The sequence below is a fragment of the Hakea prostrata genome, chromosome 9, assembly GCF_041222555.1.
Source record: "Hakea prostrata isolate BN-2017 chromosome 9, UWA_Hpros_2, whole genome shotgun sequence".
Classification (NCBI taxonomy): Eukaryota; Viridiplantae; Streptophyta; class Magnoliopsida; order Proteales; family Proteaceae; genus Hakea; species Hakea prostrata.
In genome coordinates, this window is record NC_142608.1 from 24,009,132 (window position 1) to 24,081,220 (window position 72,089).

At 39.9% G+C, this 72,089-nt stretch overlaps 1 protein-coding gene across 2 annotated transcripts; it reads right to left on the reverse strand.

Annotated features, from left to right (window-relative positions):
* Positions 1 to 8,338: 8,338 nt before the first annotated feature.
* Positions 8,339 to 29,879, reverse strand: LOC149005040 (transcription factor GTE4-like). Of its 2 annotated transcripts, XR_016169936.1 has the most exons (6): positions 27,773 to 29,879; positions 27,638 to 27,683; positions 27,419 to 27,532; positions 27,210 to 27,286; positions 10,922 to 10,984; positions 8,339 to 9,284 (listed from the first exon to the last, which is right to left on the reverse strand). XR_016169936.1 is itself a non-coding variant. In XM_089135632.1 (5 exons), exons 1-4 carry the CDS (start codon positions 29,387 to 29,389, stop codon positions 27,225 to 27,227), a joined length of 1,839 nt encoding a protein of 612 aa, XP_088991758.1. In that variant the 5' UTR covers positions 29,390 to 29,879; the 3' UTR covers positions 8,340 to 9,284; positions 27,210 to 27,224. The 2 variants fall into 2 exon arrangements, 1 of the variants encoding a protein (XP_088991758.1); XM_089135632.1 differs by lacking the exon at positions 10,922 to 10,984 and having other exon boundaries at positions 8,340 to 9,284.
* Between the last annotated feature and the right edge of the window lie 42,210 nt (positions 29,880 to 72,089).

The following is a 72,089-nucleotide window of genomic DNA, read 5'->3' on the forward strand; positions in this document are numbered from 1 at the left end:
AAGATTGTAAGGGTTTGTTTCTCTACCCACTATATTGAAAGAGATCCGTTAGTGGAAATACTCTCTTGAGACTAAGAGAGGAGTGGACGTAGACTCGTAGAGTCGAACCACTATAAATTCTGTGTTTGTAATTGCTGTTTGTCATTAGATTTCATCTTGAACTGTCATCTCATTTTGAAATTGTAACTAAACCAGAAAATTGGTATAAATCACTAGGTACAACCTAATCACCCCCCCTCTAGGTTGCACTAACAATTGGTATCAGAGCGGGAGCTCAAATCGGGATTAAAATTAATCTCAAAAAGAGTAAAAGATCATGGCATCATTGTCTAACCAATTCTCCTCAAGACCCGAAGGTTTAAATACCTCTAGACCTCCATATTTCGATGGAGAAGGGTTTGCTTATTGGAAGAATAGATTTGAAGATTTTGTTTGTGCTATTGATATAGATGTTTGGGATATAATTGTGTATGGACCAAATGAGATTACCAAACTTGATAAAGATGGTAACAAAGTCCCAAAACCAAGGATTGAATGGGATGGAATTGATAAAATTAAATCCCAAGCAAATCACAAGGCAAAAATGTTCCTACAATGTGCTTTGAGTGAAAAAGTATACAATAGGTGTGGTACTTGCAAGAATACAAAGGAAGTTTATGAAAAATTAATAGTTACATATGAAGGAACAAACCAAATAAAAAAAGATAAATTTGGATGTTATATGCTTCAATATGAAAATTTCAAGATGTTAGATAATGAGGATATAACTTCTTTGTTTACTAGATTTTCTAACATTATAAATAAGTTGCATAGTCTTGGCAAGGAATTTGCAAATGAAGATGTGACAAGAAGAATCCTACGAGCACTTCCACCATCTTGGAGACCCAAGAAAATAGCAATTCAAGAAGTGGGAAATCTAGAACATATCACACTTGATGAGCTCATGGGATCTCTACTTGCACATGAGGCAGAACTTGAAGAAGACAAGAAGTATGAGGAAAGCCAGTCAAAAGAACAAAATAAGAAGTCCATCGCTCTTAAAAGTTCCATCAAAGACGATGAAAGCGATGAAGACAACAGTGACTCCGGCAGTGATATTGCTCTTATCACAAGAAAATTCAGGAAATTTCTAAAATGAAGAAAAGAACGGTTTCCATTCAAAGGACAAGGATCCAAAGAATTCAAAGGTAAAAGCTCATCAAAAGGTAAAATTTCATCTACTAACAATCAGGATGTTATTTGTTTTGAGTGTAGAAAACCAGGACACTTCAAAAATGAATGTCCTACCAAAGGGAAAAAGAAGGCTTACAAAGCCGAGGGATGCCGGACCCATTACCAACTGATGATGAGTGATTGAGACCTTCCTAAAGAAGTACGGTGCTATGACTTAAAGCATGTCTGCCAATAGAGACCAGCATACATAGAGTTAGATTCATTCATTCATTGCTTGTCTCATATCATATTGCATTTATGTTTGTTCTGAAATCCTGACATTTATGTTATTATGGATTTAACTGCCTTACTGAGTTTCTTTGAAACTCATTCCTTTATTGTACAATGTTTGTTAGACTATTCTGCAGGTACTGAATACTATGACGGTCCCTATGAAGAAGCGCAAGGCGAAGAGGCATATCTCCAGGAAGGTGATTGCGGTTACAACAATTACACTGAAGATCCCGCGAGTGGTTATGCTCCGTACGATGCTTAGTCCGACCATTGAGTGGAAGCGCCCTTGTGCTGTTTATGAGATTTACACTTATAGGGATGTTGTCTATAAAGTGGAGAACAATTTAGTTACCCATTGTACTTGCTACTGGGATTAGATTTTGTCTAGTTTATTCTCTTTTAGAGCTACTTTTCCGCTGGTTGTAGAGTGGGATTTTGCCTCACTTTACCTATCTGTTTTTGACATTCTGACTATATCTAGTACTCTGATTTATATATGATTCATACTTTCCTTATTGGATCTATGGTTTATCTTCCGCACTTTTATTATGATTGTTCATGATTATGTTATTGTTTATGTGGGAGGTTGATTACTCGATACCTGATCTTCGGGCTGTGGATCACACTCTCGGGTATGCCAGATAGGGTACCGGCTGGGAGGATGTGACACATACAATTGGCGCCAGTAAACACTTTTAGGGTGCAATTGAATCAAACCTTTCCTTTCGCCCCAGACCATCACTACACTTAGGATTGACTCCTTTCCCGATAATGCCCTTTTAGGTCGAATCAATCATGACCATAGGTAACACCCCAAAGTAGCCACATCAACCCTTCATTTCATGATGTAGTCGAAAGTCACTAAGAACACTAATGGACCATAAGGTTCAGGACTCACACAATGAAAGGAGCAAGGATCCATCCTCTCATTTCTAGTGATTGCTAAGCACACATAGTATGATATACGTGCTATGGTGGAGCACTCTATACACAATAGAATATATGTCCCTCTCAACACCATACAGGTCTTAGTCTAGTCGCAACCTCTTGCGCCTAACCCGAGTTTTTTTATTGTCGCCACCCTAGCACCACATAAAGTACTCGCACCTGGCTCCTATAGGCAACATGAATAGTGGGAACATTCATATTGATTCTCTTCAAAATAGAGAATCTCATCTTGATTCCAAATCAAGGCGACATCATGATTATGAATTGGCCTACACAAAGTCATTTACAATCCATCTCATCTCTGCTTGCCTCCAAGGCGCCAAAGGTGAATGGTCATGTGAGTGAGTCATTCTCTTGCTTATTGACATATCTAGTTTTATGCTAGAAGAACACAATCACACAGAAAGTGAATAAAATAATGCAGGAATGAACTCATATTACTCAATAATAAGAAAGTTTCAGTACAAAAGTAAGTCACAATCTACGCAAGCCTAAGGATTTTACATGAGAAATAAAAACATCCTTGGCTATAGGTTTTGTGAGAGGGTCAACTACCATCTGACTAGTAGATATGTGCTTAAGTACAACTTTCTTCCTTGATATAATGTCTCTAACAAAATGATATCCCAATTGTATATATTTGGTCTTCCCATGATACTTGGGGTCCTTGACATAGCTAAGAGTTGCCGTGCTATTATAGTAGACAAGGGTAGCCTCTTTGGATGTCATCACAAATCCAGTATGTCGTAGGAATCTCCTCAACCAAACAGCCTCTTGAACAGTAACTGAGCATTGCCACATACTCTGGTCGAGAGGGATATACAAGTCTACTTCTTGCTACACCACGAAAGGGCCCTGCCATTCAGCAAGAAAGCATATCCAGAGGTTGATTTGTGCTCATCAATGTTTCCAGCCCAGTTAACATCGCTATAGCCAACTAACCGCAAATCCAATCCTTGGAACACAACAATTAGTTACTCATTCCTCTAAGATATCTCAATATCCTCTTGACTGTTCTCCAGTGCTCTATGCCTGGGTTTCATTAGTACCGACTAACCAAACCCACTACATAACAAATATCTGGAATATGGAACTCTTTCCATCTTGGTTTTCTCCTCTGGAGTCTTAGGACCCATATCAAGGCTCAAATGCAAACCCTTCTCCACTGGAGTATCAATTGGTTTGCAATTGTACATTTGGTATCTAGTCAATATAGGTCTCTTAAGATAAACCCAGTAATCTATTTTGCCTATTTCTGACAATCTTGACACCAAGCACATAGCTTGCTTCACCCATGTCCTTCATATCAAATACGGAGGGCAACCATTTCTTAATGGTTTCCAATAGCTCCTTGCTATTTCTAGCTATGAGTATGTCATCTACGTACAGTGTCAGAATGACATAATTACTATCAGATCTCTTGGTGTAAACACAATGGTTTCCTCAAGCATGGAAAACCCATTTTCTATCATAGCTTTGTGGAAGCGCACATTCCATTGTCTAGATGCTTGCTTTAAGCCATATATGGACTTCTTAAGTTGCACACTTTGCGCTCAAGTCCATTAGCTTCAAAGCCTTGAGGTTGATCCATATAGATTTCTTCTTCAAGTTCTCCATTGAGAAAAGCAATTTTTACATCCATCTGATAAAGATCCAAGTTCAACTGAGTACCAATGGCTAGTATAAGGCTGATGGAGGCAAATCTCACCACAGGGGAAAAAGTCTCCCCATAATCAATGCCCTCTCGCTGGGTGTAACCCTTAGCCACTAAATGAGCCTTGAATCTCTCAATAGATCCATCCACCTTTCTCTTGATCTTGAGAACCCACTTGTTTCCAATTGCCTTTCGGCCCTGCGGTATATTAACCAAGTCCCAGACATGATTAACTTTCATTGACTCCAACTCTTCCTTTATTGCTTTCAACCATTCCTTTGAGCTTGTCCCCGCAAGAGCTTCCTGCACGCTCTTCGGTTCATGCTCATCGACTGGAGCCATCTCATAGTCTATCTCTTTAGGAGTTACCATGTAAGCTTAATCCTCTATGTTGAAACATCGACGAGGAACTAGCCCACGCCCACTACGGCGCAAGTGTATGTTAGATTGCTCACCTTCTAACGTAGCTACCACATCTGCACTCCCACTCCCACTAAGATCTTTTGGATGAATCCCAGGTTCATTATCCAGAGTTTGAATCCCTAGAGTGACAAGTTCATTATCTTGTATCTCAAAGAATTCCGATGATTCTTTATTAACTCCTGAAAGGGATGGAAAATCATTCTCGAAGAATGTTGCATCCCTAGACTCAAGTTATGTTCTCCTCTCACTCTCATCTAGACCAATGATGACATGTCCCTTCGAGAGTTCAGAATATCTTACAAAGATACAATTTCTTCCTCTGGGTCCAAGCTTCCCATATTGGTGAGATGTAGAATAATATACGTTGCACATCCCCATGCGTGCAAGTAACTCAAATATGGCTTCCTTCCGGTCCACAACTCATATGGTGTGGAAGGAACCGATTTGGTTGGAACTCAGTTGAAGATATAGGCCTCAGTCAGCAAAGCATCTCCCCAATAAGAGATGGGTAGGTTTGTCTGCGCCATCATGGATCTCACCATGTCTAGCAAGGTTCTATTCCTCCTCTCAACAACCCCATTTTGCTGTAGGGTCCTTGGAATAGTAAGTTGCCTAGATATCCCCTTTTCATCACACAACCCTTTAAACATGTCGGAGATATACTCTCTACCTCTATCCGTTCTAAGAGTTTTAATCATTTTATCTAACTGATTCTACTAAGCTCATGAATTTCTTAAAATATTTTAGAGCTTTTGACTTATGAGAAATTAGACAAATATGACCATACCGTGTATAGTCATCTATGAATGTGATAAAATAAGCATGTCCTTTTCTAGTATGCACATTCATGGGTCCACATACATTTGAATGAATAAGTGCTAGAGGAAGAGAGGCTTTTAAAGCCTTTTTGAATGGTTTTCTAGTTACTTTTCCTACTAGACATGACTCATAGGTTGGTAAATCGGATAGTGAACCTTGGCCTAAGAGACCTTCTCTTGCCAACCTATTCATCCTATTTGAGCCAATATGGCCAAATCTAGCATGCCATATATTAGAATCAATACACATAGTATTTTGGCAAACAGAAGCATTACTAGAATTAGATAAATTATCAATTGTATCCAATACAATAAAACCATTCTGAAGAAAACCATAACCATAAACTATATCACTTAGATACAAAACCAAAGAATTGTTCTCAAATACAACTCTAAAACCATGTCCCACAAGAAAAATAACATAAACAATATTCCGCCGAATGTCTGGAGCATACAGCACATCATGGAGTAATAGCGTCCGGCCACCTCGCAAAACTAATTTGCATGTGCCTATGCCATGAACCTCCACACTTGAGCTATTCCCCATCGTTATTCTCCTGCTTCCTCTTAGAATACGACAGTATTCCACAAAGCTTGAGCGTTCCCTTGTTATGTGTTCTGTCGCACCTGAATCAACAATCCACAAAGGATTTAGTTCAGCAAGCATAGTAGAACTTGTTACATAACATGATGAGGTATAACACACAGTACATACCTCATGCTCAGTGCAATCACGAGTAAAATGACCAGGCTTTCGGCAGTTGAAGCAAATCAAAGGTGATTTCTTCTTGCCAGCTCTAGTCCCTCTTGAACGCTTGGGGACATTCTTATTTCTGTTCCCACCTTGGTTGCTTTGCCTAGACCACTGAAGTTGAACTTTCTCTCTCTTGCGCTTAGAGCTTGCACCCTTACTAGTGCTAGCTTCAGTATCAAGTACTTCAATTTGAGGGCATCGGCCAACATCCGATCCTCCTCTAACTCAAGGTGTTTGGCAGCTTGATCAAAAATCTTGACATCATCAACATGAGTCAAGAAGATCTTCATATGCTCCCAAGTCTTTAGCAATGACCTGATGACTGCAGAGACTTGTTCATCATCAGTCTTTTGGTGCCCACATGCGCTCAACTCACTAATCATGTTGGACATGATGGTTATATGCTGTCTCATGGTGTGACCCTGACGCATCTTATAACTGTCAAAAGTGAGTCCGAGCTAGCAGCCTCTTGTAGTGGAAGTCCCTCCATATTGGAACTTCACAGCCTCTGACAAAGACTTTGCAGTCATATGTTTCTCAAACCGAAGCATCAGGTCATCTCTCATGGAGCTTAGGATAGTAATCCTAGCTACCCAGTCTTTCCTCTTCTAGGCATTGTAAAGCTCAAGGTCTCTATGATGTTGTGCAATGGTACCTTCCTCAAGTGGGGACATGGTCTGGTTTTTGGTTTTCAGCATATCCTGCTCTTCCAGGAGATATTGCACCTTTCGGTGCCAGAGGTCATAATTCCTTTCATTCAATTTATCTTCTTTCGTGAGGTCAGCAACTATGCTCTTTGTAGCAGCCATTATACTGGAGACAATATATACAATGATGAGTTCAACTATTCTAGCAAAAAACAAAACACAAACAATAACAAATCCCACTGGCATAATCAACCTATGGGATAACCATTTAAACCAAAAGAGATGCTAATAAACATTCAATCAAATTCTTATGCAAACCCACATAGACTTATACACTAGTTTCATTCTATGCTAGAAACATGATTAATAGAATAAAACAATTTTAATAAAATAAAATATCCAATCATGTTTATGCTATGAGGTGGTTCACACAGAACGCTTTTACCTCATTAGCTCCCACTAAGCCCTATTAGGCCCTCAATGCCCAAACATCACACAGATTGTAGGGCCACTGGTGTTCAGTAAGTTAGAAACACATTCAGAACTGGGCAAACTCTCAAACGGATTCTGAGAAGGATCGCCGTCTAACAATCCATCTAAGACGGATTCTGAGACAGCTCACCGTCTGACAATCCGTCTGAGACGGATTCTGAGACAACTCACCGTCTGAGAGTCTGTCTGCCTAGAAGGACTGCCGTCTCACCAGACGAACTTTCCATCTGGTCCACTGTGATCAGACGGATTTTGAGACGGCTCACCGTCTGGGAGTCTGTTTGCTCAGATGGATTGTCATCTCATTGGACGGACTTTCCGTCTGGTCCAGTGTGATCAGACGAACTCTGAGACGGATCCCCATCTGACAATCCGTCTGAAACAGATTCTGAGAAGGCTCACTGTCTAGGAGTTCGTCTAGTCCCCAGTGACCAAATGAATGTCTTTTCCCTTTGAACGAATTTCAGTTCCACAGAACATTAAAAAGAAAAAGAAAAAAAAATGAAGATTTTTCTCCCAAAAATTCATCCAAAATATGCATGGAAAAATTCAATAAACATTGAACAAAAACATTTATCATGGATCATCAATGCATGTAATTTTTTTTCTTAAGGGAAATCAAAGGATCCTCCCACTCGGATCCGAGCAAAAAATATTGGTCTCTAAAAACCCTCTCAACTTTCCCATAGGTTTCCTATTAAACCTTAGATCCTCACATTGGATCCATTCAATAAAAATAAACAATAGGGAGGAATCGAGAATCGTGGGAGCTATGGCTTTGACGCTAATGTAGGATATTAATTTCATATATCTCAATTTAATTAATTAATAGGGAAAAGATCCTTACTTGGATTCGCTTTCCTGAGTATAGAATTACCACAGCGGAAGTAATCTGAATTCCACGTCCTCGTTCCTCCGCTAAATCTCACCAGTGTGATCCCACAATCTCTAAGAAAGGGAATAAATTCTACAACCCAAATGTCGTGGAAGGATTGTATGGAGATCTAAAGCAAAAGGAAGGAAACCTTTCCTGCGTTTTTAAGAGAGAGGGAGACAGAAATGAGAGCCGCCTTTCTTTGAAAAATTTCACCCACGAATAATTCACTTTCAAGTGATAAAGTAATAACTAATATACCCTTATATTTTGTAACCCCCTAAAAGTATTTTTTCAGATTTGGCTTGGGCACATGATTTATTAATAAAATAATTAATAAATCCCAACACTGTGGGTCCAAGACAGTATAGGAATCAATCATTTAGAATTCATTGCAGTTTCAGTGAAATTTACTATTGTTGTGAGTCCGGTTGATGATTCCAATAGATTGGTTTTTGGAATTTTTGGATCATTATTGTACAAGGAAATGATCCAGCCACTCCTACAGAAGACAAATGATATCAGACCTAGGATTCATAAATGGGCTACTTGTTTTTCTTCTTTTTGTAATAATAAATGGGCTTAATTTTTTTAAAGAACATACTGTGAAACGGCTAAAAGACTTGGAACATACTCACACCAGCCTAAGACGAAATATCTTCTATGAACACGTTATGAATTAACATTACAGACAACCATATATATACAGACACTTCTACCCAGCACTGGATTGCAATCTCTGTGCACTTCTGCCACCATGGAATACTTCATATGACGATCCCACCCAAAGGAAAAAAAGAAAAAACAAAAGACACCAAAAAATTTCGATCCAGGAGAAATAAACCTAACTCTTTCCAATTTGATTGCTAAAAAATTGCAGCCAACAATAAAACCTAGCACGTATCGGCATACTGAAATGAGTAGCAGAAGTTAGCAATGTACATTTGCTACACAATGCAAACCAACCGTTACGACTATATGCTAACAATATCATACAAGCTGTGATGTACCTGCAAATGAAGATGAAGTTTCAAGTTACGGCAAGAAAAAAAATTAAGTTAACGATTGTAGCCTCTCTGCAACTTGAAAACAAACATAATTCATTGGACCAGGAAGGTCAGAAGCTTTAAGATTGTCTGCTTCACAAAAACCATCTTATGCAACTGCCAGAAATACCATCTTTTAAGAATCATTTGGCGCCACCAACTTCCCGTCGTATAATTTACATCTGAAATGCAAGTCACTTAAGACTTAGTATACGTCATTTATCAGCATACTGAAAAAGAACAGGAAAAAGAAAAAGGGGAATCCACATACAACAATTACTATCGCATGGTGGCTACAGGATCAAAGGCGCAAAAAGGTTGGGTAATTAAAAAATAATGAATGCGGAAATGTGTTGAATTTTAAAGAGCAACAAACACTCGAAATAGAATTCCTAAAACCACATTCAACAATCCCATACTCAAGATTGGATATCATAACAAGCAAATTACAGAAAAAAACTCATTCTTAACATTTGTGTGACTAGTTATTCATTTTATTTGTGCTGGTCGACCCAACTAACCAATCCAGTGACAAACTGACCAAGTGCCACCAATACCGTAGTATGGTAAACTCTACCTCAGAACATACAAAAGTTGCATCGCTTTCGATTTGTAGTTATGCATCCTATAGACGAGGTAATAAAATGCCCTTCAGAATTCTACACAACGCAGGGGTGATGGTTGCAAGGAATCATGATAAAAGCAGCAGGAAGGTGTAGAGAAACTGAGGGCAGGCAAGTTATGCACCACATGAGAAGTTAATTAATTTAATTTTGATTGATTGGACTGCTGGAAACCAAGCACCAACAGGTGAGTGCCAATAAATAGTAAGGACAATATGGTTGAGGGTGTACTCAACGTTAAAAATACATACAAGAAGGAAGGGTGATGTCAACTATTTCTGGAATATAGCTCGGAGCCTGGACTTGCCAATGGGGCCTCCTTGGAGAATTAAGGACCACAGTAAACCACTCCTATTAAATAACCTGGGGACCCAGGCAGAATCCAGCCCCAGCCCCTTCTTTCTAGATTCTTTGTTCAAAGTTCCATTACAACATTTGGACAGCCCAACCCTTAACCATTTTCAACTCCGGCCAACCCACCATTAGAAACTGCAGATTTGGAGGAATCCTACAGCACCTTGGGCCTACCATTTGGTCAAAAATCCAGCCTCATTAACTCCAACCAAATCCTGTTCTCCTGCTGTCTCAAGTTTCTCTCAAACAGCCCTATGTTCATACTCAGTCATTTAAAATTGGATCAAACTCACACCAAAGCCTCCCCTAGGCCTCGAAATCATACCCCAAGGCCCCATCCCTTATCAGACAACTAATACCTTGGAAACCAACGGTTTCTTGAACTTTTGAATTCTTGAGGACCTAAATACAACAATCCCATATCTCCTGATCCACCCATCCAAATCAAAACTAACACAGCTGGCATCTCCTATACAATACCACCCCTGGACTGAACAAAATTTCACCCTGATCCTACATGTAAAAGACTTTCTTTCCCTTCTTAAGGTTTTGCCCCATATTGCCCCATCTCAAGAAACCACCCTATTAGCCTTTGTCTTGATTGCTCAGCAATCTTATCAACCCATTAGGATTATTCATCTTCTAGAATCAAAACATCCCATAGAAGCATCACTCCCCAACTGAAAATCACAAAAGACCTTTTCTTGCACCCATTTAAGTTGGTTCTACATAAAAGATCTTGGTGTTGGCCATCATTCATTTGAGCAATAGTTCCCATCCTTGATTATATATTTTCTAAATGATCAATAAAAGCATTTTTATTAGAAAGGAGGAAAAGAGACCTTCTCCACACTGCTGGCTTTTCATTCTTTTTACGAGCATCTTCAAAACATGTCAATCATCATCTGAAAATGTGTTCCAATATTAGAAGGCTTGGTGATCAAGGAAAATATTATCACTAATTCATTTTTTACACAAGGCTAATCCCAATTTCATATGCAATGGCAACTTTTGCACCAAAAGAAATTCTTCCTTTCATATGGGGCAGCATATGGTGTATTCATAAACTCCCAACAAATAAAGCATATGAATGTGGGATAGCAATGACATCACAGCAATTTGCATGAAAATAAAATTGACCATGGAAACCTCCACTAATCTAGTGCTAATAACAAATATCATTCTCTTGGTACGTTAGCATATTTCATTTTTGTTAAGACTCACCACAGAGTAAAGGGAACAAAAATGAAATGGAAAGAAATTCCAATAGTTGTCAAGGTGAAAAGGGAATCATTAAGCCACATCAAAACAAGTCATCAAAAATCAACATTCAGCTACACCAAGTAATCAAGAATCAACATTTAGTCACATCAAGTCATCAAAAAATCAATATTAAACATCACTGAGTCAACAAAAAATTAACAGAACTGGAAGACAACAAAACTGAATAATGAAACTACTAATAGTTTAAAACAATCAAAATATACAGTTGATTTCTACAGTTCTAGGAATTGTTCATTGTATGGGTGTGTCCATTCTCATAATTGGTTCATACTGCTCTTAGAAGATATGGTCTCATCTGTAAGGCTTTGTTTGGTTGCAAGGGGAAGTAAAGGGAAAGGAAGTGAAATTTCTTTAAACAAAAAAAGTAACTTCTGTAATCATGACACTCATGATATTTGATAAGCTACAAAAATTTCATACAATATTTAGTAATGATTTTCAAATGTAATCTTTATTTACTTATCAAAATCATAAGGAAAATGCATGCAAAGTAAACAGAAATTTGATGACCAAATATGGATGATATGGAATTCGTCATGTAATCACACAAAGTAATGAATAGAAATGATTACAAAAAACTCTGTTTTTTAAGTATGAAAAAGCTTCCTTCCCTTTCCCCCTTCCCTTAAATTCCTTGATGTAACTTGGAGTCTGGGCCAGACTTCATGATCCTCTCAAATAGAACCAGTAGTACAACTAGCATTAAGCATCACTGTTTCAGGTCTGATCTTTAGCCAGCTCGCAATGGGCAGCAGTTAGGTGAACTCCAATCTACCCTGTGGTTTAGCGTTCCTAGCTGAATTAGGGTTTGAATGTTCTATACTTAAGTTTCGGATGCAGACAGCAGCTGTACCTGACCTAACATCACCCGCAGATGAGCTTGTTTGACTTCCAAACCTTGGGTCTAGGGTTAGGAGGTCTACGGTTAAGAATGGAATGGGTTTGGAGCAGAATATGGGGTTCGGCCAGGCTGTATTAAGGCTGAAACTTGAAAGAATTAATTCTGTTTTATTGTTCTGTAATTTCAGATTACTTCCCTAACGCTAGGGTTCAAAAACTAGGTTTCCAAATTGGTTTAGGACTCTTGGTTAGGGGTTAGGGTTAGGGTGAAGTGAACAAGGTTGACCCACCCTATAATTGGGTCCAAAAACCCAGGCCCAATGGGCACACCAAAGGCTGGTCGGACCCCTATAGGAGTATTTTGGTCATTTTTGACATAGCTTGGGTATCTCAGGTCTGGGCACCATTGAGTTCAGTGTGTTGTCTAGCTTAGATCTATTTTTATTTTATTCTTCTGTTTATTATTCAAGATATTTGAGAGTCCTTGTGTAGGTCAGATTCCCAGTTAGGTTGGGATCCCACAACTTGAGTCCAATTTGATCTCCTAATTGTTAGGTATCCATATCTACTCCTTAGAATTTGGATTGGAGTCCTCTAGAGTTGGTTATTGAGTTTTGGGGGTCAAAATACTTGGTCAAAATTAGAGTTAAAGATGGAGTCCCAATTAGAATCTATTTTAAATTATGAATCCTTTTGGATAATAAGTAATTATTTTCCAAGATGGTTTCTTTTATTTGTGGTGGTTATTGAGTTGTAAAGGGGATCCTAGTTGAGTCAAGTTAGGTTTCCTTATTAAAGTCCAAGTCCCCTCCACTTGTAAGGCAATACATAGCCTCCTCTACTCCATTGTAAGACAACTTGAATTGATGAATAAAATTTCTGAGTTTGGAGCAAAATAATGTCGTGGTCTTCTTGGAAGCGTGTTGAGGAGAATATGCTGCCAGCTCAGCCATCTCTGATTCACTATCTTATTCTTAGTTGTTAGATTATATTTACCTATAAATACTGTTGTACTTCACATATCAATACATACGAACATTACTTCTTACATGGTATCAGGTTATTTCCTTGGGCAGTTCCCTAGTTTCTTTCCTGAGATGGCGTCTCTGCCATCATCCTCTTCTCCGACTGCATTGTCCCCAAATTGTGCCCTAATTTCCATCAATGTTGCAACCGCCTTACCCATTAAGCTTAACTCTTACAACTTTGTGGAAATCCCAATTTGTTCCTCAGTTGAGGGGTTATGATCTCGCCGGTTACTTTGGATGGTCTACTCGACAATTTAGTGATGGTATAACTCCAGACTTGCCCACTGATGATTCAACCCAGATTATGCCTAATGCCCTGGTTCATCACACGCTGACTCGCTCAAAAACAGGGTCTTAAAAACCAAATTAAAAATGAATTTCTTAGCACTAGAAGATGAGAAAGTACCCTCTACCTATGCTGAAGCTGCAAACTCTTCTTATTGGAAGCAGGCTATGCATGATGAATTTAATGCATTAGTTCATAATGGTACATGGGTATCGGTTCCTCGTGACAAGTCACAAATTGTTATAGGATGTAAATGGGTCTTTCGTATCATACAAGACCCTGATGGTACTATAGAGAGGTACAAGGCACACACTTGCCAAAGGATTTCACTAGACCACGGTACGACTTCAGTGACACTTATAGCCCTGTGGTTAAAGTTTAAACACACCACCATACGGATTATTCTCTCTCTTGCCATCACCAACAATTGGCCAATGTCAATTAGATGTGTCTAATGCATTTTTGCATGGTGACTTAGAAGAGTCTATTTTTATGAAGCAACCTAGTGGTTTTGTTGATCCAGCCTATCCTATGCATGTTTGTCATCTAAAGAAGTCTTTATACGGTCTGGAGCAAGCTCCATGGGCCTGATACGGATAACTCATTAATTTAATTGTTTCTCATGGATATGTTGGTTCTCGCACTGATACATCTCTATTTTACTACAAGACTTCAAAAGTGACATACTTTCTCATTTATGTGGATGACATACTTGTCACTAATAATAATCTAGAAGCTATGTGAAATGCAGCCCTAACCCTAACCCGGAAACCCTATTTGTTTGTAGGCTCAAGGACCCAAAGTAAAGGAAGAAGACAACTATGGGCCATCTCAGTAAAAGACATGGTGTTGGATCCAGAACCCATGGAAATTGATGATGGTGCTCTATACTTGGAAACCATGTCTGAGTTGGAGAAGAAACTACTCATTGATGAAGGAGAGCCTGGTTGTTGGACTTAGAACCTATTTGGACATGGTTTGAAGGCATCCCTCAATGTTAGGTAAGTAGTTTGATGTGTTGACAGAAACCCATCCAAAGTTATTGAGGTTTGGACCATTAAATCCCTGCTTTGGAGTTGCTGACATGGTTGGTCGACTGATTGGTCAAATGGCCAGTCGACCAACAGGTACTGTAAGGTCAAAATTGGAAATCCTGGTATTTTTAGGACTTTTTATGCTATTTAAAGGGGGGAACTCCGTGTTTTTCACTCACAATCAGTTCTAAACCTCTAGAGAATGTGGAAAGAACCCTAGAACCTCTTCCTCCAAAGCCAAGGAAGATCCTCAAGCATCTGTTCGAGTTTCTTCATTGGTTCTTGTTCTAAAAGGTTAGTAATCGATTCGTTTCTTCTTTAATTTATTCTTTTTTCTATATTTCTGATTACTTTATTATGAGAAAGGTATTACACTACTATAAAGGCCTCTTCTTTGATTCTCTTAGCCATAAAGTGAATCCCCCATTCACTCTATATTCTTGAAACCATATGGTGATATTCTTGTTTCTTGATTTTACCTGAGTTCTTGATTACTCCCTCATTATTGTTTTTCCTACCAAGTTGGTGATTGTGGGAAAAGTCTCACACTAGTGTTACAACCTTTCCTTGGATCCCCATGATTGGTTGGGTGAATCCCTTTCCTTTCCTACCTTGGGAATTTGTTAAGTGGTTGATTTCTAGGAGGAAGCCCTTGGGTAACCCTCATGAGAGGGTAACCAAATTGGTAAAACTAATGTTTCTGTTAATTTGATGGATCCTCCCCAATGCTTTTCTTGATTTTGAAATACTAATTATATCTTTTCCTTACTCCTTGTAAACCTACCTTGGGCTATTTTGAGAGTTACAACTGGGTAACCCTCATGAGAGATTATCCAAATTGGGTATCCCTCATAAAAGAGTATCCAAATTGGGGAATCCAAATCCACTTTTAATTCTTGGGTCCTCCCCAACACCTTTCTTAAATATGTATTTCTACTCTTCTTTCCCTAGGGTAAATCTTTATTCTCCCTAGCCTTTCCATGAGAGCCATGGACTATATGTGATGAAATCCTAATTTTATGGCTCAATCAAAATCCTATCTTTTGACCATGATTTGATGCTTTGAACTTCTTAGATAGTCTTAATATGTTCTAGGAAGCTCCCCTTCGCATTTCGGAGCAATCGGACTTCAAACAAAGAAATTATGACCAAATTAGGGTTTTATACCCCATTGGTCTACTGGTTGGTCTACTGGCCCAATCGACCAACCAAGCTGCCAACCGTAACAGCAGCTTGTTTTTTCGTCCGATTCGATCCGTTTGACTTCTAATCTTCTAGGGCTTATTCCTAATTATTATTATATGCTTGTTTAGGGTTTAATTGCTAGTCTTGGACCTCTTCCTCATTATTCTACGAAATTCCACAAAGTTACTTAAGGTAAGGACAGTTGATCTAGCCTAAAATACATGTTTGGTTGTATTTGATTTAGATTACATGATCATATTACTGCTGTATTTAGTTTTTATAATTATATTGCTACTGTAGTTCTTCAACTACAGTAGTACTTGTTCTTATAATTCAATTGTTATTTCAATTAAGTAAGAATGATTACTTACTCATGTTTTATATTATCAGTTGTGCTTGTGAATGACCGATTGAAAATGTGACGGCCTAGGTTGTGATTGAGGAATGGGGAATGCCCTTTTGGTATTTCTATCGTTGGACACTAGTGGAGGTGGTATGGGACATTTTCCTATGGTGCCCCTTGGCGCTTTCCCGATTTACTGGTTGACATACCTAGGGCATGTTTTGAAGTGTTTGGCTAGGATGTCCCTGTTATATCAAACCCAATCGGAAGGGAATTAAGTCCGAGCAAACCGTGGCAGCAATGGGGATTTGAGGATACTTAATAGCGGTGCGTAATATCCATGAGGACATGAATCACATTGTGGACACTCAATACCGGTGCGTAATATCCGTGAGAGGCCATTCATTGGTACAGTTGCATAAGTGGAACATGGGCCCTTGGACATCAAGACCAGTGAAATGACAAGTGAGAAGATATCGGAACATCCTGTTAACTTGATGTAATTGACCAATAGGGTTACTGAGTCCGTCGTCCGAGTTGGTTGCAGCCATAGGATACGCCGACTCTAAGGAGAAGGATACCAAAAAGGATCTCGTGAGGGGAGGAATGGAAGTATCTGGATCTAAGTTGATATAACTAAGTAGAAGACTTGCATTTGGCTAGGCTTAACCCTGACATGCGCCAGTACTCAGACGAACGGAGGCGTGAGAGAGTGTTGACCTAAACCCCAGCCAAGGAATGTCCAAGAGGGATGCAGAACCCATTTTCCAATCAGAGAACCCAAAAAATACAGAGATGGTTGAGGGAGAGTGATTTTGGACCCTACCCATGGGAGTATGGTGCTATGACTTAAAGCATATCTACCAATAGAGACCAGCATGCATAGAGTTAGAAGCATATCTGCATTGTCTATTTCATATCATATTGCATTCGATATGATTTGCTATCATGTGTTATTATGTTATTATGGATTGAACTGCTTTGTTGAGTTATTTTGAACTCACTCCTTTTTGCAACATCTTTGTTAGACATTATTGCAGGTACTACAACTGTTGATTATAATGGTCAATGCTATGAAGACCAAGTTAATGATTCATATGGTACTCAAGGTACTGGCTACGGCGACTACGTCGGTAAAGACTACCAGTACGAGACTGATGCTTATCAGGAGTAGTTCGACTCTTGCACCTGTGTGCCAACGATAGGACATTGTCTCATTCTCTTTTCTATCTTTAATAGATTCGTTAAGACCTTAGTTGTTTGTATCCCTTTTAGTTTTTGGGAACTGGTTGTAATCTTTCTTTTGCTTTTGATCTACTTTTCCGCTGCTACTGTGGAGTGAGTTCCCGCCTCACTCTACATTTTGATTTATTCTATTAGTATCTTTTTCCGCACTCTGATTGTATTCTTGAACCTTATCTTGATCTTTTGATTAATAAAGTTAACATTTGATTTAATCTTGTTCTTGATCATATTATTGTGAATGTGGGAGGATGATTTCCTCAAATATTGGACTTCGGGACTGTGCATCATACACTCGGGTATTCCAAATAGGGTACCAACTGGGTGGATGTAACAAGCTATCTCTTATTTACAAAAGGCTCGAGCCTCGGCCTTTGCAATCAAAGATCTTGGTGATCTTCATTATTTCTTGGTTATAGAAGCTAAGAGGACTTTTAAGGATCTTTTTTTCTTTCTTTCTCAGAACAAGTATATATCAGATTTACTTGCCCAGACTAAGATGAGCGATGCTAAGTCTGTGGCTTCTCCTATTGATTCCGAGGTTTCTCACTCTCTCTCTCTCTCTCTTTCTGATGGTACCCCTTTCATTGATGGGACAAACCATTAACGCATTGTAGGAGCTTTACAATATTTAGCAAACACTCGTCTAGATATTGGTTTCGCTGTGAGTCACGTCGCCCAATTTATGCATCTGCCTACTGATGCACATTGGAGTGTTGTTAAATGGATTCTTCGTCATCTTCAGGGCACTTCTACATTGGGTCTTTTCTTCTCTCGTCATTCTACTATGACCCTTGTCGGTATTCTGATGCTGACAAGGCAGGATGTCCTGATGATCACCGATCGACCATTGGATTGTGTCTCTATGGCAATCATCTTATTTCCTGGGGTCATAGGAAACAAAAGATAGTTTCTCGTTCATCGACTAAGGCTGAGTATCAGGCAATAGCTTCTGTAGCTACTGAGCTTCTTTGGGTCCATTCATTGCTAGGAGAGATTGGTGCCTTTCTTCTTTCTACTCCTTTCATTTGGTGTGATAATATAGGAGCTACATAAAGACAAACAACCTGATTTTTCATGCTAGGACCAACCATGTAGAGATTGACTTCCATTTTGTGAGAGAATTAGTGTCTTCTCGGCAGTTTTCTAGAAAGTATGTGTCTACAGTTGATCAGCTCGCTGATATCCTCACAAAGGACTTTTTTGTTCTAGGTTTCTCTTTATGAGACAAGCTCACGGTGATGCCCCTCTTACACTTGAGGGGGCATGTTCAGGAGACTATGCTGCCAGCTCAGCCATCTCTGAATCCACTATCTTGTACTTAGTTGTCAGATTACATTTACCTACAAACACTATTGTACTTCACATATCAACACATACGAACGCTACTTCTTACAGAGGATCATAGCGGATTTGAGTGATCTTCTCCAATTTCAGTCATTCTTATTCAGTTTCAACAATCAATCTTCAAGTCCAGCTGAAGTCCAAGAACTTTCAAAATTCCAGCAGCCTTCAAGTGTTTCTTCTTCCACATCAAGTACGCACAACCCCCCCCTAGCCACCCTCCCAAACTTTAAAACCATAACCCTAATGCTCTTATTCCCCCCCCCTCCTTCTATTTTTTTAGAACTTTTCAGCAATTTTCGGACTTTTTCCTAGAACTAAAATTCAAGGTCAGATCTACGGCAATCTAACAGTTAGACATGTCCCAAAATTTAGGAAGATCATCCCTTCACCCTAGTGACCTTCCGTCCACGTTTCAGCCCAATCAGGCCAACCCAAACCCTAGACTAACCCTAACCCTAGTTCCACTGAAACTCTTTCAACTCCCAAAACCCTCAAACAAAAACCTAAACCTTTTTAGGATTAGCATCCCCAACCCTTCTACACTCGATCCCAGTCCAAATCAAACCCAAGAATCTTAAACCCTTTAGGACTCTTCAAACACATCCTAATCCATCTAGGACTGGCCAAAACTTATTAGACTTGACCTGAAATTATAAAAAGTTAACAGCAGCCCCTTCCCAAGCCTAATTGAAACTTTACAGCAGCTTTCTTTAAGCCCTAATATATTCAGCTCTGGAATTCCAAAACAGCAGCAGCCGGACCTTGGCACCACCCTCCCAAGCCCTAAAGCCCCTTATACCCAGATCTAAAACTGAAGTACAGCAAAGAGTTAGCCTAATCTGCACGGTATCTTGAGTAAGAACTGCTGCTCTCCACTGAGGTTTCAACCCAAACAGCAAGGGTTTAAACCCTATTTTGCCGCTGGTTCTAATTGAGAGGATCCTAAAAGTCTAACCCAGACCCTGGGTTACATCATAGGGTTTGCTCTGATTGGGCTGAAATTAGAAGGGACGGAAACTACAGTTAGGGTCATGATGCTCCTAACGTTTGAGACAGATCTAACGGTTAAATTGCTGAAATTAGGAGGGAAGGTAACTAGGTCTAGGGTTATGATGCTCCTAACGTTTGAGACAGATCTAATGGTTAAATTGACGTATATCTGACCTTGAATTTTAGATCTTAGAAGAAGTCCAAAATTCCAGAGAAATTCCAAAAAAATAAGAGAGTTGTGGGGATTAGGGTTTAGGGGAAGCACTAAGGTTGGAGATTAACTGTACCTACTTGTAGATGGTAACTTGAAAAAGTTGAAGTTTAGAAGCTTCAATAGCTGCCACAGGTTCAAGGAAGCAGAAACACAATCTTAAATTGCAGAATGGTAAAAACTCTAAAACCCAGGTCATGGGCACTCTCCCACGACTCCAAATTTTCCTTCAATGCTCTTCTTCGTTCAATTCATCAACTCTGAATCATTTACAAGGTGTGGGGGCTCTTTTATAGCCTCATTACATTAAACGAATGCAACTAGGACTCTCTAACTTGACTCTAATTAGGAAACATATTTGGACTCAGCTTAGGGAATCCAATTTGGATTAGAATTCTGGCTACAACTAGAATTAACTTTCTAAATTAGAAAAAGGGCTCTTAAATAAGAGTTCCTAAACAAATGCAACTAGCAAAATAGACAGCCAACCTCCAGAAGGAATCCTACTTGAGAATTGATTCCAATTGGGACTCTTAGAGGACTGTATCATACATCATAACTCATCAAGGAATGATCCAAATTATAAAACTAGAGTAGATCTAGGATCCTTGTAAGGAATTGATTCTAACTAAGCAATTCCCTCTTTAATTCGGACTCCTAACCAGGCTGAGACTCAATAACTTGACCAGAACAGTAACAAACTCAAAAATAAATGTAGATATGGACACCTAACAGTAGGCTGCAACTAACTAGCCCTACTCGGCCAGCTCTTAGTATCGCATGATTGTGGGCTGAATTTGAGCCAGGGCCCTATGGTTGCCAATCCTGGATATATCATTCCCCTAACAACCAAACAAGACCCATGTGAATAAACTGCTTTCAATTTAGTGAAATATCATCCACGAAAAATGACCAGTCCAAGGATTTTATTTTCACATGGATTTTTTTTAACAGGTAGAAAACAAAACCAGCCCTCTGACAAAGCCAAGATTGCTTAGATCAGATTCATATTAAGGGAATTATATTCCAGTCAACCCTATTTGGCACACAGTGAATGCTGTAAAAATAACCCTGGACAAAACACCGTCAAATGAATGCTTCACCGCTCTTTTGGTGCAATTTTTTACTACAGTACAATTTCTGAAAAATCCAACATTAGACAGATTAAAATGTCTTCTACCATTGAAGATTAATGCGCTGTTTTTGAAATAAACCATTTGCAATTTGATTTTCAGCTATTTTTTATTCGATTCTTATTAACAAACAATATTTAAGGAAATAAAATTACTGAAGTTCAGAGGGACAAGGGCTCCTATCTTATTCACTGTTCCTGAACAATGTTCCAACAATCTGTTCAGCAAGGAGATCTGATGAGCTGGACAAAGGGGTTTGAGAGCACGGGTTGATAGCACCACACAGAGCAGTAGGTGGTAGGACTCATATCCCCTGATGAAGGAGCACCATGCAGTGCTTGTTCTCTGTGCTTCATCTGTAAGAGATTCCAACCAGCTCGCAACCTGCATATATTTGTTTCTATCTAGTTGAAATCCTGCCCTTTCAGCAGATAAAACTTGGTTGCCTGCACAAACAGTCTTATTTGTATTAATACTTTTTCTACTTCTCACAGCTGCTGCTCCTCTGAAATCTCTGATGAGTCTTGAGACTTCTTCGGCTGAGGTCAGGAGAAGTTAATAAAACCCCTAACTACAAAAGAAAGACTGAGATCTTTATCAACGCCCTAGTATGCTAGACACTCAGATCAAGGACAGACCAATGTTGGAAAAGCAACTAATTCCAAAATTAGATGCCACACTGATAAATTTACTGGAGAAGATCAATATTCAGTGAGCAGTGACATCTTATTAATAAGCTCATGAACTCAAAATGAATCTCTATGTTCAAGCCACCACACTAGTTAGGGACTCATTAGAAGGGGGGAAAAATTAAAAAGCCAGAATATCAAGAAAATCAGTGAATTTCAATTTTTTTCAAATGGTTCTTTTCAACTGAAGAATCGAAAGAAATAATGAAGAACCAGATACGGGTAGAATGGCATGTAAGAGGAGAAGATAAGGCTAGAAACTTCAGATCCAAGTAGAGACATTTGATAAGACTGCAGCAGTGGTGAAAAAGGATCCCTGTCATGGTGGCAGTGGAAGTTGGCTGAGGATAAATTCAGACCCACTTAAAGTTTTCAATAACATAACAAACACAGAAGGTGTTTCTCCAATCTGCTGCTCTTCTTATTTTGTAAATATTAATGGAAACATCTGTTTTCACTTTAAAGAAAATTAGCTTCTGGCATTTCACTCGTGGAGAAATTTCCTATAGCATAGAGCTGCCTGCTTACAGAATATGATCCTTCATGGATAATGATTTCATTGGACATGAACTGGTTGGCAAAGATCCAGAATCTATTCAGGTTTATTTTCCTTAATAAGCCCAGAGTTGGGCTGGATAGGTTACGAGCTATCAATATTACGAGTTTTAAGTCATAATGGACCTCTTCAAAGTGCCCAAATTAAAAGCTGAATACATGGCATCTAGGCAACAAGACGTCTTCGGGGGTGAAGAAAAGCAAGGGGACACCAGACAAGACACATAGGCATCATATAACCTGGATGCCTAGAACCCCCACAGCGCCTGAATGCCTAAGTAGCACATAGGCGACCGCTTGACGACTGTGGCCTGATTAGTTGGTTCATTTCTTATTTAGCATTTGAACTGGTTCAATGTTGGTCCAAATCAATTTAAGAGTTATTGCATTAATTTAAGGGTCTAAGAGTCTTTTAAGATTGTAATTAGCTACTTCAGAATCCCACACAAAGAGCTACACATCGTGTTACATCTTGGTAAGAATTTATATTCCTTTACTATAACTTCTTGACTTCCGTATTTAATACCACATTGCAGAAGAGTAAAATCAGACTTGAAACATTGACTTCTGCAGAGTGAAACTAAAGCTGCAGCCTGGTTCTCCATTGTGAGATCTTGTCTGGTAAGTAATATCTAGACAGAAGCTTGGTGAGTCCTGAACCACATCTAAGTTACATTTTACACGTGTTTGGAACACAACCTGCTGCTTGGAGCTAGTAAGTAATGTCCAACCCCCCGAATTAGCTGTTTGGAATCAACCTTTGAAACTAAAGCTGCAGCCTGGTTCTCCATTGTGAGATCTTGTCTGGTAAGTAATATCTAGACAGAAGCTTGGTGAGTCCTGAACCACATCTAAGTTGCATGTTACACGTGTTTGGAACACAACCTGCTGCTTGGAGCTAGTAAGTCATGTCCAACCCCCCGAATTAGCTGTGGAATCAACCTTTGACTGAGGATCTGCCCTACAAGCTGCTACCTTTGGAAGATTGAAAACTGGTACGGAGATCCATCATCCCAATTCCCTTTCTTTCCATTTCAATTTCCTTAAAGCCCCAAAAGCACCCCGTCGACCTGTGCTTAGAGTAAAACCTGCAACTCCACAACAGAATCTTCTAGAAGACACAAGCAAGGTGCTTTTTATGAAATTTCAGCCAGTCCAACCCAACCATCAGATAATCTCCATCTTTGGTCGACATAACCACCACCATCAGGTCCATCCAAAGTTTGCCCACATCAGATATCTCGAACCCTAGATCTAGTCACTTGCTCAAATTTTGAATTCACCAAGAAACGCTAATTCCAAAGTTAAATCTACATCAATCTATCAGATCAGTCTATAACTTCAAGCATTATCCCTATACACCATTTGAAGTTCAATCCAAGTTTCAGGTCAATATAACCAATAGCTTTATGTTTCTTGGTTGCACTTCCAAATTTTAACCACCCAAATTTTCCTATAAAGCCTATTTCCCATTCACAGGATTGAACAAGATTTTGACTAATCCCCCTCATCTTTTCAAGCATTCAATCTTAGGCTGGAGCCTTAGAAATCATCCCTAACCCAGAGAGACCCCATTCCAAACCACCACACGAGAGAAACCAGATTCAAATCCCACCACCCTAAACCAAAACTAATCCTTTTTCCACTCAATTGGAGTTGGATCTTTTAGAGATCTTCATTACTGGCCCTCAATCCAATTGAGGCTACATCACTGAAGTTAACGAATTAACTAGACGAAGAATGAACTGTAATGTAGATTCTGCTTAATGCCATTCCTCCCATGCAAATTATCTCAGCCAAGTGATGGGCTTACAGAGGTGTAAAACTGCCTGCTTTTCTACATTGCAATGATCTAATCATCCCATGGTTCTTCAGTCACTGGGTTTCTCCAGAAGAGAGGAAATTTCACACGTTCCCATTGAGATTTAATAAAGTAACCCCACTGCCATCAGATAAATCTCAGGGGAAAAGAGGACTTGAGTTTCTCATGCTTTTTAGATATTGGTTTATATGATTCTAGTGCTACAATCACATGGAGATTTTTGGACAGTGGAGTAAGCTGAGCAGGTGCAAGTTAAGGGGCAAGGGAGAAAGGTGGTGCAAAGAGGGAATACAGAAGGGTTGATTTGCAGGCGATGGAGGAATATTAAGTGAGATCCAAAGAATCAGGGAAGGATGAAAGACATGGGCACACAGGTAAGAAACAAGGAAGATTAAGTCAATGCAAATAGAGAGAGAGAGTGAGAGAGAGATAAGAATGCTGATGGGGGTGTTATAGGTTTTGTCAAATTTTTTTTTATTAGCCACGTACACATTTTGTAAATCTTTCAACATAGTTATTTATATAATTGTAAAACGTAATTTGAAGTTACCAATTTTGGATTTTTTACAGTTCTAGTAGACATAGGCAATTTCCCCTAAAATCAATTCTTCCCTACATTCTGTTCAGAACTCAAAAAGAAAATTTCTAAGGACTCCTATCCGTTCATAGGTTCTCATAATCTTCCCCTACCTCACCAACTCCTGTCCAGGATTTTTGTTCCCCCACGAGGCCTTGCAATGAGAACACCCAGTGCTGGAAAAGCTAAAAACTATGGTAAAATCGTAAATTTATGTCATTGTCATTAGAATTTTTCAAATTTACAAGTTGAACCCCCTCAACTTACCCGATTCACTCAGAGAACCACGTACACACAAAACAGCCGCATGACTGGGGAAAATCTGACCACAGCCCTAACCCTAGATAAACCTCAGAGCTCCTTCCGCTCCAGCAACAGCAAATGACTACCCTTGTTTCTAACCGTTGGATTTTCCAGTGCCAGCTGAATATCACTTTGTGCTTATGTGACTTCTTCCTACCCGTCTCTTTGTTAACTCTCCCCCATGATTTTCCCCTTCTCCATGCTACATTTTTACGGTACATTAGAGCCGCCTTCATAGCTGGCATTTATGAGATGATGACCTCCATAACTTACGCTGAATTAAATTACCTCGCATTTCGTTACCTACATGAATAAGGTCAATTTTCAGTTCTTCGTCCCCTCTTGTTTCATTTCTTCAATTTTTGCTTATGTACGCATTACATAGAAAAATCGTTTTTTTTTTTTTTTACATAGAAACTCTCCACCCAAAAAAAAAGGAGACAAAAACCACCACAGAGATCCTTCGTCGAAGAAGGATTCAAACCATAAATGGGTGTAAAAAACCCTGAGTGGGAATAAGAGGGCTCACCACCAAGCAGAAAATTGAAGAAACCGTAGCAGAGAATAACCTGCTACAATGGGCTAGGAACTGCAAGACGACCTAACAAGGCTGAGGAAAGAGAGGCAAAATGGTGGAAGGAAGGTAGCAGGGCAGTGAGTGGTCACAACAAAAAAAGAGAGAGAGGAAAGGAGGTGGTGATGGAGTGTTATAGCCAAAAAAGAACAGGGTAGGGTTGGTGGTGGTATTTGATCTTCAAACACTCTCGATATCAAATCCTAAAAACATCGGCTTCGATACCAAGTAGGATATTTGGGGAATCTAATTTGTATTAGTGACACATAAGAGATGAGTACAAGGCAAATAGGGATATCCGATGTAGAATATTACCAAAAAAAAACCCTATAGAGATATCTACCATTATAACTGAATTACAATTGAAACTAAGTTGGAACACAACAAAATCTGAATACCTATAACAAATCAGCACAAAAATCAATTTTTGAAACCCCATGGGGGTACTTAGCTATACAACTACAACTCAGCATTATCCCAACTACATGGGGTTGATTACATGAATCCTCACTCATAGACATTTATAATTTGATTACCAAACATAAATCAGATTTGCAGAAAGATAATCATATATGATCCAAGCACCATACTTGGAACTAGACTGAAATCCCATCACCCCTATACCTTAGCACCTGACCACTTACTAAATATAAAAATCAACGGGAAGGCTCAGCAATCTTCCACACTTTAAACCCCCCCCAACCCCAAAAAAAAAACGTACAAGTACCTAGAGTACTAAAGTGTATTTGGATCCTTTCCTTCAGGTGGGTTTTTTTTTTTTTTTTTGGTTTTTTGGGGGGGGGGGGGGTGCAGCTTACTAACTAGTCAGATTAGGTATTACACAATTAGAACTCCCCCAAACAGGAATAAGCCCACTAAAAGTAACCTCTTACAAAGAAAACCTACTGCACTTAGACCAAAACCCCAATAACCCAACCCAATTCATGTTTACATGCATCATTCTTCCTAGGCTCGAGAAAAACCTGCCCAGCAGTTTTCTAACAACAAGTAGGTAATAAAATATAAGTAGCAACTTTAATGAGTCCAACCCCACTGAAACGCATACTCCATAAATTCCCTTCTCTTTCCTTGTCAACCCAAACCACAACATGTGGGGTCTCACCTACCCCTTGTTATCCATCAAACAGGACAAACTCTAGGAGGTATATCATGGCAGTTATGAATATGTTATCAAGAACCACTGTAACAAATTGAGCCAGTGAATTCAAGCATTTTTCTTTCTGTTCTGAAAACAACTTGGCATTAGAAAGCAACACAGCAATCAAACAGAACTTCTGTAGAATTCAAGGCCAACCTAATGGCAAGCCATGACATATTCCATGGACAAGGAGAGTCGAGTTCCATAATTCAAATGTTGACACCATATATCAGTTAAATTTATTCAATCATTTTCATAAGTAGCAGGTCAGTATGGTTCTTGCAACACAATGCTCACTTTCCTACAAATTAAATTAGTTGCATGGATATGTTGGTAGACATCAATAAATGGACAATTTGTGCAGAAGCATGAAATAAAAATCCCCATGTAGTAAATCAGTGATACACTCACAGGTTCAAGCACAAAATTATTAATTATAAGTGGATGCTCTAATAGACAATTCAAGCAGGATTTGTTGATCAAACAAGAGCCAACCATCAACAATGTGTCAAAAAAGCACAAATCCACCTGATATGAACCGATTCAAGTCCTTGGGGAATGTCCCGCATCAGATCCAAAAGCAGAGGAACTTTCACTGTCAGAATCTGTAAAGTGAAGATTGGAATAAGTGAACAGATCAATACAATGAAGAAAAGTCCCAAACAGCATCACTGAATACATAAAGCTAGCATGCTGAACTACTAACAGAATTTGTTTATGGAAATTCATAATATTACCACTTGAAGAGGAGCCAGAGTCACTGCTAGAGCTGCTTGAACTACTTGATCTACTCACATTATCCCCTTGCTTCTCTGCTTGGACAGGGGATGAAGAGGGAATAATCCTATCATCTGCAACAACCAGCACACAGTTACAGGGATCGTCAAATCAACAAATTAGAGTGCCAGTAACACAAATTGGTAAAATACAACTACTAGAGTCATTAAAGTTTTTACCTCCTTTAGTTTCCTTGTCTGCTTCAACCATTGCGGAGGCTGGGTTCTGTCAAAATTTGTATTCAAAACAAAAAATAACCAACCAAACTCGAGTAAGAGTATTAAAACTATAGAAGTTGAGATTCAGAGACCTACCGTTTCCTGTACATTGTGCTCTGTCTCCATTTCTGCTTCTGCTCTAGCTTGAATTGCGAGTTCAGCTTTCCTTTTGTTCTTGCTCAGACTCTTCTTGTAATTGGTTACAAACCTGTCAAGTTCCCACAGAGTTTCTGCATCAACGTTATCAATGTCTACTTCAATCTCATCATCATGCTGGCACAACGATGAATTCCTCTTTTTAATAATCTGAACAATGTTATCCAACTTTTCCGAAGGCAAACTTTGCAGGTTTGTGCTGAGCCTTTGCTTCTCCTCATATGTCATGTCCCTTTTGTGAGGATCCTTTGCCTTAGGTTTCTTCAGAGCAGGGGTCCGAGTTGGAATTGGAGGGGTGAAGTTTGAAGCTTTCGGACCAGAATCGACGGGAAGTGTTGTTGACTCTGATCTATCGAGAGTTCTTCTCATCTCAGGATATGGAGGAGGTGGAAGGGTCTTCCTCGAAGTAGGGGTAGGAAGCATAGCATCATGGTCTGCCACAAGCCTAGTATTGAAATTGTATTCAGCCTCTATAACAGCCCACTTTTCTTCAAATATCTTCAGAAGTTGTTCCGCCATGACGTGAACATCCTGCCCTTTTGGGTTATATGTCATCGCATTCCTGAACGTAAGTCTCACATCCTCCGCAAACTCCTTCGGAGACATATACCAATTCTTACTCAACCTCGATTTCACAGTGCCCAAGTCCATTGGATGCTTAATAATGGTGAAATAATCATGAAGTCCAAGCCCTTTCACGTCCACTGGGGTATTAAACACCCAACCATGCTTGTGCTTCATCAATTTGGAAAGCAAGACACTGCAACTCTTGAATGCCTGAATGGAAGGCTTGTCCATTCCGAATCCATATTCCCCATCTCCATGTTTCTTACCATTAGACTTCGACTTCTTGTTGCTTTCTGGAGGAGGGAATTTCTCCTTCCCTAGCACAAAATCTGAATTGCGATAGTACTGGTTTGCCTTCGGAGTCCGCTTCTCTTTCTCAACAACATCACTAACCCCCTGGCTGTTCTCTACGACTGAGATACTAAGCTGGTGCAACGGCCTCGACTCATGATGCCCAAGAGAACTAAACTCAGAATTCAACCTTTTTGTACCACCGTTATCTACAGCATCATTTGCAGACAGCTGTGAGTGACTGTAACCGCCACCGGAAAACCCAGTGAGTTGGACTTCCCTAGCTTCAAGCTTCTTCACCAGACTCCGAACCTGATCAAGCTCGTTAGTGAGCTTCCGTCGTAGCTCTCGCATCTCCTGCTTCGACCGAGACGACACGTTAATCGTGACACGATTTTCCAATCTAGGGAAAACCGGCCGAACTGGCCCATTACCGGAAGGCGGTTCACGAGTGAGAGGAGCGGCGGATTGACGACGATTCAGGCTCGAAGAATCGTCGGAAGCAGCATCGAAACGTGTATGCAGATGCTGCTGAGACGAGTTACCATCCTCAGGACCAGTGGTTTGAGAAGGTTGCTGTTGAGGTGCGTTCTTGGGACCTTTATTATGAGCCTTTCTGGTGTAGACTTTGCCATCTCCCCATCTATGCTTGTCTCGAGAACCATCACCGCCTCCCCCGACCATAGGCCCGGAAGCCATACATACGTTGCTGAATCAAAACCCTAAAAAGAAACAACCGATCCGTCCGAGTAAAGGAAACCGAAACCCTAGTTAGGGTTCCGTGAATCCGCCAAGAAACTCGTTACCAGGGTTTTCAATCTAATAAACCCTAAGGTCGAGAAGGAACCCAGAGATGTTACGGTGCAGGGGGAAAAGGTTAGGGTTTTCAATCTTACCCTGTTTTCCGGTCTGCCTCTCTCCCTTATCCCACAACTGTATGGTATTTTCTAGTTTGATAAGTTGATTACGGGAAGTGATTGGCGATTAAAAGGACCTTCGAGACGTTTTCTTCGCGAGCTCCAGAAAGAAGCATCAATGGCGTTCGTTTTTCCTGATTCATCGCTCGTCACACCACGAAATATTTCTGTAAAACTGCTCTAATGCTCCAAAGAGTGGGGACGATATGTGCCTGAAGGCGGTGATTGCATCGCCTTTACCAACCTGAATCCAACCAAATCGCGGGAAACGGTATCTATAGATGTATTGGGACATGGGTTAAAATTTTATAGCAAGAGGCAGCTTGTCTTTCTTTCCTTTGAACCGAATAAAGGTCCCTTATTACCAAAAAAATAAAATAAAATAAACGTCCCTTTCTTCCCCAATAGGAGGAGGATGTTTCCGGCATATCGGGATAATAAGAAGATTGTCCAATAAGATTGGTGAGCCACACGGAGAGAGTGGCTCAAGTTCTCATACAGTCCGACCCATGGATATTCTCATATGATTTGAGTTACTCAATAAGCCCTTAAATGTATAACTGAGGGGTATGGGGGGATTATTGTTTAGGATCCTTCTTACCAAAAAAAAAAGGATCCCAATTCCCTAAACAAGGTCAATTACTCAACTACAAAAAGACTAAACTCAAGAACGTAGTTTAACCCGATGAATAACCAAACTGGTCTTTGGCCAAAAAAAAAAAAAACAAACTGGTCAAGCAAGTTCTTTTTTTTTTTTCCTGTTACGAAGAGAAAAACCCCTTTGCTTAGTCTAAAACAAGCAAGTACAAATATTTTGCCGTACAATATTAAAAAGAGTCACTAGGCTTTGTAAGTAGAGGGCCTGCTTAGCTAAACTAGTGAATCACTTTTAAAGAGTCGAGTTCTAGAACATCATTAGGGGGGTCCTTCCTATCAAATCCTTGATACGAAGCATGATATGGATGTTGTCCAGAGGCCAGGGTGGGAAAGAGGGTGATTGAACAATTGGACAATCTCAGGATCAGAGCACCACACATTGGTCGATGGGGGGGAGATCCAGCAAAATAGGATTATCCCTTCTAAACACAGCTGAACATCTCAAGGAAGAACGTTCCTCAACACCTGTGCCTAATGCAATATGTTGGAATGTGTGATTCCAATTGTTGCTACACAATCTGTTCGTCCCTTCAGCCGGTTGAACCTGCAAGAATGAGCTCGACCGTGGAGGTCGAGTTTTCACCTCCGACGATCTAGTTAGGAATCCGACTAAGGAAGGCAAGAAAGTAATGAACAATAAGAATTCGAATAGTGATAGTTCTATTCAATGTACATTTCTCTTGTGTTTTAGTACCTTTTTGTAACTTTTCTGTATATGAGTTTGACTGGGACTCAACATCAGTCATTCGGTGATATAAATCTCAGTAATTGAATCTTACTCGAATGTAAGTAGTTAAATTCTTATTGAATACTGTTTCCTTGGCTACAAGCCTTCTTGGAATTTACCTTGCTATTCCGCCGACCTTATCTGGGCCGGTTCGAATTGGTCCGCCCTGGTCGGTCTGACCGAATTGATTCGAGATCAATCGAACTGGTCTTGGCTAGCTTTATTTTTCCTTTATCACCAATACACACCAAAACACCAACCAATCTTCATAAGTTTATGAGTATACTAGCCTACACACGTTAATAGAGGGTTACCAAGAGCAAGGTCAGTTATGTTTCATATACGAGAGGGGATATGATCATAGGGGGTTTTTCTATGGATAATCGTCTTGCAGTTCTAGTGGGGATAAATGCAGTTCACAAATGTAAGAAGAAACAAATTGTATAACTTTGATTGGATTGGGGTAATTGTTTGTAAAACATTTTGAATTACGTTCTTTCCAAATAAAATAGCAAGCTATAATGAAAACAACATCAAGATTTGAAAAGAATAAATTTGCACAGGTGGAGAAGAGATCTCCTTGTGAATCATTCCGTCCTTAATCCGAGAGGTCCTGCCACCCATACATGCTTGCTCCATTCACAAAATAGAAAAATGTGCAATTGGGACTCCAAACCACCATTACATTGAACACAAGTAGATTGAAATTCAGATCCATTGCGATAATGTAGAGTAGACTAAGAGACTTGCATTCAGAAGGTGCTAAAAGAATGATTTGAATTTAGGATGAATATGCAGCTTCCAAAAAAATTCCCACAATGAAGTCAGTTCACATCTCATAGAATTATGCTTTAATAAGAAAAGTGCTTAACCAACAAGTTTAAAAGTAAAAATTCTAGAAGATGAAACAACAGATTTCCAATAATCAGCAAAAGAATTCAAAGACATGGATGAGACTAGTCCAGCTACAGTCACCTCAAAGGAGGACCAAATCTCTAAAATCAGAGCATCTCTATTTCCCACCATGTTTGCAACACCGACACCCTACAGTTGAAGATGGTAATCAAGCGCCCCAATCTTATGATCTAGGGTGCAATAGACCCAAGGGTCAAACCAATAGGAGGTGTTCTTGACATCCCCCACACATATAAGTACCATAGTTGCAAGCAAAGGTAGGATAGGACATAAGCTTTTCCAAGTTTTGGAATAGATTTATCTACAACCTTGGATCAAGCAAGGAAGAGTGTGGGAAATATTTTGCCTGTAGAATCCTACACCACAACACAAGGGAATTAATCAGCAGTCGCGACCCTTGCCAAAGTAATAGAGCTTTGTTGAGATCTTCCATTTTCTTGAAACCCAAACACCCAACCTTTTAGGATGGTAACATTTCTCCCAAGCTATAGGTGTCACTTTCCTCCCTTCCTACGGAGCCTCCTACTAGATTTTTGGACAAAGTTGATCAATCTGTAGGAAAGTAACCTTAGGAAAAGCCAAATAGTTCATATGATATAGAGGCAAAGATTGAATCACAAATTGAATAAGTACTCCTTTGCCAACTAACGAGAGAGATTGAGACTTCCAAATTGTTGGGATTTTATAATTATTAATTTAATTATATTATGCCCAAGGGCAATTTTGGAAATTCACTATTAGGGTAGTTACAAAATATAGGGTGATATATTTTGATAACGCCGCATAAGTGAGTGATTACATTACGCAAGTTTTCCAGAAAAGAGGAGGCTCCCATCTCTCTCTCTCCCTTTCTCCAAGAACGTAGGAAAGGAGTTCCTTGCTTTAGATCTCTTGACCATCCTTTCCCCACGGCATTCGGGTTCTGGAACTTGTTCCCTTTCCTAGTGATTGTGGAATCATCCCGGTGGAGTTTTGGTGGAGGAACAAGGATGTGGATCCAATTTACTTCCGCTACAAATACTCCATAATTTAGGAAAGCGAATCCAGGTAAGGATCTTTCCCATTAATTAATCGAATTGAGATAAATGGAGTTATTACCTACATTGGCATCAGTTCTCGGTTCCTCCCCATTGTTTATTTTCATTGTATGGATCCAATGGGAGGAGGATTAAGGGTTTATGGAAACCCACGGAGAATCCGAGGTTTAATAGGAAACCCATGGGAAATTGATAGGGTTTTTAGAAACCCTTATGTTTTGGTTCGGATCCGAGTGGGAGGATCCTTGTGAATTTCCCTTATGAATTTTTGCATGAATTGATAATCCATGATAATTATTTTTTGTTTAATATTTATTGTTGGATTTTTTTTCATGTGTTTTGGATGATTTTTTTTGGGAGAAAAAAACGTGATTTTCTGTTTTTTGAAGAAAAAAATTCGTTCAAGAAAAATTGAAAAAAAAAAAACCTTTTTTGGTCACTGTGGACCAGACGGACGTTCATCTGACCAGATGGTCGTCCGTCTAATGATCTATCTGATCACAGTGACCTAGACGGAATTTCCATTTGGGAGACGGTCGTCCGTTCACAGAAAGCCAGACGGACTCCCAGAAGGAGAGCTGTCTCAGAAATCTTAGAGTTTGTCCAGTTCTGAATGTGTTTCTATTTACTAGACACCAATGGCTCGACAATCTATGTGATGTTTGGGCATTGGGGGCCTAATGGAGCCTAGTGGGAGTTAATGAGGTAGAAGTGTTCTGTGTGAACCACCTCATAGCATTAACATGATTGCATGTTTTTTTTAATAAAACTGTTTTCAATTATGGGTCTATTAATCATGTTTCTTGCACAGAATGAAACTAGTATATAAGTCTATGTGGGTTTGCATGAGAATTTGATTAAATGTTTGTTAGCATCTCTTTTGGTTTAAATGCTTATCCCATAGGTTGACTATGCTAGTGTGATTTGTTGTTGCCACTGTTCTAGTTTTATGCTAGAATAGTTGAACTCATCCTTATATGTAATGTCTTTAGAATAAATGGCTGCTACAAAGAGCATAGTTGCTGACCTTACTAAAGGAGATAAGCTGAATGAGAGGAACTATGACCTCTAGCATCGAAAGGTGCAATATCTCCTAGAAGAGCAGGATATGCTGGAAACCATAAACCAGACTATGAACCCACCTAAGGAAGGTACCACTGCACAGCATCGCAGAGACCTTGAGTTATATAATGCTTGGAAAAGGAAAGACCAGGTAGCTAGGATTACAATCCTGAGCTCCATGAGGGATGATCTGATGCTTCGGTTTGAGAAGCATAGGACTGCAAAGTCTTTATGGGAGGTTGTGATGTTCCAGTACGGAGAAACTTCCATCACAAGAGGCCGCCAGCTTAGACTCACCTTTGACGGTTATAAAATGAGTCAGGGTCACACCATAAGGCAACATATAACCATCATGTCTAACATGATTAGTGAGTTGAGTGCATGTGGGCGCCAAAAGACTGATGAGGAGCAAGTCTCCGCAGTCATCAGGTCACTGCTGAAGACTTGGGAGCATATGAAGATCTTCTTAACTCGTGCTGATGATGTCAAGACTTTTGATCAAGTTGCCAAGCACCTTGAGCTAGAGGAGGATCGAATGTTGGCCGATGCCCCTCAAACTGAAGTATTTGTTGTTGAAGCTAGCACTAGTAAGGGTGCAGGCTTCAAGCGCAAGAGAGAGAAAACTCAACCTCAGCGGTCCGAGCAAAGTAACCAGGGTGGGAACAAAAACATGAGTGGCCCCAAGCGTTCAAGGGGGACTAGAGCTGACAAGAAGAAATCACCTTTGATTTGCTTCATGTGGCGAAAGCCTGGTCATTTTGCTTGTGATTGCACTGAGCAGGAGGTATGTACTGTGTGTTATACCTCATCTTGTTATGTAACAAGTTCTACTATGCTTGCTGAACTAAATCCTTTACGGATTGTTGATTCAGATGCGACAGAACACATAACAAGGGAACGGGCGAGCTTCGTGAAATACCGTCGTATTCCAAAAGGAAGCAGGAGAATAACGATGGGGAACAACTCAAGTGTGGAGGTTCATAGCATAGGTACATGTAGATTAGTTTTGCAAGGTGGACGGATGCTATTTCTCAATGATGTGTTGTATGCTTCAGACATTCGGCGGAATCTTGTTTCTTTTATTTATCTTTTGAGACATGGTTTTAGAGTTGTATTTGAAAACAATTCTTTGGTTTTGTATCTAGGTGATATAGTTTATGGTTATGGTTTTCTTCATAATGGTTTTATTGTATTGGATACAATTGATAATTTATCGAATCCTAGTAATGCTTTTGTTTGCCAAAATATTGTGTATTGATTCTAATTTGTGGCGTGCTAGATTAGGACATGTTGGCTTAGATAGGATGAATAGGTTGGCAAGAGAAGGTCTCTTAGGCCAAGGTTCACTATCTGATTTGCCAACCTGTGAGTCATGTCTAGCAGGAAAAGCAACTAGAAAACCATTTAAAAAGGCTTTAAGAGCCTCTCTTCCTTTAGAACTAGGGGTGTCAATTTATAGCCCGAACCTGTTAAAACCGAACCGCACGGCCCATTATAGCCCAAACCGGCTCAAATCGAACCTTAATGGGCCGTAATTGGGCTGAGGGTTGTGGAGCCCGCACCAACCCGAAACCGAACCGCAACCCGTTATAACCCGTTTTGTAATTTTACATTAAATAGTATTTGAATCATTATATTACCATTAAGTAGTTGGTATAGATAATTAAAAAAATTAAGCATGAATTCAAATATCAAATAGTCATTTTACTACTTAATATCTAGGTTCTTGATTTCTATAGAATGGGTGGGTTTTTTTTTAATGGAAACTGGCCAATAGCAACTTTGCTTTCTATATAATTTTCGCTTTTGTTGTAGGATGCTCAATTGTTTCTTCTTGTTCTTTTTCTTACACACCATAAACCGTTAGTCAACCCAAATTTAAACTGTTAGCCTAAACCGTTAGTTAGCCTGAACCCAAACCGCACCAAATCGAAACCGGCCCAAAACCGTTATTTTGTTAATGGGCCGTGTTTGGGCTAGGTGTTTTTCAGCCCGAAACCGTTAGGCCCAGCTCGAAACCGCCCCAAACCGCACCGTTGACACCCCTATTTAGAACCTATCCATTCAGATGTATGTGGACCCATGAATGTGCATACTATAAAAGGACTAACTTATTTCATCACATTCATAGAGGACTATACATGGTATGGTCACATTTATCTAGTTTCTCATAAGTCAAAAGCTTTAGAATGTTTTAAGAAATTCATGATCTTAGTTGAGGATCAATTAGATAAAAAGATTAAAACTCTTAGAACGGATAGAGGTATCTCTTCGATATGTTCAAAGGGTTGTGTGATGAAAAGGGGATATCTAGACAACTTACTATTCCAGGGACTCCACAACAAAATGGTGTTGCTGAGAGGAGGAATAGAACCTTGCTAGACATGGTGAGATCCATGATGGTGCAGGCAAATGTCCCCAATTTTTATTGGGGAGATGCTTTGCTGATTGCGGCCTATATCCTCAACATAGTTCCAACCAATCGGTTCCTTCCACACCATATGAGTAGTGGACCGAAAAGAAGCCAGATTTGAGTTACTTGCGCGCATGGGGATGTGCAGCGTATGTTCACTCTACTTCTCACCAATATGGAAAGCTTGGACCCAGAGGAAGAAAGTGTACATTTGTGAGATATTCTGAACCCTCAAAGGGCCATGTCTTCATTGGACTAGATGAGAGTGAGAGGAGAATGGAACTTGAGTCTAGGGATGCAACATTCTTAGAGAATGATTTTCCATCTTTTTCAGGAGTTAACAAAGAATCATCGGAATTCTTTGAAATACAAGATAGTGGTCTTGTCACTCCAGGGATTCAGATTCTAGATAATAAACCTGGGGTTCATCCAGAAGATCCTAGTGGGAGTGGGAGTGCATATGTGATAGCTACCTCAGAGGATGAGCAATCTGACATGCACTTGTGCCGTAGTGGGCGCAAGCTAGTCCCTCATCGACGATTTGACATAGAGGATGAAGCCTACATGGTAACTCCTGAAGAGATCGACTGTGAGATGACTTCAGTTGATGAGCATGAACCGAAGAGCGTGCAGGAAGCTCTTGCGAGGTCAAGCTCAAAGGAATGGTTGAAAGCAATAGAGGAAGAGTTGGAGTCGATGAAAGTTAATTGTCACACCCCACCCGGCGGTCTCGGTTATCCACCCGACAACCCGTGGGAGTTAACCCGTCACAAGATCCACATTCTTACCCATCAATAATAATAAACACAAGTATAGACAATCAAGAGCAAGAATAAGTGCAATAATTAATAAAAAGGTTACAAGAGTCCAAATACTCCAATAAATATCCAAGAAAGAATCAAAGGAAAGAATCAAGAATCAAATGTAGTATCGAGTTCAGCGGAAGCAAAATAAATAAAATAAATAATCCTCTTTCCGGTTTTCTTTTCTAAATCTAAAAACTGGTTTTTCTAAATTATCAAGTAAAGGGGGTCCTCCAATCTTTCTCTATATGATCATCAAAATCCTAGCACTCTGTCTCCGTCGGCCATCAATGGGTGCTATAAGCGCACACCAAGCATCTTTAGGAGGCTTCATGCTCTCGCAAGTTCATGTACCACTGCATCTCGTGCCACATTAGCTTCATACGAGAAGGCTCTTTCATACGAATCATCTCCAACTCTCGATATTATGCCATCATCTGTACAACTCATATAATATATACAATGAAAGGAATGAGTTTTGACGAACTCAGTAAGGAACAGACAATTCTCATATATATGTCAATACAATCCACAAATGCATACATGAAATGATATAGATGATATGTAGAAATATGAATGCTACTAAGACCTAGCTATGCAAGTCTCTAATAGCTGACATGCTTTAAGATATACACAAGCCCTCCTTTGGGTAGGTCTGGTCACTCTGATCCGGCAAGGACTAGTTACCTCTGTAGGGATCCTGGGCAAAGGGGTAAGTCCACACTGGCTCTCAAACCATGTCTGGGGATAAGTCAACACTCTCTCACCTCTACCATTGGCAATGAGTACTGGCGCATGTCGGGGTTTCTAATCCAATGCAAGTCATAATGGTAACATACTATATGAAGTCTAGATACTTCCCCTATGGCACCAACCAACTCAGTTCAGTATCCTTCGCAACCTAGGAGTGAGAACCCTCACGGATTGGCTACCGCTGTTGGACTCCACTCCGTAACCCTTTGGTCATCCACATATTATTGAGGCGGATGCTCTCATGACTCCTCACGACACCCGGTCCGCTCCTTGGACATCCATGAGTCCAACCCTAACATATGCAACCTTACCATTGCATGACCAACAATAGACCACTGAGTCTCTGCACGGGACTGGTTATCGCTGTAGGATGAAACAGAGTCATGTCACCATTGTCACGGGTCACCCGGCTTCAATTCCCTTGCCAAAAGGGTAATAGCATGTGGGGTACCTAGCCATGCAATTATAGATTCTCCTAGGTATGTCATCCAGTAATCATGATAGTGCTAAAGCATTAGTGAGCATGTGTCCCATACCACAGCCCTCTGATATCTCCAGCCAAGATATCCTAATGGAATACCCCTTCCATCACAGCTACACTACATCACTTTTTATCATACCATGAACAGTTGTGCAATATCATAAAAGATGAAGTACATCAAGGAACACCACAAACAACAAGTATACAATAAGATTCACATGCTTTATACAATTACAGCAAGTTACATGATCAAAGAATAGTAAATAGAACAACTGAATCATCATGTATATGTAATTGCATATAAATAAGAATGCATGTACCTGTAATTTAGTAGAAGCCCTTTAAATTGCAATCCAAACACAATTATAAAACTTTAAGTAGAAATAGAGGACACCTATATGCAGGGTTACAAGAATGTATAAGAGTCAAGAGTCAAAACAAATCCAAAATCAAACCTACACAGTCACTGGAAACCAGCCGGTTGCTTGTGCCGGTCGCTTAGGTTAAGCGACCTCCACAAGCGACCGCCCCTATTTCAGACAGTTTCCAACTCCGAAAATTAGACTTTGAACATCCGATTTCAATCCGTTTTGGGATGATCTTAGTCCGAATTTCAAACTTAATTGGTCTATAACAAAGGGGTGAAACAAAACCCTAAAATTAACAAAGATCAACCACCCAAAATTCTCCCCTTGATTAGATCCATCCATTAACAAATGCAGGGATTTGTTTCTGGACAGGATCTCATCAAGAAGATTGGAATGGGAGTTACAACTAATCAATTGGGTAACCACTAACAAAAATGGGGATGGGTTCATATCAATTAGAGGTTAAAAAGAAGAGAATAGCATATGGAGATTCATTACCTTAACCAGAATCACCAAGAATAGAAGGGAAAAAGTTCCAGATCACTAACAGCACTTCGCCCACCTTCCAGCACGTTTCCACTGCCGCCTAATCTCCCAAAATAGCAATCCCGAACATAATAATGCGTTAATAGGGCAAGGGATGCTATTTATAATGAACAGGGGGAAAAATAGGGCATTTTTCCGAAGCAGAAAGTGGCAGTCGCTTGGTTTAATCAATCGCCACTAGCAACCGCCCCCAAGTATATTGCATACAAGGGTGCTTTGCTTAGGGGGTTGAAACCCAAACACAACCTATCCCGAAACAACACATGGGGGAGGTCTTACCTTAATTCCGGACATCTCCAAACACCACTTGCCTTCTACCAGAGATCCAACTTCCCAGTAAGGCAGATTCTTCAACAAGAGAAACTAGATCCATGGGTTTAGGGTATGGATCATGGACTTCTATCTGGACACTCCACAAATTAATCCGACTAGACCTTCGGGTTCTCAGACCTGCAATACGGATTCCGGGTTAGAAATACGGGGGTTGTTACATTTATCATGTCTTGGACTTGGTTGACTTGCCGCCGGGCCGAAAGGCAATTGGGAACAAGTGGGTTCTCAAGATCAAGAGAAAGGCGAATGGATCTATTGAGAGATTCAAGGCTCGTTTAGTGGCTAAGGGCTACACCCAACGAGAGGGCGTTGATTATGAGGAAACTTTTCCCCCTGTGGTTAGGTTTGCCTCAATCTGCTTCATATTAGCCATTGTTGCTCAGTTGGACTTGGAGCTTTATCAGATGGATGTAAAAACTGTTTTTCTCGATGGAGAACTTGAGGAAGAGATCTATATGGATCAACCTTAAGGCTTTGAAGCTAATGGACTTGAGCGCAAAGTGTGCAAGCTTAAGAAGTCCTATATGGCTTAAAGCAAGCATCTAGACAGTGGAATGTGCGCTTCCACCAAGCTATGATGGAAAATGATTTTTCCATGCTTGAGGAAGACCATTGTGTTTACACCAAGAGATCTAATGGTAATTATGTCATTCTGACACTATACGTAGATGACATACTTATGGCTAGCAATAGTAAGGAGCTATTGGAAACCATTAAGAAATGGTTGTCCTCCGTATATGATATGAAGGACATGGGTGAAGCAAGCTATGTGCTTGGTGTCAAGTTAGAAATAGGCAAAAGAGATTACTGGGTTTATATCAGGAGACCTATATTGACAATGTCTTGACGAGATACCAGATGCACAACTGCAAACCAATTGATACTCCAGTGGAGAAGGGTTTGCATTTGAGCCTTGATATGGATCCTAAGACTCCAGAGGAGAAAACCAAGATGGAAAGAGTTCCATATTCTAGTGCAGTGGGTAGCCTTATGTACGCTATGATGTGTACTAGGCCGGATATTTGTTATGCAGTGGGTTTGGTTAGTCGGTACTAATCAAACCCAGGCATAGAGCATTGGAAAGCAATCAAGAGGATATTGATATATCTCAGAGGAACAAGTAACTACATGTTGTGTTACCAAGGATCGAATTTGCGGTTAGTTGGCTATAGCAATGCCGACTAGGTTGGAGACATTGATGAGCTCAAATCAACCTCTGGATATGCTTTCTTGCTGAATGGCGGGGCCATTTCATGGTGTAGCAAGAAGCATACTTGTATATCCCTCTTGACCATGGAAGCAGAGTATGTGGCATGCTCAGCTGTGGTTCAAGAAGTTATTTGGTTGAGGAGATTCCTTCGACATACTGGAATTGTGATGATATCCAAAGAGGCTGCCCTTGTCTACTGTGATAGTACGGCAGCTCTTAGCTATGTCAAGGACCCCAAGTATCATGGGAAGACCAAACATATACAGTTGAGATATCACTTTATAGAGACATTATATCAAGGAAGAAAGTTGTACTTAAGCACATATCTACTAGTCAAATGGTAGCTGATCCTCTTACCAAACCTATAGTCAAGGGTGTTTTATTTCTCATGTAAAATCCTTGGGCTTGTGTAGATTGTGACTTACTTTTGTGCTGAAACTTTCTTATTATTGAGTAATATGAGTTCATTCCAGCATTTATTTTATTCACTTTCTGTATGATTGTGTTCTTCTAGCATAAAACAAGATATGTCAATAGGCAAGAGAATGGTTCACTCACACGAGCATTCGCCTCTGGCGCCTTGGAGGCGAGTAGAGATGAGACAGATTGTGAATGACTTTGTGTAGGTCAATTCATAATCATGATGTCGCCTTGATTTGGAATCAAGATGAGTTTCTCTATTGTGAAGAGAATCGACATGAATGTTCCCACTATTCATGTTGCCTATAGGAGCCATTGCGAGTACTTTATGTGGCGCTAGGGTGGCGACAATAAAGAAACTCGGGTTAGGCGCAAGAGGTTGTGACTAGACTAAGACCTATATGGTGTTGAGATGGACAACATTCTATTGTATATATAATGCTCCACCATAGCACGTATATCATACTATGTGTGCTTAGCGATCATTGGAAATGAGAGGATGGATCCCTGCTCCTCTCATTGTGTGAGTCCTGGACTTTATGGTCCGTTAGTGTTCTTAGTGACTTTCGACAACATCATGAAACGAAGGGTTGATGTGGCTACTTTGGGGTGTTACCTATGGTCATGATAGATTCGACCTAAAGGGGCATTACCGGGAAAGGAGTAAATCCTAAGTGTAGTGATGGTCTGGGGTGAAAGGAAAGGTTTGATTCAACAGCACCCTAAAAGTGTTTGCTGGCGCCAACTGTATGTGTTACAGTAGTGAACATTTTAAGGACAAGAAGGTGATCTCTCAGAGGGATTGAGATACCTTTAGTTTGGTGAGTTTGAATAAACCTAGGACACTGTGGTATACTAATGCTTATTTGATTTGTTTCTTTGAGTGATGTGCCATTCTGGCCTTCTGGGAAGGTTTCTAGTTTGGGGCTCATGCGAGCAGGTATATCACCGGTCGCACAACCCATTTTGCCAGTATGACTTGTGGATGTTTGTGTCTGGGACACAAGTGGTCTATGTATCTGGGATACATAGCGAAGAGATCAATATATATATATGTATATCTGGGATCTACATGTGTGTTTGGGACACAGGTGGTCTATGTATCTAGGATACATAGTAGGGAGATTGAATGTGTATATCTGGGATATACATCTGTGTCTGGGACACACTATGAAAGAGAAATTAATGCTTGCCCTTGTGCAAGTGGGACATGTTAGGATTTTATAATTATTAATTTAATTATATGCCCAAGGGCAATTTGGAAATTCACTATTAGGGCGGTTAAAAAAATATAGGGTTATACATTTTGGTTACTACCGCATAAGTGAGTGTGATTACATTATGTAAGTTTTGCGAAAAAGAGGAGGCTCCCATCTCTCTCTCTCCCTTTCTCCAAGAAACATAGGAAAGGAGTTCCTTGCTTTAGATCTCCTGACCATCCTTTCCACATGACATTTGGGTTGTGGAACTTGTTCCCTTTCCTAGTGATTGTGGAATCATCCCGGTGGAGTTTTGGTGGAGGAATGAGGACGTGGATCCAATTTACTTCCGCTGCAGATACTCCATAATTTAGGAAAGCAAATCCAGGTAAGGATCTTTCCCGTCAATTAATTGAATTGAGATAAATGGAGTTATTACTTACACAAATAGAAAGCTTCCTGCGCACAATGAGAAGCAGGGGTTAAAGATCTCTTGATCTAGCCTTAGAGGAGAACAAGGGAGTTCCAAAGTAGACAACATTCTTTTGCATTTCCTTAACCCGAAAAGGCCATTCACAGCTTTAATAGCCAAAACATTATCATAGGTGACATGACAAAACAGGAAAGAGTCATCAGCAAAGAACAAATGGGTTACCTCCAGGGCTTGCCAGGAAACCTTGATTCTTTTGAACAAGTTAAGGGATCTACATTCAACTAAGAGTCTAGAGAAGACCTCCATAACAAAGAGGAATAGGTAAGGGCTACGTGGATCCAGGGAATCACTGGTATGGTACTCCATTTAGCTTGATGGGAAAAGAAGCAGAGGAAATAAGGTGTTCAACCAGGCTACACCACTTAGAGTCAAAGCCTAAATAGGACATTACTCAGATGATAATTCCCCACTCAACTCTCTCATAAGTCTTAGACATAGCAATATAATCATATTTGGCACGAGTTGAAGTCATGAAGTGAAAAATCTCATGAGCAATGTAGATATTATCAGTGATTTGTCTAGATGTCATAACAACACCTTGCATGGGAGATATTATATCAGACAAGAAAGGCTTGAGCCTCAAAGCAAGCAATTTTGTAGTAATCTTATAAGCTACATTACAGAGGCTAATAGGTTTGAAATGCTACATACAAATTGCATTATCCTTTTTAGGGATGAAACATAAGAGTGTGATTAATGCCAAAAGGAAGAGAGCTAGTTCCAAAAGAATACTTCACAAAAACACTGAGATCATTGTAAACAGTATTTCAACATCTTTGAAAAAATTATAGCTATTGAAAATCATCAAAACTAGGGGCTTTCTAGGGCCCTAGGGAGAACACCACCCTTCTTATCTCATCTATATTGGGTTGTTCAATCATGGTTGAGGTTAAAACAATGGGTGAAGCTACTGGGAATAAACATCTACAAAAGAAGAGTTAAGGGGTGAGGATTTTGTGTAAAGAGATGACATAAAGTTAGCAAGTAAAGTGGCTATTTTGCACGGTTGGGAAATAACGACAATATTATCCAATAAGAAATTTATTCTACTATAGGCAAACCTTATTTTAGTAATAGAATGGAAAACTTTGTATTTCTATCCCCTTCAAAAATATACTTATGCTTAGATTTCTAAAGCCAAAAGAACTCTTCAGCAACATAAATCCAAGGTAGGCTATCTTTTCTCACATTGTTCAATTTGGGGACGGGAATCATGTAGAGCTTCAAGTTCAGATTCAATTTACATGTAGTGTAAAACCCAGCCCTAACCTTGACCCGGAAACCTTGTTATTTGTAGGTCCAGTGACCCGAAGTAAAGTAAGAAGTCAGCTTTGGGCCATCCCAGTGGAGGACTTGGTGTCTGGCTTTGAATCCATGAGAGTTGATGATGAAGTTCTATTTATGGAAACTGAATCTTGATGAAGATCGGATTAGTTGATGGACTTGGAGTGCTCTCTATCATGGTTTGAAGGCATTTCTACCTATTAGGTAAGTCACTTGATATGTGTGCAAAACCCCTTTAGGATTGGATTTGATCTGGGTCTTCAATTCCCTGTTTTGGAATTGCCGTGCGCATTGGTCGACGATTGGTCGACTTGGACCAGATCGACCAATCCACTCGACCAATGAGTGCTGTCTTTGGCAATTAGGTCTTGCTTGCTCTATTTAAGTCCAATCTCGAGTCTACTTCGTATTTTCTGCCTCCAAACTCTTTGGAACGAACCAAAGACCTCTGCAAGTCATCTCCCTTGCATCCTTGGTGATTTTCTTGACGGATCTTCGTCAAAACTCTTCCTTTTGCATCAAAGGTATGTCTACACTGTCTTCTTCTCCTCCATCTCTGTTTTTCTTTCCTTTTTGAGTTGAGACAGTAGAGAAGATGCTGCATTCTCTGTTGCAAACATCTCTGGACTTGTCTCTCATGATCTTCCTAAGGATTAATGGCTAAAACATTGATCTTAACCATGATCATTGCAAGCTTTTGAAGGATCATGATCAAACCATGATCTAGTCTTTGTTTATCTTTTGATTTGAATTCTGATCTCCTTGGATCTTCTATATTGATCATGTTAGTAGTCAATTGCTGTGTTTTCTTTTCATGATCTATGATCTATCAATCTCTAGTTGTTTTTCTTCTACCATACCATGTTTTCTTCATGAATCATGATAGTTACATATATGGTAGGTTTTGTTTCCTTATTTAGATTTATGCTCTTAGGTCTATTTTCTTGAAGATCTAAGTATGCTTTTCATGATACTTTTACCTGAATCAATGATCCATTCTCCTATTGTTCTTGTCTTTGATTTCTATCTTGAATTCTTCAAGATCCATGATTGATCTAATTATGGTAACTTTTTGTTTCCTAATTTGGATCTTGATGACTTGATATGATTAGTGTTTTGAGATCCCCTATATGTTAGGATACTACTAATGTAGTTTACCCCTTGATTAGTACCCTTTTGAACCACCAAATTCGGATTTTATATCTCAAAACTCTGATTTTTAGGCCAGCTACTGTCTGCATTGGTCGACTGGACCAGTCGACCAATCCACTCGACCAATGAGTACAACAACTCCAGAATTGGTCTGTCTTGGATGTTTTGGTATCTTTTCTGTTAGGGATCTTTCCTAATATGTTGTATACACTTGTTTAGGACCTTCTTCTCAAGTTTGTCAAGATCTTACTTGATTTCTTAGGATTCCCTTGCGAGTTATAAAAGGTAAGGATGGTTACTTCTTTAACAACATAAATTGCATATCTTAGTTTCTATATTTGAATCTTGTTAAGTTATTTCTTTAATTAGATTCTTATAATGTTATACTACTGTGGTACTGTCTTGATATCAGTAGCATTACTTATTCATATTGAATTGACTCATGTATGATTTACTTACCAGTTATATACAAATTGATTGTAATTATTGATTTCTTTCCATATATGAAGTTACCATATATGTGATGATATGAATTGATGCATGTGTATGCTTAAGTATGGTTTGGAAAGGAGAGGTGTCCTTTTGACACTTCTGTCCTTGGACAACTACGGGAATATTATGGGATGTTTCCGGAGATGCCCTCTGGACACCTTCCTAAACTGTTGGATGACATATTTAGGACTGTCTAGTAGTGTTTGGCTAGGATGTCCCGTTATGTCGACCCTAATCGGAGGGGTATTGAGACCGAACGACCCGTGGTAGCAATGGGGATTCATGGGCGCTCAAGACCGGTAACCAACCCGTGAGAGGACAGGAATCACATTGTGGGGGCCATTTATTGGTAGGGTTGCATATGGATAGACTTGGGCTCACGGGCGCTTAAGACCGGTAACCAACCAGTGAGAGGACGTGAGAGCTTCCCGTTTACCATATGTGGATAACCAATAGGGTTGATGAGTCCGTAGTCAGGGACTATGAGGACTCTAGTGTGAAGGATACCGGAAAGGATCGTCAGGGACGAGGAATGGACGTATCTGGATCTGACTTGATGTAACTAAGTAGAAGACTTGCATTTGGCTAGGCTTTACCCTGACATGCGCCGGTACTTAGACAAATGGTGATGTGAGAGAGTGGTGACCTATACCCCCAGCCATGGAATGTTCCGAGGGATGCCGGACCCATTACCAACTGATGATGAGTGATTGAGACTTTCCTAAAGAAGTACGGTGCTATGACTTAAAGCATGTCTGCCAATAGAGACCAGCATATGTAGAGTTAGATTCATACATTCATTGTTTGTCTCATACCATATTGCATTTATGTTTGTTCTGAAATCCTGCCATTTATGTTATTATGGATTTAACTGCCTTACTGAGTTTCTTTGAAACTCATTCCTTTATTGTACAATGTTTGTTAGACTATTCTACATGTCACTGAATATCATGACGGCCCCTATGAAGAAGCGCAAGGAGAAGAGGCATATCTCCAGGAAGGTGATTGCGGTTACAACAATTACACTGAAGATCCCGCGAGTGGTTATGCTCCGTACGATGCTTAGTCCGACTATAGAGTGGAAGTGCCCTTGTGCTGTTTATGAGATTTATACTTATAGGGATGTTGTCTATAAAGTTGAGAACAATTTAGTTACCTATTGAACCTGCTACTGGGATTAGATTCTATCTTGCTTATTCTCTTTTAGAACTACTTTTCCGCTGGTTGTAAAGTGGGATTTCGCCTCACTTTACTTATCTGATTTAGACACTCTGATTTTATCTAGTACTCTGATTTATATATGATTCATTCTTTCCTTATTTGGATCTATGGTTTATCTTCCGCACTTTTATTATTATTGTTCATGATTATGTTATTGTTTATGTGGGAGGTTGATTACTCGATACCTGATCTTCGGGCTGTGGATCACACTCTCGGGTATGCCAGATAGGGTACCGGCTGGGAGGATGTGACATGTAGATTATTAATGTTTCCAAGAATATCATGATTCCACCTACATAGAAAACAAGAGAGATCTGCTAACTTCTCTCCCAGGCCATACTTAACTGAGCCAATGCTTGAAGAGTTCATTACCTGAAAATTTAGGGTGCAGATGCCAAGCTTTATTGTCACATCCCACAAAATCCACCCAGCCTATACCATATTTGGATTACCCGGGGGAGTGATCCATAGCCCAAAAGATCAAGTTTAGGAACGATCATATCCACTTAGCACAATAATATAATCAAAAGCAAGTACAAATCTTTGTATTCAAGTAAACTAATAATGAAAGTCAAGAAAGGATCTCAGAAGGATCACAAAGAACATCAGAGTTACCAATAGAATAAATAGTCAAAGTGTGAAATGAAGGGGGAAACCCATTCTACAACAACAGCTGAAGGTAGATCGAATAAAAATAATGCTTACAACCGGTTCCCAAAGTGAAAAGGGAACAACTAACCTACGGTCTCAACGAATCACATAAAAGGTCATAAAGAGAATGGGACGATATCCCATTGCTGGCACACAAGGGCAAAAGCCGAACTGCTCCTGATAAGTATCAATCTTGTACCGATAGTCTTCACCAACGTAGTCACCATAACCAGTAGTGTGTGAGTCATCAACTTGGTCTTCATAGTGTTGACCATCATAGTCAACAATAGTAGTACCTACAGTAGAGTCTAACAAAAGATGTTGCAAAAGGAGTGAGTTCAAAAGAACTCAGCAATGCAAGTTATTCCATAATACATAATCACATGATCCAAAACATAACATGATGCAAGATGATATGAAACAGATGATGCAAATATGATTCTAACTCTATGTATGCTAGTCTCTATGGTAGACATGCTTTAAGTCATAGCACAATACTTTCTTGGGTAGGTCCGGGCACTTGGCTCCGGTAGGCAATGGGTCCTGCAACCCTCGGGACAATCCATGGTTGGGGTTTAAGTCACCACTCTCTCACATCACCATTTGGTATAAGTATTGGCACATGTCACGGTAAAGCCTAGCCCAATGCAAGTCATCTACTCAGTTGTATCAAGTCAGATCCGGATTCTTCCATTCCTCGCCCTGGCGATCCTTTTCAGTATCCTTAACACTAGAGTTGTCATAGTCCCTGACTACGGACTCATCAACCCTAATGGTCATCCACAAATAATAGACGGGAGCTCTCATGTTGTCACATCCACCCAGCCAGTATCCTATCTGGCATACCCGGGATGTGATCCATAGCTCGAAGATCCAGATCGAGCGGCCATGCCTCCCACATATACGATAACATAATCATGAACAATATAATCAAGGTTTAAAGTAAGCAATAAACAGATCAACTGAATAATAATAAAAGATAATCAATCAGAGTGTGGAAATATCAGGTATCAAATTCTCATAAAAGTGATCTCAAGGGGAAAGAATGATCAGAAGTCACCCCTTCAAAAATAGCAGAAGGTGGTTAATTAAACGAAATTACAAATCTGTATCAAGAGTTAATCCATAAGAGTTAAAGACAATATATCCATAAGTTTACAGTCATCCAAGGAAATGGGGCACTACACAAAGGTTTCTTCAATCCTAATGATTATTTCTTCGTAAGTATGGATGAAGTGGACCCAGTGCGGCCGCTCCCTCACTAAGGTGGGGCTAACCCTAGTACGAACCATAATCCTCCTCGGTACAATAATCTTGACTCTCATTGTAGCCATCACCCGAAGGGTAGTATGCGGGATCATAGCTCGGGTCGTAGTGTGCGCCATCAGGGTCTTCTGTACCTGCAGGATAATTAACAAATTGTACGAAAGGAATGAGTTCAAAAGAACTCAGCAAGGCAAGTCGTTTCATAATACACAGTTCATCCGATACAAATCATGGTATGATGCAATATGATATGAGACAATGATGATATATGATTCTAATACTAAGTATGCTAGTCTCTAAGGTAGACATGCTTTAAGCCATAGCACCATACTTCTTTGGGTCGTCTGTCACTCCCCCTCAATCGTATAGATATCTTGGGTCTGCCGTGGTAATTGGGTAAAGTCCTCATCAAACCATGGTTGGGGATTCAGTCACCACTCTTTCACATCACCATTGGTATAAGTATTGGCGCATATAATGGAGAAGCCTAGGCCAATGCAAGTCATCTACTCAGTCGTATCATGTCAGATCCGGATACTTTCCTTATGGCACCGACCAACTCGGTTCCGTATCCTTCACACTAGAGTCAGTGTATCCTATGGCACCGACCAACTCAGACTACGGACTCATCAACCCTATTGGTCATCCACAAATGGTAAACGGGAAGCTCTCAAGTCCTCTCATGGGTTGGTTACCGGTCTTGAGCGCCGTGAGCCCAGGTCTATCCATTTGGAACCCTACCAATGAATGGCCCCTTTCGGGTATCCGCAGTATGGTTTAAGTCCTCTCATGGAGTGGATATCGGTCTTGAGCGCCCATCAACCATACTCTACCATGGGTCGTTCGGTCTCAATACCCTTCCGATTCGGGTCTGATACGACAAGGAAATATCCTAACCATACACCTAGACGATCCTATATATGTCATCCAATAACCTGGGAAAGCGTCGATGGACACCTTCGGAGAATATCCCATACTACTCCCTCCGATGTCCGAGGACAGAAGTGTCTGAAGGACACTTCCCAATCCCGAGTCATACGTAGTCAATCACAAGTTCAATCTCATCATATCATACTTAATCAATGATTCATCATATAAACAAAGGCATATCATAGCATGATTAATCATATATAAAATGATAAGTACAATTAAACATGAAATTCCAAATGATATATGACATACTACTACTGATAAGAATGCATAGAGTAATCATGTATGATAAAGAAATACACATAGGAATATAACCATTGAGTTCTCAAAGTATAAGCATGTTTACATAATTAACATACTTGAGTTAACGACCTTCCTTACCTTAATCGAGTCGTAAATAAAATCAATGATCACCAAGAATAGTCCTAGAAATCAGTGTTGGTACCCTAGACAACATACAAGTAACATCAGAGAAGAAAACAGTCGAATCGGAGGTCAAACGAATCAATTCGGCCAAGTACAGGGGTGTTCTCATATCTTGAGCGCCGTGAGCCCAGGTCTATCCATTTGGAACCCTACCAATGAATGGCCCCTTTCGGGTATCCGCAGTATGGTTTAAGTCCTCTCACGGAGTGGATACCGGTCTTGAGCGCCCATCAACCATACTCTACCACGGGTCGTTCGGTCTCAATACCCTTTCGATTCGGGTCTGATACGACAAGGAAATATCCTAACCATACACCTAAACGATCCTATGTATGTCATCCAATAACCCGGGAAAGCGTCGATGGACACCTTCGGAGAATATCCCATACTACTCCCTCCAATGTCCAAGGACAGAGGTGTCAGAAGGACATTTCCCAATCCCGAGTCATACGTAGTCAATCACAAGTTCAATCTCATCATATCATACTTAATCAATGATTCATCATATAAACAAAGGCATATCATAGCATGATTAATCATATATAAAATGATAAGTACAATTAAACATGATATTCCAAATGATATATGACATACTACTACTGATAAGAATGCATAGAGTAATCATGTATGATAAAGAAATACACATAGGAATATAACCATTGAGTTCTCAAAGTATAAGCATTTTTACATAATTAACATACTTGAGTTAACGACCTTCCTTACCTTAATCGAGTCGTAAATAAAATCAATGATCACCAAGAATAGTCCTAGAAATCAGTGCTGGTACCCTAGACAACATACAAGTAACATCAGAGAAGAAAACAGTCGAATCGGAGGTCAAACGAATCAATTCGTCCAAGTACAGGGGTGTTCTCATATCTTGGTTGACTGGCTTGGTCGATTGTCAGTCGACCAAGACTTGTTAACCAGTGGGCAGAAATGGAAACTTGGTCTGAAACTGACCTTCCGGTGCTCCGATCGACACGAAATTTGGAGGGCATGTTTATAACAGTATGGGGATACTACACACTAAATTTCATGACGATCCAACGGTCCAATTAGAAATGCCCAAATCGAAGCATTATGTTCTATATGATAAATATCACAAATCGAATTGGAATTGTAAAGAATGATGGGAATCAATTAAGTGAATGGTAATAATCAAGTTAGAATCATGAATTCATAGTAATCTAGACCTAACATGCATTTACATATCAGTTTTGAATCAAGACAAGGTTGGAATGGAAGAAATCAAAGTAATGAAATGTAAGCAATCCTAATTGAATCATAGCATAGCAAGAACGGGGTGATAATCATGGGATTGATTGGGGAAGACTCATGGTTAAGTGTTTGCAAGGTTGCAGCACTTCAACCATGGTCTTAAGATCATAACTTGGTAGGAAATGAATAGATTAAAAGAAGAATAGAAGGAATCATACCTTGAGTTGATGATTGATGTGCAATACAAATGATTGGAGTCAAAGATCTTCCCAAACACCAAGAAAAGCCCAAGAGAGTGTCCAACTTCGTGCTCTGGAGTGCAAATGATTAGCCTAGGTCCTCATTCACAAGTTCCAAAAAGGTAGGGGCAAAATGGGAAGTGATTTTGTAAAAAATTTGAATTCCATTACTGCTGGTCGACTGTCAGTCGACGAAGCAGTCGACCAAGGCATGGCAACAACTTTAGGAGTGGATTTGGAAGGCCAGACAGATCCGAATTGAGTTGGGTTTTCTCCTACAAGTCAATCAACAAGTCTAGTTTCAAGAAATACCTTCGGATTGATCACGGGGGTCCAATAAGTGCTTCAACTAATTCAATCTTCATCGATGCACAGATTTTTACTCAACACTGACAATGTGCTCAAGTAAGGAGCATCATTGTCAATGTCCATAGGCTCTGGATCAAGCATCGAATCTTCAACTAAGAGGGCCCACAAGTCTTTTCTACCTCAACTTCGAGTCTTCGGACCTGCAACAGTATAAAATCTGGGCCGGGTCAGGGTTAAGATAAGGCCGAATTTTACACATGTCCTCTCACAGGTTGGTTACCGCTCTTAAGCGCTCGTGAGCCCAAGTCTAGCTATTTGGAACCATACCAATAAATGGCCTCTAACGAGTATCCGCAATGTGATCTATATCCTCTCATGGGTTGGTTACCGGTCTTGAGCGCCCACAAATCCCCATTGCTACCACGGGTCGTTCGGTCTCAATGCCCTTCCGATTCGGGTCTGATACAACAAGGACATCCTAGCCAACACCACTAGACAAGTCCTATGTATGACATCCAATAATCCGGGAAAGCGTCAATGGGCACCATCGGAAACATCCCATACTATTCCCTTTGATGTCCAAGGACGGAAATGTTAATAGAACATTCCCCAATCCCAAATCATACCTATTCAATCACATACCCAATTCCATCTTATCACACACAATTGATATTTCATCATATAAAAAGATACATATCATAACATGATCAATCACACATGTAATTAACAAAAATGAATAATCATGATAACAAAAGAATATATAAACATGGCACTACTGTACTTGAAGTACTTACAACAATCATATAATGTAAGAAATATGATAAAGAAGGTGAATCTACTAAGTTTCCAACATAGAAACAAGATTCACATAATCTATGTAATTATGGTAACAACCATCCTTACCTTAACTCGACTCGAAGATGGTTTGGATATCAAGGAGAATGGTCCCAAAGTTAGTATTTGAACCCTAGACAATCATATGTGCAATATCAAAAGAAGAATCAAGCAAAACGGAGGTCAAACGTATCAAAACGGCCGAATACACAAAGTTGTATTCCTTTGGTTGACTGACTTGGTCGACTAACCCAATTGACCAAGTAGTCGACCAAGTGAACAGTGTCGGGCTGAAATAGTGATTTTTGATCCGAAACCTATCTTCCGGAGCTCGGATCACTCCGAAATTTGGAGGGATTGTTAGGAACAGTATACTAACACTATCTAATGAAGATTTAGCATCAATCAATGGTCCAATTAAGAATCCCCAATTTTGAAACCCCAACCCCAAATGCGAAAAACAAAGGCTTTAAAGAAAACAAAAGCAAAAACAAAAAAAAAGGGGGATTAAAAAATTTTTGGGCCCCCCCCCCCCCCGGGGGCCTTGCCCGTGTGCCGGGGGGTGGGGGGGGTATCCACAGCCCGAAGATCAGGTATCGAGTGATCAACCTCCCACATAAACAATAACATAATCATGAACAACCATAACAAGAGTGCGGAAGATAAATCATAGATTCAATAAAGAAAGAATGAATCGTAAACGAAACGGAATAATAGATATAATCAGAGTGTCAAACAGATAAGTAAAGTGAAGCAAAAATCCCACTTTACATCCAGCGGAAAAGTAGCTCGAAAGAATAAATTAGATAAAAGCTAATCCCAGTAGCAAGTACATTGGGTAACTAAATTATTCTCCACTTTGTAGACGACATCCTTGTAGGTGTAGATCTCATAGATAGCACAAGGACGCTTCCACTCAATGGTCGGACTAAGCATCGTACGGAGCATAACCACCCGTGGAATCTTCAGAGTAATTGTGGTAACCGCAATCACCTTCCCGGAGATATGTCTCTTCGCCTTGCGCTTCTTCATAGGGACCGTCATAGTATTCCGTACTGCAGGATAGTCTAACAACATTGTACAATAAAGGAATGAGTTTCAAAGAAACCTAAGAAGGCGATTAAAATCCATAATAACATAAATGGCAGGATTCCCGAACAATCATAAATGCAATATGATATGAGACAAACAATGAATGAATGAATCTAACTCTATGTATGCTGGTCTCTATTGGCAGACATGCTTTAAGTCATAGCACCGTACTTCTTTGGGTAGGTCAATCACACAACGCCTTTTGGTAGTGGGTCCGGCATCCCTCAGGACATTCCATGGCTGGGGGTATAGGTCACCACACTCTCTCACAACCATTTGGTATAAGTACTGGCGCATGTCGGGGGTAATACCTAGCCAAATGCAAGTCTTCTACTTGGTTACATCAAGTCGGATCCAGATACTTCCATTCCTCGTCCCCGACGATCCTTTCCGGTATCCTTCACACTAGAGTCCTCATAGTCCCTGACTACGGACTCACCAACCCTATTGATCATCCACATATGGTAAACGGGAAGCTCTCACGTCCTCTCACGGGTTGGTTACCGGTCTTAAGCGCCCGTGAGCCCAAGTCTAACCATATGCAACCCTACCAATAAATGGCCCCCACAATGTGATTCCCTGTCCTCTCACGGGTTGGTTACCGGTCTTGAGCGCCCATGAATCCCCATTGCTACCACGGGTCGTTCGGTCTCAATACCCCTCCGATTAGGGTCGACATAACAGGACATCCTAGCCAAACACTACTAGACAATCCTATATATGTCATCCAACAGTTTAGGAAGGTGTCCAGAGGGCATCTCCGGAAACATCCCATAATATTCCCGTAGTAGTCCAAGGACAGAAGTGTCAAAAGGACACCTCTCCTTTCCAAACCATACGTAAGCATACACATGCATCAATTCATATCATCACATATATGGTAACTCCATATATGGAAAGAAATCAATATTTACAATCATTTGTATAACATTGGTAAGTAAATCATACATGAATCAATTCAATATGAATAAGTAATGCTACTGTAATCAAAGTTATGCAACAAGAGAATATCATTGTAAGAATCTAATTTAGGAAACATATTAATGATATTCAAATATAGAAACTAGATTCATGCTATCTATGTAATTAAGGAAATAACCATCCTTACCTTTTATAACTCGCAAAGAATCCTAAGAAATCAAGTAAGATCTTGGCAAACTTGAGAAGAAGGTCCTAAACAAGTATATACAACATATTAGGAAAGATCCCTAACAGAAAATATAGCAAAGCATCCGAAACGGACCAATTCCGGAGTTGCTGTACTCATTGGTCGAGTGGATTGGTCGAGTGGTCCGGTCGACCAATCAGTCGACCAATGCAGACGATAGCTTAGAAAATCGGAGTTTTGAGATATGAAATCCGAATTTGGTGGTTCAAAAGGGTACTAATCAAGGGGTAGACTACATCAGTAGTATTCTAGCATATAGGGGACCTCAAAACACTAATCAAATCAAGGTATCAAGATCCAAATTAGGAAACAAAAAGTTACCATAAATAAATCAAACATGGATCTTGATGAATTTTGAAATAGAAAACAAGGACAAGAACAATAGGAGGATGGATCATTGCTTTCGGTAATGAAAACATGAAAACATGCATAGGTCTTCATAGAATAAGGCTTAGAAGCATAAATCTAAATAAGGAAATAAAACCTACCATATATGTACTATCATGCATCATGAAGAACACATAGTAAGGTAGAAGAGAACAACTAGAATTCTATGGATTATGGATCATAGAAAGAAAACACAACCATTAACCACTAACATGATCAATGAAAGAAGATCCAAAGAGATCGGAATTCAGATTAGGAAATTAACAGAGATTAAATCATGGTTTGATCATGAATCCTTCAAAAGCTTGCAATGATCATGGTTAAGATCATTGTTCTAGCCTTAAATCCTTAGGATGATCATGAGAACATGTTCAGAGATGTTTGCAACAGAGGATGCAGCATCTCTTCTACTATCTCAACTCAAAAAGGAAAGAAAAACAAAGATGGAGGAGAAGAAGAGAGAGTAGACATACCTTTTGATGCAAAAAGAAGAGTTCCGACGAAGATCCGCCAAGAAAACTCCAAGGATGCAAGAGAGATGACTTGCAGAGGTCTTTGGTCCGTTCCGGAGGGTTTGGAGGCAGCAAATACGAAGTGGACTCGAGGTTAGACTTAAATAGAGCAAGAATCAACCTAATTGCCAAAGACAAGCACCCATTGGTCGAGTGGATTGGTCGTCGCCCGATCGACCAATCAGTCGACCAATGCAGGCAAGAAGGCCAAAACAGGGAATTGAAGGCCCAGATCAAATCCAAACCTAAAGGGGTTTTGCACACAAGTCAAGTGACTTACCTAGTAGGTAGAAATGCCTTCAAACCAAGATAGAGAGCACTCCAAGTCCATCAACTAATTAGATCTTCATCAGGATTCTGTTTCCATAAATAGAACCTCATCATCAACCTTCATGGATTCAAAGCCAGACACCAAGTCCTCTACTGGGATGGCCCAAAGCTGACTTCTTACTTTAGTTCGGGTCATCGGACCTACAAATAACAAGGTTTCCGGGTCAAGGTTAGGGCTGGGTTTCACAAATGTAATGATGGACAATAGTTTAGAATCAATTACAAACATAAGATCAGACTTAGTATACTATAGAATTAGTTTAGGAGATGAAATCTTGATACTATGAAGATAATCATGGTAATGCAAGGTTAAGAATCAATAGAGAGAGCATGGCATTGGTAGAATGAAATGGTTTATACAAATGCAAGGAGAGAACACAAGAAGTGGTGGTTGCAAGGTTGCAGCACCATCTTTATGATCTCAACAACAAGAAAGAGAAGAGGTGAGAGTAGATTAGAGAGAGAGAGTGAGAGAATTCATACCTTGTAGAAGAGATTTGAGAAGAGATTCACCAAAGCCAAGGAATGGTCTCAAGAGGCTCTGTCCACATTCCAAGAGAGTCCCAACAATAGAGTAGGGTTAAAGCCTCGAAGACCACTTAAATAGAGATCAAAAAGACCCAAAAATCAGATTTTCTTGGGCTTAATAATCAGTTGGTTGACTGGGTTGGTTGACTGATTCAGTCGACCAAGCAAGGACAACAACTTGGGGTAGGGAATTGGAGGGCCAGATCAACTCAAATTCACTTGGGCTTTCTCCTACAACTCAATCAACAAGTCTAGGTCAGAGAATTACCTTTGAATCATGTCCGGGAGTGCATTAGGTACATCAACCAATCTCCCCTTCTTCAAGCTGCAGTTTCTTAACAAACACTGACAATGCTTCCAAGTATGGAGCACCATCATCAAAATCCATGGGTTTTGGGTCAAACACCATGTCTTCTACAGAGAGGGCCCACAGAGACTTCTTCCTTCACTTTGGAACAATGGATCTACCCTAAGGGAAATGTCTGACATGACTTCCTAAGACTTTCAAAGGTAGCAACACTGATATCAAGGTCCAACTTCAAGGTCAAATATTAAACAATCCTTTCTTCACCCAAAACAGATAGGGTGTTCTAGCTAGGTTTGGGTTGAATTTCACATTTATAATGGAATAACTTCTTACCTGTCATCAAAATAGGGTTAGAATTTTAAGGAAGGTCAGATCTAAGGGCAGGGAGGTGGGAAAGGGATGAACTAGGAAAGAGAGAGATGAAATCAGGTCCCAAAAGAACCTTGTCTAGCCACTCTCGCACCAAATGGGGGGGGGGGGTCTTCTAATTTGACTAGGTAAAATGTTTACCAGGCAAAGCCAGCTCTAAAAGATTGAAATTGACAAGCACTCAGGAAAGAAGGTAATGCAGGGGAGGGGCGAAACGGGTTGCCAAGTTTTTGAGAGGCAGATAGAGTTCATTGACGTCTCCACATAAGAAGAAAGGGGAAAGGATTGAAGGAAAGAGAGAGTGAAGAGAATTCTAGGCTGCTTTTCTAGGCTCGTACAGGGGAGGGCGATACACAAACATAAAGACTCAGTCGGTATGAATATCAAAAAATTTAACAACAATAAAGGCAGGGTGGTGAGCAATAACAGAGAACTTAATACAAGATTTAGCGAGAACCTAAAGCGCCCACCTAAAAACATTGCTACCAAAACTGCTAAGTTCAAAGATAGAAACCAGACTCAAGAAGCAAGATTTATAAGAATCCATCAAGTCGGAATGACAGACACTCTTAGCTTCGGACAAGAAGAGAACATCAAGATCATAACAAATGATTAGACCTGGCAATTTACAGATAGTCAACTCATTTCTTAGAACCCGAACATTCCATGCAAAAAACTTCAAAGTTGGTAACCAGAAATCACAATAAAATGCCTTGCCTTCCGAACCCAGAAAAGAGAAACAAAGATCACAACCACAAGGCAAAGAGCACACAATGAAAAACAAAAAAACAAAAAAACAGAGAAACAAAAAGTAGACCTATCAATAAACGAAAGCAAAAACAAGAACAAACACTCTAAAATTATAAGAACACAACAAAAATAGCCCACAGAGACCAGAAACAACATAGAGCAACATGAAGAAGGAAAAGATCTTGGATTTTTAACCGACAAGAAAGGAATTAAACAGGGATATAGAAAGGATCAAAACAATAGAGAGAAAGTACTTGGGTCATCCATTAGGGGTTGTTCCATCCATGGTACAAAATTCGGTCGAAATGTGCAAAATTTTGCATTTTGGAAAATGCAAAACGAAACTCATGAGGACCGAAAAAAAGTACTCAGTTTTGATTGAAACTATCAAAATTTCGTCGAAACTTGTCAAAACCTCGAAACTTGGTTCAACCCAGTTGGACTAGCTAGTTTATGAGAAACAAAATTCCCAAATTTCGTGGAAACCAGGGAAATTTTGTGGAAACTTGGGACTTTTTCCTATAAATTTTGTAGCTTTCCCAAATTTTTAATTTTTTTGTTTATTTCATGTTTCCCCAAATACCACGACAAATACCCCCTCCATCAGGACTTCCCTATCCAAAGTGTGTATTCCCTTAGGCTAGTTATCTTAAGCATGTTGATGACTAGACTCATAAAGTTACAGTTGTCGATTACCTTGACAACCATATGCATAAAATGTCATGGGATGTCTATGTTCGTTGTTTGGAGGAGAGGATGTTACAGGCATAGTACTACTCAGCTCACAGGATGAATCCACTCTTGGCACTCCTCTTAGCACTAAGTTGTATTTTCCTTTTATTGTCAACTATTTTGAAGTTAGAAATTATATATTGAATGTTATGTGCTTAAGTAGTTAAGTTTATAATGTACTTTTCGGACAATTCTACATTGATGTTATGTACATTGAATGACATATCTACATTGATTTTTTTTAGCAAAATACAACCAATGTGTTCTTTATACTCTAATTAGCTTAAATACCGAATCCCACCCCAAAATACTCTCTAAAACCTATCGAAACTTGTACGAAAAAGCCCTCGGTTTCCTTGAAATTTCCCAAGTTTCCACCTAAGTTTCCCATTTTCACCCAGTCGAAACTTGAGTTTCCCTTGAATTCTTTACCATGGTTCCATCTAAGGGTTATGGTAGAAAGCATTGGGAAAATGTTTCTGCTAAGGGAACGTCTGCCCCAACAGTTCAAAGATCCGAGAATCTACCTTCCCCCGAATCTGAACAAGATATTACCATGATTTGCAAAGCCAGCTAGAAAAGCATCAAGATAAGAACGAAAAGTGTCCATGGAAAAGCGAGTAGAAGCCACGGGCTCAGCGGTATGGTGACGTTTGTGGGATGGGCCTCCCTCTTCGAAGTCCTCTCTTAACTCTTCTCACACTCTTGCTGAGTATCCTAGATGGTGCACTTTTTTGCAATAGAGGGATGAGCTAGAACAACACTGCAGAAGGAAGAAATTGACCAAGCCTTTCTTGGATGAAGCTTCTTGAATAGATTCAAACAACACTTAATTGAACCACAACCACCATTATGCCGAACAACTTTTGAACCTCTAGAGAAGTCCTTCTCGACCTCTTTGAGCGGGTCACCAAACATGTATGAAAGAAAGAAATCTTCATAACTTTTTCACCCAAATCCTTCTTTTTGGATTCTCCACCACCGTCACAATCCATTGAAAAAAAAAAAAAAAAAAAAAAAAAACTTAACAAGACATCCAAAACAAATTCAAGTTGTTTATGTCACACCCCACCCGCCAGTATTGGACCAGTCCGACAACCCATGGGTGTGATCCACAACCACAAGATCCTCAGTAACATCATCATTGATAATAAATACACAAAATGCCATAATCAAGAGCAAAGAATAATTCAATAATAGGTTAAGGAATAAATGATTCCAAAATCCATGGAAATTACACTAAAGGATATCAAAAGAATGTCTCAAAGGAGTGTATCGAAGGTAGGTAACGAAGTATGTAACAGTGGAAGCAAGAATTATCCAAAAATTGTTTCATCATGTTTATTATTGCCCTGCAACTTCTTAGGGACTCTATCTCATATTTCTCAATCCACGGAATCATGAGACCTTCCTTCATGGACTTGTCCAAGTGGCGGAAACCCAGGTTCTCATCCTGTCAATAGGTGTCATAAGAGCATTCCATGCACTCGTAGAAAGCTTTTGTTGATTAGGACTAGATCCCATTGATGCCTCCAGTACCTCTTCAGAGGTGTTCTCCTATGCATGGCAAATTTCTCCTGTTTCTGTGTAGACATCTAAAAAAAACAGAGGTAATCCACAAGGATGAGTTCTAACGAACTCAGTGAGGCAACAATTCCATATATGTACCAAAATCATGTAGTGAATAGAAGATGAAATAATGAAATGTAGAGTTATGAAATGCATCTAGTAATCTAACTATGCGAGTCTCTATTCAGGCATACATGCTTTAAGATGTAACATCAGCCCTCCTTTGGGTAGGTCTTGTCATTCTGATCTCTCACAAACTGGCTACCTCTGTTGGGATCCTGGGTAAGGGGTACGATCCTCATCATCAACCATGGCTAGGGTATAGGTCCACACTCTCTCACCACAACCATTGGTCTGAGTACTGGCGCATGTCGGGGATTCTAAACCCAATACAAGGTCCTATGGCAACACACTACATGTGGTCCAAATACCTTTCCTCATACTTATTATATTGTTAGTCCAGTATCCTTCTCCACTTAGGAATGTGAAACCTCACAAACTGATTACCTTTGTTGGATCCCATTCTTTAAACTTATGGTCATCCACATATTGTTGGGGCGAATGCTCTCATGTCCCCTCATGACACCCAAGCCGTCTTTTGGACGCCCATGAGCCCATCCTAACACATGCAATCCTGCCATTTCATGATAAATAGTGGACCACTGAGTCTCCTCACGAACTGGTTACCTCTTTTGGATGATACAGAGTCACGTCATTGCCATCACGAGTCACTCGGCTTCTATACCCTTGCCAATAGTAGCATGTAGGGCTATGTGCAATCTAGACCCTTAGTTATGTGGGACAACAACCATGAGAGTGCTAGGGGCATCAGGGGTAGTGTCCCATACCACAACCCTTGATATCTCAAGCTAGGAGTACCAAGCTTGGTATTCCCCAATCATAGCTGTCACATCCACCCAGCCAGTACCCTATCTGGCATACCCGAGTGTGTGATCCACAGCCTTGAAGATCAAGTATCGAGGAAATCATCCTCCCACATATGCAATAACATAATCATGAACATAATATAATCTATGCATAATGAAATAAACAAGAGATCCAAATAAGGAAATAAATGACAATGTAATCAGAGTGCGAAAATGATACCAAACATGTATAATCAAAAAGGAGTAGAGTGAGGCGGAATCTCACTCCACAGTTACAGCAGAATGTAGCTTATAAATCAAAAGAAAAACACAATTGTTCTCAAAGGAAAGTAAGGAAATGATAATCAAACTAAACAAAATGTTTTCTACTTTATAGAGAACGTCTTCATAAACATAGACTTCATCAACCACGCACAGATGTTCCCACTCCATGGAAGAGCTAATCATGGTAGGTAACATGATCACACGAGGAATCATCAACGTGATCTTCATAGTTGCCAGCACCTTGCGTATAGTATGCTTCTTCAGCTTGCGCTTCCTCATATCGTCCTTCATAGTATTCAGTACCTATAGAGTAGTCTAACAAAAGAAATTGCACAAAAAGGAGTGAGTTCAAAAGAACTCAGCAAGGCAAGTTAATCCACAACAACATAAATAACATTGCAGAACACAACATGATGCAATATGATATGAAACAGACAATGAATGTATGAATCTAACTCTATGTATGCTGGTCTCTATAGGCAGACATGCTTTAAGTCATAGCACCATACTTCTTTAGGAAGGTTTCAACACACAACGCCATTTGGTAGTGGGTCCAGCATCCCTTGGGACAATCCATGGATGGGGTATAAGTCACCGCTCTCTCACATCACCATTGGTCTAAGTATTGGCACATGTCAAGGTAAAACCTAGCCCAATGCAAGTCATCTACTTAGTCATATCAACTCAGAACCAGATACATCCATTCCTCGCCCCTGGCGATCCTTTCCGGTATCCTTCACACTAGAGTCAGCATAGTCCCTGACTACGGACTCATCAACCTATTGGTCATCCACAAATAACAGATGGGAAGCTCTCATGTTCCCTCACGGATTGGTTATCGATTTTGAGCGCCCATGAGCCCAAGTCTACTATTTGCAACACTACCAATAAATGGCCTCTCACGAGTAACCACAATGTGATTCATGTCCTCTCACGGATTGGTTACCGGTCTTGAGCGCCCATGAATCCCCATTGCTACCATGGGTCGTTCAGTCTCAATACCTTTCCAAATCGGGTCTGATCTAATGGGGGTATTCCTAACCAAACACTGCTAGACAAGCCCTAGGTATGACAATCAATAATTCAGGAAAGTGTCAAAGGGCACCATTGGAAACATCCCATACTATTCCCACTGATGTCCAAGGACAGAAATGTCGAAAGGACACTTCCCAATCCCAAATCATACCTATTCAATCACATTCTCAAATTAGTCACAACATACATAACCGATATCTCATCATATAGAAAGATTCACATACACATGATCAATCGCATATCTAACTAACAAGAATAAGTATTCATAATCAAAAGAACACATGAACATGATGCTACTGTAGTCAACATACTTACATTAGTAATAGAATAATAAGAAAATACATTTATGGTAGTGAATCTAAGAGAATCCAATAATAGTAACTAAGATTCATGCAATCTATGCAATTATGGAAATAACTGTCCTTACCTTAAATAGCTTTGATGAATATCCAAAGATCAAAGAGAGAGGTTCCAAACTTAGCAAATAAACCCTAAACAATCATAGATACATCATTCGGAAAGAGGCCTAAAAGATCAAAGATGAAATGAATCAAATTGAGAGAAAAACAAAGCTACTGACTTGCTTGGTCGATTGGGTGGTAGCTTGGTCCAGTCGACCAACCAATCGACCACCTGAGTCAGCACGAAGCAAAAATGTGAATTTTGACCCGAAACTCAATCTACAAGATCCGAAACTCTACGAAACTTGAAGGAAACCTCTAGAACAGTATTCTAACACTAAAGTAGTATAGATTAGCCACTAACAATGATCAAAAACACTACTTACTAATTTGAAATCATGACTCTCTAATTTGGTAAAAATCCTTAGTTTTCGATGAAAATATACTATGAATCCAAAGGAAAACTAAAGAAGATCAGATCTCATTCCAGTAGATGATAAGCAAGAGATCATACATGACAACATCATGCAAAACAAATCTATCATGCTTAAGAAATCGAATCTAGAGAGTGATCAAAGTTTCATGAGGGTTTTACAAGGATCATGGCGAAGATCAATGTAAATGTCATAAAACTTAAGAATGGAAGGAGATCAGTGAAGTGATGGTTGCTAACAGAGAATGCAACATCATCTTCATAGTCTCATCACAGAATTAAGACGTAGTAAGAATAAATCCCAAACAAGAAGAGATCACTAACCTTTGATTGAAGAATCGGAGATGAGAGGCTTGAGATCTTGCAAAAGTTCTTCGAATTCACCAAGGAAAGGCTTTGAGAGAGTCTTCCCACGTTCTCTGAGAGTTTTGGAGGCAGAGGATACTAAGAAATACGAAGTTCACTTAAGTAGAGAGCTAAAAACCCTAAACATAAGATTTTCTAGGATTTCTGGTTCTATTGGTCAATTGGTCCATCGACCACCCAGTCGACCAAGCCAATCAACAAGGCCAAGACAGGGAATTGAAGGCCCAACTCAAGTCCAAACCTAATGAGCTTCTCCCAACACAACATATGGCTTACCTAGTATAGAGAAATGCATTCGAATCATGTCCAACTATACCTTCAAGTCCATCAACTTAACTCATCTTCAACAAGGTGTAGTTTCCTTTCTAGTTCTTAACAAGCTTCCATGTATGGAACACCATCATCAATTTCCATGGGTTCTGGGTCAAACACCATGTCTTCCACTGAGATGGCCCATAGTTGGCTTTTTCCTTTACTTCAGGTCTTCAGACCTAAAAACAACAAGGTTTCCGGGTCAAGGTTCGGGTCAGGATAGGGCTGGATTTCACAATAGCTGCACCAAACACTAGATTCCACATTGAGAAAAGTAGTAAAATGCATTAATCATCAATCATGATACTTCATTTGTCACATCCACCCAGCCGGTACCCTACCTGGCATACCCAAGTGTGTGATCCACAGCCCCGAAGATCAAGTATCGAGGTAATCAACCTCCCACATAGACAATAACATAATCATGAACATAAATAATCAATGTGCAAAGTATAAATAAGAGATCCAAATAAGGAAGGAATAAATCATATATCATCAGAGTACGAAAGACAATCAAAATGTCCAAATCACAAAGTAAAGTGAGGTAGAAATCTCACTCTACCAACAACGGAATAGTAGTTCCAAAAAGAAAAGGAAAAGGGATGAAAACTAATCCCAATAGCAAGTACAATGAGTGACTAAATCGTTCTCAATCTTATAGAGAACATCTCTATAAGTATAAATCTCAGAAATGGCGCAAGGGCGCTTCCACTCTATGGTCGGACTAAGCATCGTACGTAGCATAACCACCCGTGGAATCTTCTGTGTAATTGTCGTAACTGCAATCACCTTCTTGGAGATATGTCTCTTCTCCTTGCGCTTCTTCATACGAGCAGTCATGATACTCAAAACCTGTAGAGAAATCTAACAATACATAGCACTAAAGGAATGAGTTTCAAAAGAAACCCAATAAGGCATTTAATCCATAATAACATAAATAGCAATATTTCAAACAAAGTAAAATGCAATGTGTTATGAAACATATGATGCAATATGATTCAAACTCTATGTATGTTGGTCTCTATTGGCAGAAATGCTTTAAGTCATAGCACCGTACTTCTTTAGGAAGGTCTCATCACACAACGCCTTTTGGTAGTGGGTCCGTCATCCCTCGGGACATTCCATGGCTGGGGTTTAGGTCACCGCTCTCTCACATCACCAATGGTCTAAGTACTAGCGCATGTCAGGGTCGAAGCCTAGCCAAATGCAAGTCTTCTACTTAGTTACATCAACTCAAATCCAGATACGTCCATTCCTCACCCCTGGCAATCCTTTCCGGTATCCTTCACACTAGAGTCCTCATAGTCCCTGACTACGAACTCATCAACCCTATTGGTTATCCATATATGGTAAACGGGAAGCTCTCACATCCTCTCACGGGTTGGTTACCGGTCTTGAGCGCCCATGAGCCCAAGTCTATCCATATGCAACCCTACCAATGAATGGCCCCCACAATGTGATTCCTGTCCTCTCACGGGTTGGTTACCAGTCTTGAGCGCCCATGAATCCCCATTGCTACCACGGGTCGTTTGGTCTTAATACCCCTCCGATTAGGGTCTGATATAACAGGACAACGTAACCAAACACTACTAGACAGCCCTAGATATGTCAACCAACAGTTTAGGAAGGTGTCCAAAGGGCATCTCCGGAAACATCTCATAATATTCCCGTAGGTGTCCAAGGACAGAAGTGTCAAAAGGACACCTCTCCTTTCCAAACCATACCTAATCATTCACAACCATAAATCAATCATATGACAAATATAGTAACTTCTTATATGGAAATAAATCAATAACAACATCCAACTTGTATATAATTGGCAAGTATATCATATATGAACTAATTAGCATAAACAAGTAATGCTACTGTAATCAAAGTAGTTGCATCAGTATTAAGCCAATATAAGAATCTATTTATGGAAATAAATCAAAGAGATTCAAATATGGAAACTAAATCATGCAATCCATGTAATTAAGGAAAATAACTATCGTTACCTTATATAACTCGCAAAGAATCTTGGGGATCAAGGAGATCTTGTCTAAACTTGGAAAGAAAGTCCTAAACAAGTATATATTTCATATTAGGAAAGATACCTAGAAGGAAAGAGATCAAATCATCCAAAACAGACTAAATATGAGGTTGCTGTCCTCATTGGTCGATTGATTGGTCTACTGACTCAGTCGACCAACAGAGTCAGTGACTGATAAAATCAAAGATTTCTGATTAAAAATCCGAATTTGGTGATTCAAAAGGACTTCAAACAAGAGGGAAAATGCAAGGATAGTATGTTGGTCTATAAAGGACTTCAAAACCCTAATAATATCAAGTCTTCATGTCACAAAATAGGAAACAAATACTTACCATAGTTAGATCAATCATGGTTCTTGAAGAAATCATGGCAAAATCATGGACGAGAAACTATAGGATGATGGATTACTAATCTAATAAAGGATTCATGAAAAGCATGCATATATCTTCTAGAAAAACAGATCTAAGACTGAAGAACATTGAATCTAAAAAAGGAAAGAAGATGAATACATGGTTTTCCTTCAAAAGCGAGTGATGATCTTGATGAAGATCATCCATCATGTCACATCCACCCAGCCGGTACCCTGTCTGGCATACCCGGGATGTGATCCACAGCCCTGAAGATCCATAGTTCAGAGACCACATCAGCCACATCGACAATAACACAATCATGAACAATCAATATTAAGCTACAATCAATAAAATAGAATTCAGGAATAAGATATCATGGATAATCAGAGTGCGGAAATAAATATCAAATCAGATAATTTAAGAAGGCAGAGGGCGAAATCCACTCCTTCACCATGCGGAAGTGAGGTCAAAATCTAGTTAAGTACAAGTCTCAAGTTATGAAGATAAGTTAAAGTTATTACAATTCTTCTAAGTTTAACTATTACAAAAAGAAGGGGTAACTACTCATAAGTCTCCTCCAAAATGGATATGTCCTCTTCAAAGGTGAGGACCATGGAAATCCAACATGACTGCTCCCATACAACTCCAGGGCTAACCCTGGTACGCCGGGTGATCTTCTTCGGTATGGTCACCGAACTCTTCGATGTAGCTAGCCTCCGGATAGTAGTATGAGGTATCCGGGTCCGCCTCAGTGAGGGTGCCATCAGAGTAATCACCTGAAGAATAGCCTAACAAAATATTGCAACAGAAAAGGAATGAGTTCAAAAGAACTCAGCAAGGAAGTTATTCCATCACACATAAACCACAAGATAATCATGATGCAGATGATATGAAGCATATAATGCAATATGATTTTATTCTAAGTATGCTGGTCATCTATGGTATACATGCTTTAAGTCATAGCACCATACTTCTTTAGGTAGTCTCAGTCACTCATCACCGGGGGAAATTGGGTCCTGCATCCCTCTCGGACAAATCCATGGTTGAGGGTTTCGGTCACCACTCTCTCACATTACCGTTTGGTCTAGGTATTGGCGCATGTCAAGGTATAGCCTAGCCCAATGCAAGTCATCTACTTAATCATATCATGTCAGTTCCAGATACGTCCATTCCTCCCCTCTCGGGATCCTTTTCGGTATCCTTCTCACTAGAGTCACGGATATTACTCACTGGACTCATCAAGCCTATTGGTCATCCACAAATGGTAAACGGGAAGCTCTCACGTCCCTCTCACGGATCATTTCACCGGTCTTGAGTGCCCGTGAGCCCAAGTCTAGCCATTTGCAACCCTACCAATACATGGCCCCTTTCGGGTAACCGTAATGCAATTTATGTCCTCTCACGGAGTGGGTACCGGTCTTGAGCGCCCACAATCCACACTACTACCACGGGTTGTTCGGTCTCAATGCCCTTCCGAATCGGGTCTGATATGATAGGGACATCCTAGCCATACATCTAGACAAGTCCTACATATGTTATTCAATAATCCGGGAAGCGTCGATGGACACCTTCGGAGAACATCCCATACTATTCCCTCCGATGTCCAAGGACAGAAGCACCAGTAGGGTACCCCTCAATCCCAAGTTATACTTAAGCAATCACATGCCCAAGTTCATCATATCAGTTCAAAAGATACAACATCATAATAAACATTCAATTCATGATATTGACATAAGTCATCATATATTGAAATTGATAAACATGATAAGACATTGAAATAATATAATGTAAACACAAAGCTACTGTTGAAAGACACATGTAGCAAGTCTAACATGATAAGAATATGAAATAGAAACTACATTTACTAAGTTAGGGATACCAAGTCAAAATTCCATATCTTAGGTAATTATATCGATAACTATCCTTACCTTGAATTGGAGAAGAGAATGGTCCAAGATCACAAGCAAGTGGCCCAAATAGCCTTAAAGTCCTAAACAAGCATATATGAAAGGTTAGAGAAGAGTTCAGAATAATTGGAGATCAAACGAATCAGAACTAGGAAAAAGTTGTTGACAACAACTCTATTGGTCGATACATTTGGTCGATAGTATTGACCAATAGTATCGACCAAATCAATTCCAGGACAGCAAGTTGGCCTTTTTGGATTCTTTCCCAGATTTGGTCTTCCGGGTCTCGGATTGACATGAAACTTGGAGGATAGTCTAAGCACAACATGGGGACACTAATTATCAAGAAACTTTCATAATCCAATGGTCCATTTGGAAATCCCCAAATCGACATATTAAGGTTGAGAGTTGTAGGTCATGGCATTGGCTACATCTCAATGCAAATTAGGGGAAAACATGGGGGATTAGGTAGGGAATCGTTTAGAAGTAACATGAAACACATATGCAAGGTATAGATTAGGTTACTCATGAGCTTCATCTCAGTTTTGGTAAATAAAGCAAGTTGGTAAGTAATAAATCATGGAAATGTGTAGTTAATGATCATGAGGTGAATCAATCATAGTCATATCGGTGAAAACATCATTGTATGGGGTTTAGAAGGTTCATGGCAAGGTGTATGCAAGGTTGTAGCACCTTGGCCATGGTCCAAAAAGTAAAATAGAGAAAAGATGAGTGAGAAAGTAATTAGGAGAGAGAGAGAGTCATACCTTTAAAGTGGAACAAGAAAGTAGGAAGGAGTGGTTGGCAATGATTGATGAAGAAGATGCTTCACCACTACCAAGGAGGAGTTCTTGGGAGGCTCTCCCACGTTCCCAGATGTTAAAAACGCAAGAATAGGGCTCCAGTCTCGAGGAATAAATAATTAGAAAAGAATATTCCAAGAATCTTTAAATCTGGGTTCAGCAAACTTGTTGGTCGATACATTTGGTCGATAGTATCGACCAATAGTATCGACCAAAACAATTTCTGCAGAATTTCACAAAATAGTTCAGCAACTTTAGGTGCGGACTTGGAGGGCTATACAAGGTCAATTTGCATGAGGTTTTCTTCTACAGTTCACTAAGGAGGTCTAGTTTTAGGGAGTACCTTCAGATTTTGCACCGGAGTCCGTTTGATATCTCAACTGTCTCACTCTTCATCAGTGCGTAGATTCTAACCTAACACTAGTAATGTACTCAAGGAAGGAGCAGCATCATCAATGTCCATAAACTGGAGTTCCGACATTACGTCATCAACCAGTAGGGCCCACAAGTCCCTCCTACCACCACTTCGGGTCTTCGGACCTACAAACACAACAATGACCGGGTCGGGTCAAGGTTAGGTAAAAGCTGGATTTTACACATCAAGCTTTAAATCCTTAGGAAAAGAGAGGAGTTGAGTAGAGTGATGGTTGCAACAGAGATGCAACATCATCTCTACTGTCCTCAAATAGAGAAGGAAAGAAAAACAATGAAGAATCAAAGACGAAGAAGTAAGGAGGATGATCACATACCTTTTAGTGTAAATGCAAGAGATTTGACGAAGATCCGTCAAGAAAATCACCAAGGATGCAAAGAAGATGACTTGAAGAGGGCTCTAGTTTGTTCCAAAGACTTTGGAGGCAGAAAATACGAAGTAGACTCGAGATTGGACTTAAACAGAGCAAGCAAAGACCTAATCAGCAAAACAGATCTCATTGGTCGATTGATTGGTCGACTGTCCCAGTTGACCAATGAGTCGACCAATCAGGACAGCAAGTCCAAAACAGGGAAATGAAGGCTTAGATCAAATCCAAACATGAAGGGGTTTTGCACACACACCAAGTGGCTTACCTAGTATGTAGAAATGCCTTCAAACCAGGTCAGAGAGTACTCCAAGCCCATCAACTAAATCCATCTTCATCAGGGAGCAGTTTCCATAACTGGAACACTGTGACCAACACTCATGAATTCTAAGCCAAACACCAAGACTTCCACTGAGATGGCCCATAGTTGACTTCTTGCCTTACTTCGGGTTGTCGGACCTACAAACAACAGGAATTCTGGGTCAAGGTTAGGGCTGGGTTTCACATCATTAACAAGTAAACATGCATAACAATAATTACAACAGGTTATAAGACTATTGACATGTACAGAAAAGTAAGCAAGTCATCATAACATCAATTCAGCCATACAAGCAATTGTGTCCTTACCTATTTTAGTGGAAAAAGTATTGAAAAACGTGCCAAATCTCCCAAGCAAATACACTAACATATCCTAGAAAATCCCTATATTAAGATTATAAGGTTATATTAGGGTTTGAGAGTCGAACTGGGCAAAAACAACATCAACACAGCCTCTAGAAGTAGGCCGATCAGTTAAGGCAGTTGGTCAATTGATCAACTGCCCCACTCTCGGGTAGAATTCCAAGTCCAAAATTTAGACTTTTGGTCCCTCATCCTCAATTTGATTTTGGGTTAATCTAAGTCTAAATTATATGTTTAGAATTCTAGAGAGGTCACTTAGACTGCAGATCACATAAGGGAATAATTTAAATCCACATCACCTTCTTCGATAAGATCCGCCATTAAATCGGATATAAAATCCATCCCCTTGGCATGATCTAATTGAGATAATTGATAGAAAAATGATTAAACTAATCCAAATCACTACCACAGAATTTAGAAGAAGAATAATTACTCTCTAACAAGATAAAATTCACTAGAATAAGAGAGTGGTTAAACTACCTCCACTTGGATCCAAAAGTCAAAGCAAACTCGCAAAATTCACTACAGAAAGAGGTTCTTTCTAGGGGCTCTGGCTTTACTTAGTTCATAGCAGCCTATATCAAACAAGGTCGGACGGAGTCAGTAAGGAGCTATCTCCGAAGGTTTAATAACCAAACAATCCAAATTGAGAATCTGGATGATAAGATAGCCTTCCACGCACTATAGTAGGGGCTCACGCACGAAGGGTTACTCGAGCGACTTTAGTTAGACATGCTTGAGTCATATGCAAAACTCTTGGAATGATGTCATAAACAAGCAGAGATACCATAAACAATTGAATCCCAAAAAAAGGAACATTCGGCAACAAAAGCAAGATTAAATAAAGAAAGGCCTCAACTAATCAGGAGGCTGAACATAGATCCAATCAAGGGTGGTCGGCCTGACTAGGCGGAAATAACAGACATGCATGTTCTGTTAAACATCAGAAGATCAGAAATCTTGATGCAGATTAAAGATCAAGGAACTCTCAAATGGCCAAGCAAGCTCTATTCTCGACCAGAAGAACG

Bases quoted from the DNA above. Each gene is read 5' to 3' on its own strand.
- LOC149005040 (XM_089135632.1), bottom strand. From the start codon at position 29,389: ATGGCTTCCGGGCCTATGGTCGGGGGAGGCGGTGATGGTTCTCGAGAC. The intron at 27,533-27,637 runs GTAAAAACTTTA...TGGTTGTTGCAG, and splicing joins AGACAAGGAAACTAAAGGAG to ATGATAGGATTATTCCCTCT. The intron at 27,287-27,418 runs GTAATATTATGA...TTCACTTTACAG, and splicing joins CTCTGGCTCCTCTTCAAGTG to ATTCTGACAGTGAAAGTTCC.